Raw genomic sequence first — 72089 nt, 5'->3', positions numbered from 1 at the left:
AAATGTTGAGTATACATATATATATATAAGACCATGCATAAAGATCTCAAAATAAAAATAAAAAACATTAATCAAATTAATTGAACAGAGAAAAGTCTTGACTTAACAGAAGACATGGAGAGCAAGTAGCAGTTAAATCAAATACTTCTAGTGAGAAAGTTTGTTTTCCTTTATCTTATCTTTTTCTCGTGGTGAACAAGTAGCAAGAAAGAAGGCCTTTCCTTTCTCTTATCTTTTAAGACCACATAAGTTTCAATTATCTTGTTGATGTTGATAGCGGGCCTCTTGATTTCATCAGTCTGACATGACCCTCCTAACTTAGTGTGATATGAAGTTAAGAGACCTAGATTATTTGTTTGCTCCAGTTATTTTGCATTTAACATTAACTTCAATTCATTATGGTGGAAATAATTCTGTTTTTCGGTTTGCTTGGTGCGCTTTGGTAAAACCCTTCTAAGAGAGAATCATTCTAGCTAGCAAATTGTGGAAAGTAGAAATTTGGCGCACACTCTTGAAGTCATAAATGTTAACTTTAGACAGGTCCAATAATTGAGGGTTTGTAAAATCCCAAAAAGTTGAGTCGTGATTTATTAATTTTTTTAGAACTTTTCAGTAATCATAGAAATTTAGACCCTTTGATACAAAAATGTTCTATTTGCAATAAGAAAAAGTAGATAATGTTTCATATAATAGTTTAATTGGAAATTTTTTAAAATTAGTAATTACAACATAGAGCGTACAGTCTTGATTTGTTCCGGTCAATGATGTGAACAAATCACTACTACAAAAAACATATTTATCATCGCCCCTTTACTATTGAATGTGTTTCCGCATAGATGATGTACGTCACGAGTGTTAGCGCTATAATTACTTTGAACTTTTCATCATCTGTTCGGTATAAACAACCGATGGTGTTGATGCCTCCCCTACTTTTTCATCGGTTAAATTTCACAAACAGTTAGTACTAAATAATTTATCAACATCGGTTTGGCTAAACGGCCGATGGCACTGAAGTTCTTAACATGAAGAATACAGAGGTGAGAGGATTATTGATTTCGTTGTTTTGTGTCAGTAATCTTTTCTTGTTTAAAAAACAATATATTTATTGCTATTTTTTTTTTTTTTGACATTTTACTTCTTTAGGAAAAGTCAAGTATAAATATACCTACCTCAATTGCAATTAACAAAAGCATGGCGATTAGGGTTCAAACTCGGCTCGATTCAATGAGAGAAGCAAAATAATTTGGCTCTAACTTAACCTGATTTTGAAAAAAAGCTCAACTCGGCTCATATTTTTTACTTATTTTCCTAGAATTATTTTGTCGAGTTATTTAGTAACCGAACTTGCAATTTATTTTATAAAATAAGAAAAAGCAGCGAAATCTCATTGCTTCTCTAACCAAGTGTGGATTCACTCAATAAAGGAACAATACCGAAATTTTCTCAAAAAAAAAAATTGCGAGTCCAATTACTAACCGGACAAAGGGCTCATTTCCGGTTATTTAGTGACCGGATCATTTTTCTGAATCCAGGGACTAAATAATAAAAAAAAAGATCTTTGTCTAGTTATTTAATAACCGGAAGGGGAAATTTTTGAAATCTCATTAGAAAATGGTAGATTGCGTAATTTTGTAATTTTTTGGGTAATAATAAAAATTTATGCATTTTTTTCACCGATTTCAAATTTCAAATTTCATTTTTTTTTTTCAAATTTCAATTATTTTTCAAATTTCAAAAATTTTCCAAAATTCAAATTAATATTTTTTTTCTGGCAGCCCCCACGCTTGGCTCCCGCTCAGCCGACTTGCTCTCGCTTTTGCGTGGTAGCCCAAGCGTGGGGGCTATCACGAAAAAAAAAATTAATTTGAAATTTGGAAAACTTTTAAAATAAAGAAGAGCTAAGGACTAATGTTGAGTGATTGCAATTTTACATAAAATATGTGGACTGAATTAATGTGGAGAGACTTTGACTAATCCGTGCGATGAATAATTCAACTGATGTTGAAATGTGAACGTAGATAGGGGTGAAATAAGTCGTTATTTTTCCTATCACTTAGCCTAAATTATTGCTATTTATCGAGCTTACTTTCTAGAGAATCAGATTATTTTTTGTTGTTCCACTTGATTTTAGATAATTGCATATTTTTCCTATCACCTCTGGCCATGATGGGCTATCACGATTAGCCCTCTTTTTTTTCCGCCTCTGGCCGTGATAGATAATAACGGCCAGATTTTTTTTCCGGTTTTTTCCTTGCGCAGTTCAGTTAGAATGGATGGTGATTAATTAAGTGTTAATGCTGGCAGTGATAATCCATAACGTCAAGAGGCCGTGATTTTTCATCATGTTTTTCCTATATCTCGAAAAAAACTCAAAAGCGTTCTCCAATTTCGATATTTATTTAATATATTTCCTATTAATAAAAATTTCGGCGCATTGCTAGGGTGCAGAGGAAGCCATTATTTTCATATTAAAGTATTTTTTGGACCAAATTTTAGAAATTTAGAAATTTATTTTTATTTTTTAAAATAGATACAACATTGTTGTTTATGGACCGTATAAAATTATTATTTTTAAACGATTCAAAAAGAATGCTTTTATATCTATCTTAAAAAATAGTAATAAATTTCTAAAAATTATAGAGATGTAATTTGAGCAAAGCTAGGGTGTGATGTGCTCACTGAGAGAGTTTGGTGAGCACAACTCCAAAGTATATCGAATCAACTTCAAATGCTGAATCCAAACCGTTGAAATCTATGTACTTCATGGATTTACATGCATAATTTTGAAGGTTTCGAATTTATTTGCTACAAGGTCAAGCGGTCGAAGAAATAATTTTTCTATAAATTAATTTATAAGTTGTTTTATATATTCAATTTTTATCATTTCTTTGATTGCTTGACCTCGTAGCAAATAAATTCGAAACTTTCAAAATTTTGCATGTATATGTATCACTTATGAAATATATGGATTTCAATGGTTTAGATTTAGTATTTGAAGTCGATCTGATAAATTTTTTGAGTTGTGCTCATCATGCTCTCTTGATAAGCACATCACACCCTAGCTTTACTCATATAATTTTGTTATCTGAAATTCAAATCCGAAATAACGTTTTTTTTTTTTGTTAATTAAGAGAGTAACATGACAGATTATCTTAATGTTATAGTTAATATATAATGTCTGTCGGATGTCATAAGTCATAACAGTTTTTTTTTTATATTTCGAAATCTGGCAAATTCATTTACTATTGTCGATTTTTATTTTGTTGTTCCTATTAATAAAAAAATCGGAATTGAATGGAACATTCGGTGCGCCTATAAGTAGCAACGAGTTTGTATTCTTTATGTACTTGAGGTGTAATTTATATAAACGAATAGTCCAAATTAATCTCAGGAAAAATAAACTCAATTCAGTATTTATGAAAATTCTAAGGGATGTAATTTAAAATTCATGCCAAGTTAAAAGAACAGTCTGATAGACATCAAACCTACACTTCTCTGGTGTTTTAGAACTGATCTTCTGAAGAAGAAGAAAAAAAGAGATACGAATAGAGCGGCGTAGAGAAGTTATTTTTTCTATATATCGATTTAGGAGAAGGGCAAGGTTATATACATGGCGTTCGAAATAAAATTTTGTCTTTTGACACTGCGGGCTCTCCTTAAAAACAGGCATTTGCTGTTCAGACGTCCACTACCTTAAAAGACAGTGTGTGATTCTTTTTGTTTTTTTTTAAATTAATGCTTACATGTACTGTTTATGTGAATTCACAGTCTCTGAGATATCTCAAAAGTAGAGTGTTTTCTTTATAAATCTCAACTATTCAAATAAATTATATACGAATTTCGAAGCACAAATAATACTGGCCCCATGCGCTATCCCCGAATAGGCAACGGACACGTCAGTGGAGGATCCGTACTCCTGTTATGTTTGCATAATTTACTTTTAGTCATTATAGACTTTCCTATTTTTACAAATTCTAATTGATCCGATATTCATGAATTATAATACAAACTTCGAAGGTCAATATAAGGTAAATTAAATGTGACTTTGATTTTTATCTGCTGCATGTTGTAAGAAAGACATATATTAATTCCAAAGACTGAAACTCAGCCTACTATATATTGTTATTCTTTTGTTAAGATGGTCACAAATCAAGATGGTTCTGTTCTGATATCAGAAATTAAGAAAGAGAACTAATTTTTAATTCCTACTTTTTTTAGTGGTTTTATTCATCCCAATCCAAATCCCAAGATTGTTTCAAGAAATTAAGCTTATGTCGGTACTATTAGACCAAATTCACCACATTGATACCTTTGTTAACAAACAATCACACAAATAGTTCCTAACATACATTTTGTGACCTTTGTGTGTAAAAAATGATATTTAATAGACAAACACGTAGACTCTCATGAAAATACATAGTGATTTATACCCATTTATTATTACAAAGACCTTACATATAATATCCATCAGTGAATATGCTGAATGTAAAACCTATCTATAATGAAATTAAACCACTTTCTTCCATTCTCCCATAATATCGTTGCCCAAATTACAAAGACAAACCCCACACCTATCCCCAATCCAATAGGAACAGAGATCCAATTTACATCAGTTGAAGACTTTGAAGGCAAACCTTTATCAAACACATAATTTGTAGGAGTTGTTGGGCAATGCATCGATAAAGGACTACCACACAATCCAGGGTTACCCAAGTAAGAATCATTTGAAAAGGTTGAGAACTGACGTTCTTTTGGTATTTCTCCAACTAAATTGTTGTATGACAGATCTAGTCCAGAAAGAAAAGTGAGAGAGGTGAGTACTTGAGGGATGTGTCCGGAAAACTGATTGAAGGACAGATCCAGTGATTGAAGTTGCTTTAAATTTCCAAATTGTTGTGGAATTGGACCAATCAGGGCATTATGTGATAGGTTAAGTACATCAAGTGACTTGAGTTTCCCGATCTCTTCAGGTATTCTCCCCCAAAATGTATTATGTGACAGATCAATGTAGCTTAATATGCCACGTGAGTGTATCAGATCAAAACTCCGCCCTTTGTATGTGACTGAAGCTGCATACGAAATGTCACCTAGATCCATCTCCCAAAAAAATGGGGAATTTGTAATACATGCACTCATCATAACCTTTAGATTCATGAAAATATTTTTAGGCAATGTACCACTGAAATGATTTGAGGAAAGGTCAAGAACTTTTAGCATTGGGAAAAAGGAATCATTTCCTTTTGTTTTGATTTCCACGTCTGAAATTTCTCCATAAAACATATTCGATCTTAAGATAAGAACTCTCAAATTTACAAGATTTCCCAGCCAATAGGGAAATATGTTCACTATCTGGTTGTTTTCCATGTCTAAGACCGCGAGATTTATTGTTTTAAGTGCACGGGCTTGACTGATATTTTGTAGCAATGGCCCGCTTAATTTGTTACTTTTCAGGTTAAGCAGTTCCAATTCTGTTTCTTTTAGAAGGCAAGATGGAATTATTCCTGTTAAATTGTTATATGAAAGATCAAGCACTGCTAGTGATGTCATATTACAAATGGAAAGGGGAATCTCTCCCGTGATACTATTATTTGAGAGGGCTAAGAAGTAAATATTTGTTTGGTAATTCAAGAAAGTAGGGAAATCTATTAAATTGCACGATGTCAGCTGGATAAATTCTATTTGTGGAAATGAAGCATAGAATGACTCGTTATGATTTTCTCCTTCTATAATTGAAAACTTGTTGTTGGAGAGATCTAGATAATATAGGTACTTATTGTGCTTGATGAATCTTGAAATTGACAATTGTCCTTGAAGATTGTTGTCTGCAAGGTCAATAATTACGAAATTTGATGATCCATTTGAGAACTCTGGTAGATATCCTAACAACTGGTTATATGACAGAGACAAAGATTCCAAAGAAGGGTGAGAAAACAAAGACCTGGGTATAGTACCTATCAATGTGTTTGACTCCAAGTCCAAGTCTTCAAGCCTTGTAAGGTTTGTTATTGAAGGTGGAATTCCTCCATAGATGTTACAGTTGTAAAGACTCAATACCGATAAGTATTGGAGATTTCCAATCGAATCTGGTAATGAACCAGTGAAATTTATACCTGAAAGTCCCAGATATTGCCAATTGCTTTGTTTGGTGAATTCTGCCAGTTCACCCGACAACATATAGTTGCCATATAAATCAAGTATTGTTAGATTTGTAAGATGGAATATTTCATGTGGTAAATTTCCTCTTAATCCACATTCTTGCATGGATAGCTCCTGAAGAGTTGGGCCTACTTGAAAAACTGCCTTGCCCCACTCAGATCCACTGAGTGAAAGGTCAACCCTAGTCAAGCGAAGAACTTGAAGCTTAGTGAGGTTGCTGAGTAAGTTTTTTAGGCCTGTATCATGAAGGTACGAGAGATCATTTGATAAGTCAAGGTACACAAGGTTGGTGAGGGCAGAAATTCTGATCGGAACTTGACCGGTAAAGCCCGAATTGGACAAGTCGAGATGGGTTAAATTAGCAAGTCGCTCAAACCCAGTTTGTGGAAGGGTAATATTATCAAAGTAGTTCAAAGAAAGGTCGAGGTACTGAAGAGAGCTGAGATTGAACAAAGCTGGGTTGATTTCACCCGAGATGGATCTGTTAAAAAGGTTGACTGTAGTCACCATACCAGTTTGCTCATCGCATGTGATACCATCCCATATGCAACAGTCGGTACTTGCATTCCATGAATAGAGTTCAGTGGTGTTGAAACCTTGCTTGAGTTGAATCAAGGCATCACTTTGGTGAGGAAGGCAGTGGGCTTGTGTTAGAATGGTGGTTTTGATGGATAAGGAGATGAGAACAAGTGATAGGAAAAGAAGTTCAGAAAGGGCCATTGCGGGAGAGAAAGAGGAAGCAAGACAATTTGAAGCGGTGCTTGGTTGTAAAATGTTGAGTATACATATATATATAAGACCATGCATAAAGATCTCAAAAAAAAAAAAAACATTAATCAAAATTAATTGAACAGAGAAAAGTCTTGACTTAACAGAAGACATGGAGAGCGGAGAAAATATGGTCTTTGGTCTTGGAATATTAACTTGCAAAATTAAATTAATGAAAACAACCAATTTTTGGTCTTGGAGAAGGCGCAAAATTAATGAAACATCGATCGTTAATCAATTAGGCTGATTGTGTAATTAAAAATTAAATTAAAACAAGCAATTTCTAATCAGTCGGTACTTGCAAAATGAATGATCTAGGATTGATTAATTAGGATCTAAATTCACAGAACTGTCATAACCTCTGATGGCATACATTCTCTTTCTATTGTTGTCTCAAAATATATATACGGTTCCCATGGTCTTTTTACATTTATTTCTTGCTTACCTATAAAATGTAATGTGGGGGTCAGGAATTGGGGTTTGCGCTGTTCCACAAATTAAAACAAAAAGTTATTAAAACGTTTTTTTATTCCCATTATGATTTTTGTCTTATAACTTTTTTATTTTTAGTTCTATACTGATGAGAAAGAAATTGACATTTTTTTTATATGAGGAGCTTGCAAGCCTTCTCCATTTTAAAAAAAATGAAAAAAATTATCTCCGTGCAAAATTTGTACGTGTTTTTTTAAATCTATACCAAGTTTTTCAAATATTATTTTTTGCCGATATCACCAGCAAAGAGCTGATGTTTTCATTGTTTTCACATTATTTTCACTGATTTCAGTATCGCCTTCATCAGGATCGGTTGTATTCTGATACTAATACGCGTATATAACCGATCCTGATTCCATATTATCCACTAGTGTGTACGTACTGTGCTGTGCTGATGCACAAAGAGAGACACATCTGCCCGCGACACTACATATATACCAGCAATTTACTAGTTATAGTATTTTCATTTATGAGTTTATTATTAAGTAACCATGATACATATAAAATTTGCAATAACTACTAAGGATCAAATTATTTGTAGTGATAGCATAAAAGGGTCATGAATTTTGTATTTTTTTTTTTGTCAGGTCCTGCATAAATTATTGTAACAAAACAACGTGATTATCTATTTTTAATTAAGAGAGTAACACGATGGATTATCTTGATGTTATAGTTTATAATGTCTGTCGGACGTTATAAGTCATAACAGTTTTTTTTTTTTTTTATATATATTTCGAAATCTGACAAATCCATTTACTATTGTCAATTTTTGTTTTATTAATTTGTTGTTCCTATTAATAAAAAAAAGTCGGAATTGAATGGAACATTCGGTGCACCACCGAGTTAATGTTAAGCTATGTATGATTATGGCGCACAACGAACTGCTAATTTGTATTTAATTCATTAGTTAACCTTATTTAATTAATTTGTTTAATTAATTCAGTTGATTTGAACGAGTTCAAATCTCATATATGTATCCAGTTGTTCATTCCTAGGGAGATGCAAAATAAGGTTTTATTAATTATTATGACTAAATTAATTAATTACTCTATGCAGCGAAGGAAGAGGTCCGATCGAGCAGTTCATAATTAACTTCTCTTAATTGTTCTTGCAATAGTTTTCATAATGCCAAATTAAGCACGAGATATATATATTGGGCACTTGATTTTTGCTTGACGACTAATTTATTTGCAATATTTAATTTTCCTTTTCAATTGTGCTAGTAAATGCTTTCTAACTCGCCATTTCTTATGGTTTTTTTTCTTTATTTATCTAATAACTAAGAGGTTTAGAGCTTCTAAAAGCATCATTGCTATCAAAGAATGTGTTGACATGTTTTTCTGACAAAAAAGAAAAGGAGAGCTTAAACAAAACAAGCTGTTCATTTTGAAGACAAATCAAATGTAGACTCATAAAGAAACAAAAGTAAGAAAACATGACTAAAAAGCAAAAGTAAACTCATAGAGAAACAAAAGTAAACTAAAGCTATTTATAAGATTAAAGCAAATAAAGAAAACAAAAGTAAACTAAAGCTATTGATAAAAAAGTAAATTAAAAAAAGCAAACACAGCACCACTAAATAAGATTAAAGCAAACACGGCACCACTAAATAAGATTAAAGCAAACACGGCATCACTAAATAAGATTAAAGCAAACACGGCACCACTAAATAAAGCATGGTTTGAAAAATCGGCCGATTCCGAGTCAACTCGGAATTGGACGGGACCGGGCTGAGTTTCACCCGAGTTTTGCTCCTATGCGAGTTTCCCAGCAAAAATTAGATGAACATACAGTGCTTGACTCGGCCGAGTTATCTGATTTTTAGACCGAGTTAGGTGATTTTTGACCGATTCCGAACCGAATCTCACGAGTGCGAGCCGATTCTCTCCCAATTATGTATTTTTTTTACGTCAATTTGAGTTTGTCGGAAAGAAACCTCGTCGATTTGGGAAGAAAATATGAAGGCCCAGGGGAGAAGAAAGGTCCAATAAATATATTTTAAATAGACTCGGTGCACCATATATAACATGGCCATCTGCTCTCCAGTCAAGCCGTATCGAAAGGCAATGAAGTGAGCCACCTTGGTCAAAGTGTCAACTATGACCCATATCGCGTCAAGTTTGCCTGCTTGCTGACTTTTAAACCTGAAATCAGTGTAAACCTGTTGATCCCTAAAACAAAGAAGGGAAAAGGTTCTGCTTGCCAGTTCTGGTCACCCTTCTCCATGCAATTATTTTCATCTTAATTTCATTTGACTACTCGATTTCAGTTAAATTAATCAAGGTTGATACACTAAATTTTTATCTAAATTAATGCTTGAGAGTTGAGATACATTAAGTTAACCCCGCATCTTTCCAGATCAGATAAATAGTTGCCTAGAGGTTACCACCTTACAGAACTTGTCTAGCACTTAAATATAGCAAAATTGAGAGGGAATCAACTATGACAGTATTTGAACTTTTAGGTTAATCTCACATCTTTCTAGCTATGCCCCTTCTATTATCACAGTATTTGAATTTTTAGTAGAGGGAGTCCACGTGCCCAAGTGCCATTGGTGGGTGGGTCTAGGTGATGTATTACCGGAAGATGGTTAGCACCCTAAAAATGGTACAAAGTTATGGAAGTTTGGCCATGTACCTCTCCTCGTTGTCTTTAAAACCAAAGATCATTCCTGGCTTAACCCATCCATATTCCTGTGACAGATTGAATTGTCAAGTAATAACACAATATAAAACTTCCGTATAGCAACCAATTAAGTTCTGGAATTAACTAGACATAGTTTGGCTGCTTAAAGGATGAAGGAAATTAACAAAACTAGTACAGATGATAGAACTAAAGTCAATGCATCACGGCCCGCCTGTAATGTTTCAAAATGGGCCCCACCTACCAGTGACTTTCTACTTACCCTTATTCACACACCTGTAATGTTTCATAGTTATGGTAGTTATGTTTTTTCTTGGAAATAGACCTACATGGCTGCAAGCAAATGGGCAGGTGCTTGTGGTTGTTGATCACTACCAGACAGTTTGGTAATAAATGAAAATTATAGTTAAACAGATTCACTTACCCTTATTCGTCCCGACTTGAAACCAAAATACATAACACAAATAGTACCCATTACACAAGCCTTCAAAACCACTTCAAGTGCTTGCTGTTGGGGGTCGATGATAACAGCAGGCCAAGCTGGGGCTCGCTTGTCAGCCTTTACCCATACCAACTCATCGACCTTGAAATTCTTCATTGCCAGTAGATCTTTCATCTTCTTACAAACTTCCATGCACTTCACCTGAGGTTTTTTCAATCTCTTCTGACAGGGTTCCACAAGGTCAATAGGGACATCACTGTAAGAGAGCTCTCCTCTGTTGCTGCGCTTGAGATTTGTATTCTGTGTTCACAAAATATCATCTTTAGCACTATAGTTTAAATAAAAGAGGATAACAAAGTGCAAAAGTAGACAAAAAAAGGTAGAAACAGATCAGAACATTCTGGTACTGAAGTGTTCTGGCCCTTCTAGCTTAAGAATAGCAGTTTGTTGTAAATCTAAAACACAGTTCTTAATTTGTTCCCTGTCATTTTTTAAGTTTTAGTCGCCACAACTGACTTGTTAATTTTTCTTCTGTTGAATAAGTGTATAACTACCAAATGGCTTTCTACTAAAAAAATTTCATAACCCCTAGCAGATGGGATTTCTATGCAAAGAAAAACAATTGTGCAAACATGATTTACTAGCCTGAAATGGGCTAGGACAACAATCGCACATCAGATATGAGTGACACATTCCATTTTCATCAAATTATGTATAATTTATAAAAACTAGAAACTTGATTTTCATTTTACCAGAACAAGAAAAAAGGGACAATCAGGAGTGGTAGCCAGAATCAAGGAATCAACGTATGGGTGTTGTCCTCATTTCAGTTGTCTGATTGCTCGAATGCACATGACCTTGAATGCAATTAGCAATTCCAAACATAATTAAAACCAATTGCCTAAATTTCAGTACAACATGTAGGTTCTCCAATAAGAACTTGTTTATATTTTGAGCTTTTGAGAAAAACTCCAAGAGAATTGCTTCCTAGAACCACTACTTTATATAATTCTGAAAGAATTCTCCAGATCTAGAGGAAAACAGCAAACATGACCTCAGAATTTTGGCTCTGGAAATCGGAACCGGAATCGTAAGTTGACCCTGGAATTGAAATCGGGTGAATCGGTAAGAATCGGCCAAATCGGATCAGAAACTCAGATTTTTTTTTTTTTTTTTTTTTGGCAGAAGCTTGTTTTGTACTATAGGAAAAAAATTGGTAAAAATTAATTTGTCAAAAAATTATATGAAGACAAAAGATTACACTCAAATAATCCACTAATATAATATAATACAAGCATTACAACTGATACACACTTTTTCACTGCCAAAAACTGTGTTGAGCTGGATCGGGAGGCGTGCAACATCTACACATGATCGTGGATCAGGAGGCGTGCTCAGTGTCACTTTTTTTTTTTTTTTAATTTAGTCAAATAAAAAAACAGTAAACCAATAGTCTACTGGAATTCTAGTCTTAATGTTGATCCCTAAAAAAAAAAGAAAAGAAAAAAAAATTAAGAAAAACAAACCGGAAACAAAAAAGAAGGGTATAATGGAGGTCTCCAATGAACATAGAAATGGAGAAGAGAAGAAACAAGAGGAAAAGAATTAAAGGAAAAAAGGAAACTGGATACCAAGGTGCTGGAAAATGGAGAGCGAGAAAAGGAAGGGAGAGTATTGCAACTATGCCACTCAACCTTTCATTAAATCTGACAGTCCGGACCCACAGCCAGTCTCTTTGGCTCTTGTAAACCATGATCATATAGATCGAAGAGACCTTCTCCTTCAACCCGTCAGGAAAATCAACAGGAAATCAGGAAAATTAGAAGAGAAAGGAAATTAAGAAAAGCGCAGACAGGAACTGGGAATCAGCCCATAAACAAAGAATCGGTAAAACTCAGTTGAATCTGCCGAGTCAACCAGGTACATCCGATTTTTCACTAAAAAAATACTCGCCACGTAACCCACGCCAAAATCGGACTCGGCCGAGTCAACTTGGAATCGGTTGATTCTCTGAGGAAGAAAACAAATTTTGAGGAATGCAGAACAAAAGGTAGATTATGTAATTAAATATACATATACTAAAAAAGTAAATTAGGCAATTAAATATACAAATATAAAAAGTATCAAAATTTTGCAATTACAAGTAAACATGCATGATCTACCGGTCTGATACTAAAAAATTAAATAAACAGAGAAATAGAAATTAAAAGGAAAAAAAAGAATCAGATCTACAGATCATTAAAAAAAAATGGATTCTAAATAAATTGAACATAACAGGGAAAAGAAATATATCTTACATGTTGTTCGTCTTGTTGACCACGGAGGTTGATCGTAGAATCCATATAACGCCGCTTGTTTGGTGGAACGAGTGCAAAAGAAGTATGAAATCTCACGGGTCACTTGAAGCAAATATATGACATTTCAAATTGAATTCAAGTTCAATGCAAGCTCATAAATTGAAAACTTTTATAAAGAGGAAAGGAGGCACGGATATACTATGAACATTAGGAAAGGAAGTGCCGAAGTACAGTAAGGCATGGCGTGCCAACTGTACAATGCTAGATGGCGGAAAGCCACGGAAAAAGTCATGATGCCGTCCTTCCGCTGATGGAACAAGTCCACAAAAAAAAGTATGAAAGTTCACCGTTACTGAAAGCAAGTTTATAACGTTTCACTTTAAATTCAAGATCAATGCAAGCATGGTTTTCCTGAAAGAATTTGCCATAACATCAATCTTAATCCTAAATGAAATTATATTAAGTTTTTATTGTAATCAATTGATTAAAACAGACAGCATAAATCCAAGTTCAATGACACAACACTGAGGAAAATTGAATTTCTGATAAAAGAAAATTACGGGTGGTGAGGTGTCGGCTCGATGCCTTTTTATAGTACCGTATAGAAGGAAATAATTTTAACTAGTTTCAATTCAAATTTATCATTTCCTTTGGGAAAGAAAAAAAAACATATGCTGTCCTTCCAACATATTAAGATATGTTTGATCCTACTTGATTAGCTTGATTAGCTTGAAGTCACGTTAGATCAATCTGTATATGTAAGAATTTCGAAATCACAAACTATCACTGGTTATGGAAACATAGACTGTGTTACTGTTCTTCTATCTGCTCCGAATGATCCAATCTGAATTTTAGTCCCTTTATCTCTGCAAAAATGGAATATATATATATATATATATATAAAAAAAAAAAAAAAGCAAGGTCAGGTTGAATCAGACCTGCTACAGGTTAGGCCTCATTCATCAGGTCACTTTTCTATGGAAAGCGCCATGAGTCGCCACTCATTAAAGGAACATCTTTTTGTTTGGTAAGTACTACGGTTACTAAATAAGCGTACCTTATTCAAGCGAAACGGCTTCCTCTGTGGCATCAACTTTGTGGCTGCACTGTATAAACAACAAGGGATGGTAGAACCGGTATACACAATTAAAATAAACAATGCAAATGACACATTATTGTTTCAATATAAATAAAAGAGTACAAGACGTCAATGTTCCTGGCAAGCTTGCACACAAACAAATAATAATCTGATCAATGTAATGCAAACCATTAAATATCAATATCTTGTAAAACAATATACAAAGAAGGAATAGATACCGTTTGCAATGTGTTTTTTTTTTCCCCTCCCCCCCTTTCCCATGATTTTTTCATATTAAATTATGCAATGACCATAGACATCCAATTTTATACTGAAAAGCACTCTTTTTTTCTAGAATTTCAAATCCATAGGTAGTCCTTAATTGTCACTTCAGCAACGTTCCATCTTGAGCTAATTGTGTTAATACCATCATTAGCTAGAGATTTACCAACATATACATTAATACAAACAAGCCTTTTGTCGACAACTCTAAACCCTAAACTCCAAACCTTGAACCCCAAACCCTAATCCAATTGTTGTTGATGCTGATAAACTAGTATATCACATTAAAATTTCAAGTTCAATGCTAAACTAGTCTTCCTGAAGTACTACAACTTCAGTTTTTAATCCAAACTTAAACACATAATAATTAAAGCCATTAGTTCAGAGGTGAAGAAATGAAAAACATAAATGCAATATGGTAAACATTACCTCCAAATACTAGAAATTAAATCACATTATGACAAATGCAAAATTCCCTTGTACATGGTACCGTGTAAAAAAGTAGCTAACAACTTGATTTCAAGTACCAACCTTCATAGATTACCAAAATTGTTAGCATTTGGGGACCTAGCACTAATAGATTTGATTAACAAATCATGCATGGATCAAAGTTGACAAAAAGATGAAGAATCAAAACATAATACCATATAAGAAATATTACAATAAAACTCACAAAAAAAAAAAATGCTCAAACAAAGGTGTTGTTCATACTTGAGGGCATAATATGAGATTGGGTGTAAAGGCTGGTACAAAAGACTTGACACAAGGTCCAGTGCATCATGCCTTTGCTCAGCAACAGATGATGAGTTTGGAATCACTGAATGCAATACATGTATGGCCAGTAGGAGGAGTCTGTGCGGAGACCAATATACCAGTTTGGCCTTCCATTGTCGATACTGAACTATTTGTATTTCGGTGATATTTCCTAGCCAATCAGTAGCTCAACCTGGTACAAGAGTACAATACTATATTCCTAATAGTAGTATTTTTCTTTTCATAATCACCAGGACTAACAATGTCAAACTGCATCGCAAATAACGAACACAATAATCAAAATGACAGAATATAAACCTACTGATATATCTTGTAAAATATGCTAGAAAAAGAAGTATTTTTCTACACTCTTTGTGCATTATTTTATTTTTAGGGAGATTTCAATGTCCTAAATTGATACTGAACCGATCTGTTTTCCTTAATTTCAACTCAAGAAAAAGGTATTGGACATATTTTAGTTTTCAAGTTAATTTGATCATGCACCATCATAATTCGACAAACATAAAGGAAAGGGCACTTATTGACAACCATTGGCAAACTTTGGCCAAATACAAAACTAAAATTTATGTTGTGCTCTTTTTAATTTAGATAGACCGTACATTAAACTTGATGCAATTTAAGAATCATTTGGTCATTAGTCGAACACCGCAAAAAACAAACCGCTGATTTATCAAATAGCTCAATGAATGACAAATCGTCTTTTCAAATTGAATAATTCAGATGCACTCTATTTAAATCATAAATAATATATCTGTAAATCTTCTAACATTTTTACTTTGATAAGCAATTTGTCAGTTGCCATGGTTTCTCTTGAATTTGGAAAATTGGCTAACATATTGGAATTCATATATTAACAACGCGAATTGATAAAAGAGAAATACATAAATTACTAAAATCAAAATTATATCTCAGTATCTTTTTCACCAATACAAAATAACACACCATCATTTTAGAAAAAAAAAAAAATTAAAACATCACAACTACAAGCCATCTATTTTAATCCAAACAACTACAATAAGAGAGAGCATCCAACAATTCTCTAAGAGAAATATATAAGAGATTGGAGAGTACCCCTTGTCTCATAAGGCCAGGCCCTCAGGTTTATACCAGTAAATTTTTCTCCTTTCCACCATGATTTCTGAGCACTTTAGACACCTAAACCCCACTTCAACCCGACATCAACTAACATCCCTTCATGCTGCGCTCCAGAATCACAGTATCCGATCGATTTACCACGCTTCCAGAAGGCAAATAATCGAGTCCATCTCTTCTTAGAATGCCCCATTGAAAGCATTGTTGCATCAACTCCGTCTCCGAATCCATCGTCTCCATGAACTCGGACACTAAAAAAGGATCAGAAGAGAGGAATCTGTCAGCACTGGTACCTCTCCTGACGCAATGGGGGAACAGGCTGGTGCGAGCGAGTATCGTTCGTCTTCGAAGCAAGTTTTGCTGCTTTATCGAGTTGAGGAGATGGTGGAGGAGTGAGCGAGAAAGAGGGGAGGGTTTAGGGTTTAGGACGAGGTAAAGTGAATTCATCTCCGATAAAGTAACCCAATCTTTGAGTTTGGATCTGAATCGTCAAATCTGTGTTTGACAGTTGACACGAATATTAAAGGCTCCCGTACATTCCACATCGGACAGGATTTACTCGGATTCTAATATCAGACGGTAAGGATTGAAACTCAAAGATTGGGTTACTTTAGGGGATCCTGACCCAGGTAAGTGAGACTGAGGTAGAGCCGTAGAGACGATAATCACATTGCTACCGAAATTTTTATTAATAGAAAATATATTAAATAAATATCAAGATTAGAGAAAGCTTTTGATTTTTAACGATAAATAGAGAAAATGTGACAGAAAATCACAGTCTTTGGCTGTTATGGATTATCACGGTCAGAGTTAGCACTTAATTAACAAGATTAACCATTTTAATTGAACCATAAAAAAAACTAGAAAAAAACCATGTCTGTGATAGATTGGAATGGCCAGAGGAAAAAAAAATCATGTCCGTGATAGATTGGAACGACCAGGCGCAAAAAAAAAAAAATTGTCCGTGATAAACAGTAACAGCCAGACGCAAAAATAAATAAAAAATCTTTTTTTTTTCCTTTTTTTCCGCCTCTAACCGTAATAGATAGTAACAGCCAGGTTTTTTTTCCTATTTTTTCCTTGCGCGATTCAGTTAGAATAGATGGTGATTAATTAAGTGTTAATGATGACCGTGATAATCCATAACGTCCAGAGACTGTGATTTTTCATCACGTTTTCCCTATATCTCGAAAAAACCCAAAAACGTTCTCCAATTTCGATATTTATTTAATATATTTCTTATTAATAAAAATTTCAGCACATTGCTAGGGTGTAGAGAAAGCCATTATTTTCATATTAAAGTATTTTTTGGGACCAAATTTTAGAAATTTAGAAATTTATTTTTATTTTTTAAAATAGATACAACATTATTAACATTATTATTTATGGACTGTATAAAATTATTATTTTTAAATGATTCAAAAAGAACGCTTTTATATCTATCTTATAAAACAGTAATAAATTTCTAAAAATTATAGAGATGTAATTTGAGCAAAGATGAGTTTGATGTGCTTACTAAAAGAGTTTGGTGAGCACAACTCTAAAAATATATTGGATCAACTTCAAATCTGAAATAACGTTCTTTTTTTTTTGTTAATTAAGAGAGTAACATGATAGATTATCTTGATGTTATAGTTGATATATAATGTCTGTCGGATGTTATAAGTCATAATAGTTTTTTTATATATTTCGAAATCTGACAAATTCATTTAATATTGTCGAATTTTATTTTGTTGTTCCCATTAATAAAAAATTGGAATTGAATGGAACATTCGGTGCGCCTATAAGTAGCAACGAGTTTGTATTCTTTATGCACTTGAGGTGCAATTTATATAAACGAATGGTCCAAATTAATCTCAGTTAAACTAAACTCAATTCAATATTTATGAAAATTATAAGGGATCTAATTTGAAATTCATGCCAAGTTAAAAAGAACGATCTGATAGACATCAAACCTACTCTTCTCTGGTGTTTTAGAACTGATCTTCTGAAGAAGAAAAAAAAGAGACACGAATAGAATGGCGTAGAGAAGTTATTTTTTCTATATAACGATTTAGGAGAAGGGCAAGGTTATATACATGGCGTACATTCGAAATAAAATTTTGGTTTTTGACACTGCGGGCTCTCCTCAAAAAGACAGTGTGTCATTCTTTTTTTTCTTTTTCTTTTTTTAAATTAATGCTTACATGTACTGTTTATGTGAATTCACAGTCTCTGAGATTATCTCAAAAGTAGAGGGTTTTCTTTATAAATCTCAACTATTCAAATAAGTTATATACGAATTTCGAAGCACAAATAATACTGGCCCCATGCGCTATCCCCGAATAGGCAACGGACACGTCAGTGGAGGATACGTACTCCTGTTATGTTTGCATAATTTACTTTTAGTCATTATAGGCTTTCCTATTTTTACAAATTCTAATTGATCCGATATTCATGAATTATAATACAAACTTCGAAGGTCAATATAAGGTAAATTAAATGCATGTGACTTTGATTTTTATCTGCTGCATGTTGTAAGAAAGACTGATATTAATTCCAAAGACTGAAACTCAGCCTACTATATATTGTTATTCTTTTGTTAAGATGGTCACAAATCAAGATGGTTCTGTTCTGATGATATCAGAAATTAAGAAAGAGAACTAATTTTTCATTCCGAATTTTTTTAGTGGTTTTATTCATACCAATCCAAATCCCAAGATTGTTTCAAGAAATTAAGCTTATGTCGGTACTATTAGACCAAATTCACCACATTGATACCTTTGTTAACAAACAATCACACAAATAGTTCCTAACATACATTTTGTGACCTTTGTGTGTAAAAAATGATATTTAATAGACAAACACGTACACTCTCATGAAAATACATAGTGATTTATACCCATTTATTATTACAAAGACCTTACATATACTATCCATCAGTGAATATGTTGAATGTAAAATCTATCTATAATGAAATTAAACCACTTTCTTCCATTCTCCCATAATATTGTTGCCCAAATTACAAAAACAAACCCCACACCTATCCCCAGTCCAATAGGAACAGAGATCCAATTTACATCAGTTGAAGACTTTGAAGACAAACCTTTATTAAACACATAATTTGTAGGAGTTGTTGGGCAATGCATCGATAAAGGACTACCACACAATCCAGGGTTACCCAAGTAAGAATCATTTGAAAAGGTTGAGAACTGACGTTCTTTTGGTATTTCTCCAACTAAATTGTTGTATGACAGATTTAGTCCAGAAAGAAAAGTGAGAGAGGTGAGTTCTTGAGGGATGTGTCCGGAAAACTGATTGAAGGAGAGATCTAGTAATTGAAGTTGCTTTAAATTTCCAAATTGTTGTGGAATTGGACCAATCAGGGCATTGTGTGATAGGTTAAGTACATCAAGTGACTTGAGTTTCCCGATCTCTTCAGGTATTCTCCCCCAAAATGTATTATGTGACAGATCAATGTAGCTTAATATGCCACGTGAGTGTATCAGATCAAAACTCCGCCCTTTGTATGTGACTGAAGCTGCATACGAAATGTCACCTAGATCCATCTCCCAAAAAAATGGGGAATTTGTAATAGATGCACTCATCATAACCTTTAGATTCATGAAAATATTTTTAGGCAATGTACCACTGAAATGATTTGAGGAAAGGTCAAGAACTTTTAGCATGGGGAAAAAGGAATCATTTCCTTTTGTTTTGATTTCCACGTCTGAAATTTCTCCATAAAACATATTCGATCTTAAGATAAGAACTCTCAAATTTACAAGATTTCCGAGCCAATAGGGAAATATGTTCACTATCTGGTTGTTTCCCATGTCTAAGACCTCGAGATTTATTGTTTTAAGTGCACGGGCTTGACTGATATTTTGTAGCAATGGCCCGCTTAATTTGTTACTTTTCAGGTTAAGCAGTTCCAATCCAGTTTCTTTTAGAAGGCAAGATGGAATTATTCCTGTTAAATTGTTATGTGAAAGATCAAGCACTGCTAGTGATGTCATATTACAAATGGAAAGGGGAATCTCTCCCGTGATACTATTATTTGAGAGGGCTAAGAAGTAAATATTTGTTTGCTAATTCAGAAAAGTAGGGAAATCTATTAAATTGCACGATGGCAGCTGGATAAATTCTATTTGTGGAAATGAAGCATAGAATGACTCGTTATGATTTTCTCCTTCTATAATTGAAAACTTGTTGTTGGAGAGATCTAGATAATATAGGTACTTATTATACTTGATGAATCTTGAAATTGATAATTGTCCTTGAAGATTGTTGTCTTCAAGGTCAATATATTCAAAATTTGATGATCCATTTGAGAACTCTGGTAGATATCCTGAGAATTGGTTATGTGATAGAGACAAAGATTCCAAAGAAGGGTGAGAAAACAAAGACATGGGTATAGTACCTATCAATGTGTTTGACCCTAATTGCAATGCTTCAAGCCTTGTAAGGTTTGTTATTGAAGGTGGAATTTCTCCATAGATGCTACAGTTGTAAAGATTCAATACCGATAAGTATTGGAGATTTCCAATGGAATCTGGTAATGAACCAGTGAAATTTATATCTGTAAGATCCAGATATTGCCAAATGCTTTGTTTGGTGAATTCTGCCAGTTCACCCGACAACATATAGTTGCCAGATAAATCAAGTATTGTTAGATTTGAAAGGTGGAATATTTCATGTGGTAAATTTCCTCTTAATCCACAATCAGCCATGGATAGGTCCTGAAGAGTTGGGCCTACTTGAAAAACTGCCTTGCCCCACTCAGATCCACAGAGTGAAAGGTCAACCCCATCCAAGTGAAGAACTTGAAGCTTAGTGAGGTTGCTGAGTAAGTTTTTTAGGCCTGTATCATGAAGGTACGAGGGATAAATTACATTCGATAAGTCAAGGTACATAAGGTTGGTGAGGGCAGAAATTCTGATCGGAACTTGACCGGTAAAGCCAGAATTGGCCAAGTCGAGATGGGTTAAATTAGCAAGTCGCTCAAACCCAGTTTGTGGAAGGGTAATATTATCAAAGTTGTTCCAAGAAAGGTCGAGGTACTGAAGAGAGCTGAGATTAAAAATGCCTCTCGGAAATTGGCCGACTAAGCCAGAAAAGTGCAAATCAAGATGGGTTAAATTATCAAGTTGCTCAAACCCAGTTTGTGGAACACCATGGAAATCGTTCCATGAAAGGTCGAGGTACCGAAGAGAGCTGAGATTGAACAAAGCCGGGTTGATATTACCCGAGATCTGCATGTAAGAAAGATTGAGTGCAGTCACCATACCGGTTTGCTCATCGCACGTGATGCCATCCCATATACAACAGTCGGTACTTGCATTCCATGAATGGAGTTCAGTGGTGTTGAAACCTTGCTTGAGTTGAATCAAGGCATCACTTTGGTGAGGAAGGCAGTGGGCTTGTGTTAGAATGGTGGTTTTGATGGATAAGGAGACGAGAACAAGTGATAGGAAAAGAAGTTCAAAAAGGGCCATTGCAGGAGAGAGAGTAAGCAAGACAATTTTAAGCGGTGCTTGGTTGTAAAATGTTGAGTGTGTGTGTGTATATATATATAAGATCATGCATAAAGCTCTCAAAATAAAAAAACGTTAATCAAAATTAAATTAATGAAAATATGGTCTTTGGTCTTTGAAGAGCGGAGAAAATATGGTCTTTGGTCTTGGAATATTGACTTGTAAAATTAAATTAATGAAAACAACCAATTTTTGGTCTTGGAGAACGCGCAAAATTAATGAAACATCGATCGTTAATCAATTAGGTTGATTGTGTAATTAAAAATTAAATTAAAACAACCAATTTCTAATCAGTCGGTATATACTTGCAAATTAAATTCACAGAACTTTCTTAGCTTAATAAACAGATTAGGATCAAAATTAAATGCACAGAACTGTCATAACCTCTGACGGCATATATTCTCTTTCTATTGTTGTCTCAAAATATATATACGGTTCCCATGGTCTTTTTACATTTATTTCTTGCTTACCTATAAAATGTAATGTAGGGGTCAGGAATTGGGGTTTGCGCTGTTCCACAAATTAAAACAAAAAGTTATTAAAACGTTTTTTATTCCCATTATGATTTTTGTCTTATAACTTATTTATTTTTAGTTCTATACTGATGAGAAAGAAATTGACATTTTTTTATATGAGGAGGAGCTTGCGAGCCTTCTCCATTTTAAAAAAAAAAAATGAAAAAATTTATCTCCATACAAAATTTGTACGTGTTTTTTAAATCTAGACTTAGTTTTTCAAATATTGTTTTTTGCCGATGTCACCGACAAAGGCTGATTTTTTTCATCGCTTTCACATTGTTTTCACCTATTTCAAATTTAAATTTCTTTTCAAATTTCAATTTTTTTTCAAATTTCAAATTAATTTTTTTTCGTGGCAGCCCCCATGCTTGGGCTCCTGCTCAGCTGTCTTACCCCCGCTTTTGCGTGGTAGCCCCCATGCTCAACCTGTACGGCAAAAGATGGGGCAAGTCGGTTGAGTGGGAGCCCAAGCGTGGAGGCTGTCATGAAAAAAAAAAAAATTTGAAATTTGAAATTTGAAAAAAAGAAAATTTGAAAAAACTTTGAAATTTGAAAAAAAAACTTTGAAATTAGAAATAAACTTTGAAATTTGAAAAAAATTTATTGATAAAGTTTGAAATTTGAAAAAAAATTGATTGAAAAAGTTTGAAATTTGAAATCGGTGAAAACAATGTGAAAGCGGTGGAAAAATCAGCGGTGAACACAATGGGACTATCTTAATTACCAACTTTGTATGTTAATATGGAAATTTATCATCATGAACAGGTTAATTAGCACCTAAATAGGATCTCACCTAATACAATTTTCTCTAAATCCTTATATCAGTAGGAATAGATTGGCAACTTGCCAACCTGACAAACCAATTCAATTAGATACTAAATTAAACCACAGGTGAAAGATACATCAGCAAAGGATAAACAGCTCGAGGAGCAAGCGAAAGCAATAATGCATGCGGCCCGTGCTGAGATTGCAACGGCACTAAACAAGATGAAGAAAGTGGTGACTGAGGAGATGGACGCGAAACTGGCTGGGGAGCAGCATGTTGGGATAAACTAAGCAATACTACACTGCTTTGTGCTAGTATGCAAAGGATTGAAGAGAGAAGAATATTTTTCTGAATAAAAATAACGCTTTATTTCCTTTCTCTCTTACTCAATTACATAAAGTTATGCAGTATTTAAAGCAATACAATGTTTCTAAAATAAGCACCCACAACTTCCTAAATTAAGCACCCACTACACAACATGCTAAAAATAACTAACCACTATGCCTACTAGTCCTAAAATAACTATGCTGAAAATAACCAATGCCTAAAATAACTCATGCAGTTTTTATGCGTCTAAAAAACTGCTTCTAACTAAACTAAACATATGCAGAGATTATCTAAATATAATTTTGAATTAATTTTCAACACTCCCCCTTAATTCAAAATTGATTATGCCAAAAACTGCTTTGAATTCTTCAAACATTCCTCTTGCCAATGCCTTAATCAGAATTTCAGCCTTATGTTCTTCTGAACTTGCACTCTTGATCTCCATTGTTCTTGCTTCTAATATTTCTTCTTGCAATGCTTGATGCTAGTTTTTCATTTTCTGCCATTTCTTCAAAGATTGTGGATCTTTGCCTTCCACCTGCTGTATACACCATGAAAAGCATGGGTTGCTCTTTATTTTTCTTCTTCACAGCATGCTTGCTGTTCTGCCCTCTGTTTTCTAAAACAATCGGCTTGCACACAGCCATATCTGTTCTGCTGGAAGCACTAGACATCTTTTTGTCGTGCTAAAACTCAAAACCGCCAAATCTACAATGGCCACGTCCACCTCTGCCTTGAGAGGACTCCCCCTTTCCGTAGAATGCCTTTTCATCGCCTTTCTTGTTTGATCTGAACTTTGCTTCATGGGTCTGCAATGATCCCATCAGTTCATCAAAGGAATAGGTTGAAAGATCGTTTGATTCTTCAATTGCTGCAACTACATGATCAAACTTGGGTGTTATGCTCCTTAACACCTTCGCCACCACCGTCTTCTCTTCCATGGTGTCTCCAAATGCTCGAATTTGGTTGACCACCTCTTGTACTCTTGAGAGGAAAATTTGCACGGATTCCTCCTTGTTCATCTGCAATGTTTCAAAGTCCCTGCGTAGGCCTTGAAGTTTGATTGCCATGACTCGAGTACTCCCTAGAAATGCTGTTTTCAGGGATGTCCATGCCTCCTTTGCATTGGTGGCTACTGCAATTTTCGAGAAGATGGTGTCATGCACTGTTTGTTGGATGAAGAATAGCGCCCTTGCATCTCTTTTCTGATTTTCTTGCGGATTAGGATCTGGATTAGGAACTCCATTTGCTATCAAGTCCCATAGACCATGTGACTTGAACAAGGTCGACATCTTGATACTCCAAAACTCATAATTCTCGCCTTTGAAGAGAGGAATTGCTGGTTGCGTCACATTCACCAAGCTGTTGCTGTTTTCTGCCATTGAAAACGCCCCAATTCTTCAAGGTTGCACAACAATCAACTCTACCATCAATTGTAACTTGACTCTGCCTTCAATTGCTTGCCCACCGAACCTTCGGCTCTGATACCATTTTGTTGGGATAAACTAAGCAATACTGCACTGCTTTGTGCTAGTATGCAAAGGATTGAAGAGAGAAGAATATTTTTCTGAATAAAAATAACGCTTTATTTCCTTTCTCTCTTACTCAATTACATAAAGTTATGCAGTATTTAAAGCAATACAATGTTTCTAAAATAAGCACCCACAACTTCCTAAATTAAGCACCCACTACACAACATGCTAAAAATAACTAACCACTATGCCTACTAGTCCTAAAATAACTATGCTGAAAATAACCAATGCCTAAAATAACTCATGCAGTTTTTATGCGTCTAAAAAACTGCTTCTAACTAAACTAAACATATGCAGAGATTATCTAAATATAATTTTGAATTAATTTTCAACACAGCAGTGCATCGGGGCCAAGCTTCTATTTTTGTCACAAGTGTCCAGTTTCACTGCGCCTATCACATGTGTATACGTACTATGCCGTGCTGATGCGCAAAGAGAGACACATCTGGCCGCGACACTACATACCAGCAATTCACTAGTTACAGTATTTTCATTTATGAGTTTATTATTAAGTAACCATGATACATATAAAATTTACAATAACTACTAAGGGATCAAATTATTTGTAATGATAGCATAAAAGGGTCATGAATTTCTTTCTCCATATAGCTTCGTTTTTATGACAATGTCGTTGTATTTTTTTATTTTTTTTTTGTCAGGTCCTGCATAAATTATTGTAACAAAACAACGTGATTATCTATTTTTAATTAAGAGAGTAACACGACGGATTATCTTGATGTTATAGTTTATAATGTCTGTCAGACGTTATAAGTCATAACAGTTTTTCTTTTTTTATATATATATATTTCGAAATCTGACAAATTCATTTACTATTGTCAATTTTTGTTTCATTTATTGTGACTCAATTAATTACTCTATGCAGCGAAGGAAGAGGTCCGATCGAGCAGCTAGCATTCACATGGAGGGGTCCACTTCTGACGACAATTAATTATTTAATTAATTAAGCTACTTCATAATTAACTTCTCTTAATTGTTCTTGCAATAGTTTTCATAATGCCAAATTAAGCACGAGATATATATATTGGGCACTTGATTTTTGCTTGACGACTAATTTATTTGCAATATTTAATTTTCCTTTTCAATTGTGCTAGTAAATGCTTTCTAACTCGCCATTTCTTATGGTTTTTTTTCTTTATTTATCTAATAACTAATAGGTTTAGAGCTTCTAAAAGCATCATTGCTATCAAAGAATCTGTTGACATGTTTTTCTGACAAAAAAGAAAAGGAGGGCTTAAACAAAACAAGCTGTTCATTTTGAAGACAAATCAAATGTTTTGTTTTGTTTTGTTTTGTTTTGTTTTTCTTTAAGTATAGAATAATACCGGATCTAAAAAAAAATTGAATTCAAAGATAAGCAAGTGCCTACCCCTGATACTTTTTGAGTCCGCCAATGACCACACCGCGATACCACAGTGAGAAAACGGTTACAATAAACGACCAAAACATGACTAAAAAGCAAAAGTAAACTAAAGCTATTTATAAGATTAAAGCAAATAAAGAAAACAAAAGTAAACTAAAGAAAGCAAACACGGCACCACTAAATAAGATTAAAGCAAACACGGCACCACTAAATAAGATTAAAGCAAACACGGCACCACTAAATTAATAAGATTAAAGCAAACACGGCACCACTAAATAAAGCATGGTTTGAAAAATCGGTCGATTCCGAGTCAACTCGGAATTGGACGGGACCGGGTTGAGTTTCACCCGAGTTTTGCTCCTATGCGAGTTTCCCAGCAAAAATCAGATGAACGTACAGTGCTTGACTCGGCCGAGTTATCCGATTTTTAGATCGAGTTAGGTGATTTTTGACCGATTCCAAACCGAATCTCACGAGTGCAGGCCGATTCTCTCCCAATTATGTATTTTTTTTACGTCAATTTGAGTTTGTCGGAAAGAAACCTCATCGATTTGGGAAGAAAATATGAAGGCCCAGGGGAGAAGAAAGGTCCAATAAATATATTTTAAATAGACTCGGTGCACCATATATAACATGGCCATCTGCTCTCCAGTCAAGCTGTATCGAAAGGCAATGAAGTGAGCCACCTTGGTCAAAGTGTCAACTATGACCCATATCGCGTCATCCTTCGACTAGGTCTTCGGTAGACCCGTCACGAAGTCCATGGTGATGATGTCGAACTTTCGCTCCGATTTTCTGAGGGGCTGGATGAGTCCTGAAGATCTCTGACGGTCGGCTTTAACCTTCTAACAGGTTAAGCACTTCTCCACGAAGAGTGCAATCTCTCAGCGCATGTTCCTCCACCAGTAGTATCTCTTTCAGAATCGGATGAATCGGCTGGAATCAGAAGAATCAGATCGGAAACTCGGATTTATTCGGCAAAAGCTTCTTTGTAGCAAAAAAAAGAGAGGAAACAAATGGTAAAAAAATAATTTTGATTCCTAACAAAAATAAATATATAGAAGAAAAATAAAGAAAGAAAAGGAAACAAAAATGAGTTAAAAAAATCTAAAAAAAACAATTCAAAAGCAAATGTTAAATGTCCAGTGACCCGGATGTTTTTGAAATTCCATATAATTTGTTATATTTTTTTATTGAAATGGTATTAATAAAAATTTCCGTCTAAAAAATCACCAGTTGGTTGGAATACTAGAAGTAATTACTTACAAGCAAATAATTTATATTACATTATAAGTTAAAATACTGACCTCATATAAATGTGGCTCCAATTTATTAAAAAAATATGAACCGTGACTATTCAAAACTAGCTAAAATTAATGCATATAAATTACCAATTAATATTATACACTTAGAATTAGCCAAAATAGATCTACAGCGTTGTATGACTATTTAATATTCGAATAAATTGCATCTACATTTTAACTCTTCAAGTCACATAATCACAAAATTCAGCAAACATCTAATAAATATTAACTCTGATAAATATTAATGTGTACATCTGCATGAATTGTTTGCTTTAAAAGCAAAATACATACAATATTATGCAAATAAACCTGAATTAAGAATGTACGCATTTAGAGAATTTTGCACACATGATCTATTTTTTTTTTTTAATCTCCAAAGCAGCAATTGGAATCTTATAATTACCATCTCAATATTTCAAAATTAAGACATTATCATCGATTTCTAAAAAATTTAAAATTGAGCACATTCGCACCGTGATTATGCACATAACAGTGTTAATTGTTTATGAGTTTCCCTGTGTTTTAGTTCAATCTAAGTAAATTTGAGCTGAAAACTCGTGCGCAACGTTGTTCTCTGCATGACTTTCAAGTCGGAATTCGTGACCTCTGCATTAACTCAAAAAGGAATCTTTTGAGTTAATTCATCGGGACCATCCGATCAGCTTTAACATTCGTGCAAATTAAATCCACATTAATATTGAAGACCTCTATATTTTAGACGTTGATCGGATGGACTCCGTTTACAATCGGATGGCCGATATCTATTAACTCAAAAGATGCTCTTTTGAGTTAATGCAGACGATAAGAACTCTTCAAGTCGTGCATAGAATCACGATACTTACACGAAATGCGTATCCTATGCATTAACTCAAAAAAGAATTTTTTAAATTAATGAATCTCAACCGTCTGATTTTAAACGGAGTCAATCCAGCTCCTGCTTATGATATAAGGGACCTTTAATATTAGTGTGAATCTAATATACACAAATTTTAAAACATATCGAATGGTCATAATTCATTAACTCAAAAGATTCCCTTTTGAGTTAATGCAGAGGATACGAATTCGCTTACACGGTAACTTTTTAGTTTTGCATAAAGAAATAATAAGGTCCGAATTTTGAGGTATTGAGATGGTGACTAAAAATTATCGATTATTTGACATGAGTTAAGATCCGCGACGCACCAGATTCCAGGAGAACGATATGGTGCATGGCATCTCAAGATTCGGGCGTTCTCTTTTATGATATGCAAATTCTCTGATAAACACAGTGTCGAGTTCGTAACTCGACCATGCTGAAAATTGTATGTCAGAATAAAATACAAATATGATTGTGAATAATTCATTTTGATGTATAAGTAATACATTAATATATAGAGATAAGCTACGGTGAGTTGTGAAGTAATACGCGTTTTTACTTCACGTCGTATTTTCATTTTGAAAGTCCAAATGACCGATCCGAATCGTTAGATGTGATTTCCATATTGAAATGTGCTTGGAGACCAAATTTTACATTTTTTTTGAATTTGTTTACTATTTATTAAGCAATTTTGAAAACTGCTGTTTTGTTGTGAACAGTAAAAAACAGTAAAAATTTCTGAACCATCGGATCAGCGATTTTCAAAATTACTTAATAAATAATTCAAAAATTCAAAAAAATGTAAAATTTGGTCTCCAAGCACATTTCAATATGGAGATCATGTTGAGTGGTTCGGATCGGTCGTTTGAATTTTCAAATCACAAAATATGAGGGTGAAATAAAATAGTCGCTTTACTTCACAACTCACCGTAGCCTAACTCTTAATATATATATTGATATTTTAAAGCAAATGACAAATTATAAATTGATTAAATTATAAAAATATTAATCATTACATTGTAATAATAATACATTGGAGTGTTCATTGGGTCCGGTTTATTCGGTATTGAACTGAACCGAATTAGTTTGGACCAAATGGTTCGGTTTTTTCAGTTTAATGGTTCAGTTCGGTTTATTTTTCAAAACTGAATTATAACTTCTGTTCAGTTCGGTTCGGTTTGGAAATTTTGAAAACTGAAATGACTGAACCGATTGAACTTTTATATATTATGAATTTGGTCCGAACCGTCCCGGTTTATTTCTTAATAAATTTCTTTAAATACTTCGATTTATTTCTTCATATCCTAATTTATTTCTTAATACCCCGGTTTATTTCTTAATATACTTCGGTTTATTATAAGTCAATTGCTTTAAATAAAAAAATAATACATTTCGGTTTGAACCAAACAATCCGAACATACCGAAATAAAACTTTGATTCGGTTCGGTTCGGTTCTATTTTTGAAACCGAATTATAAACTTGGTTTGCCTAGGTTTCAACCGAACCAAACCGATGAACACCCCTAATAATACATACATTAGAAGAATGCTTTAAAAATATAAATCTATTTAAATCTCTCGTTCATTTAGAAGAATGCTTTAAAAATACTACAAAATATAATATAAATATTATTTAGAAAGAGGAGGGATCCACTTACACCTTTTTTTGGTGACACCGAATTACATTATATATTTTCAAAGTTTTCAAAGTCCAAACAGTCGATCCAAACCGTTCAACATGATGGATATATTAATACGTACTTGCAGATCAATTTTTTTTCCCCGCACGCAGCCGGGACGGGTTTAACCATACCGTTCGGCTTTTTCCTTCTTTTTTTTTACCTCGGATGGGTTGGATTATACCGTCTGGCTTTTTTTTTTCCTTTCCTCTCCATTGAGTTTGGTTAAAGGGGTTGTTAATTAGGGATTAAGCTGGACGGGATAAACAAACCCGTTCTACTTATTTCTCGACAAAACTCAAAAACTATCTCCTATTTCGATATTTTATTAATTTATTTTCTATTAATAAAAAATTCGGCACGATAATCACATTGCTAGGGTGTAGATGAAGCCATTGTTTTCATATTAAAGTATTTTTTGGGACCAAATTTTATAAATTTTTTAAAATAGATACAACATTATTGTTTATGAACCGTTTAAAATTATTGTTCTTGAATGATTTTATATCTATTTTAAAAAATAGTAATAAATTTCTAAAAATTATAAAGATATAATTTTGTTATCTGAAATTCAAACAGATAATTCATATTATCTGAAATAACGTTCTTTTTTTTTTTGTTAATTAAGAGAGTAAAATGACATATTATCTTAATGTTATAGTTTATAATGTCTGTTGGACATTATAAGTCATAACAGTTTTTTTATATTTCGAAATCTGACAAATTCATTTACTATTGTCAATTTTTGTTTCATTTACTATTAATAAAAAAAAATCGGAATTGAATGGAACATTATTCGGTGCGATTCATATAATAAATGGATGGTCTAAATTAATCTCAGTTAAACTAAACTCAATTCAGTATTTATGAAAATTATAAGGGATCTAATCATCTAATTTAAAATTCATGCCAAGTTAAAAGAACGGTCTGATAGACATCAAACCTACTCTTCTCTGGTGTTTTAATTAGAACAAATCTTATGAAGAAGAAGAAGAAAAGAAGAAGAAGAAAAGAATAGAACGGCGTAGAGAAGTTATTTTTTCTATATATCGATTTAGGAGAAGGGCAAGGTTATATACATGGTGTTCGAAATAAAATTTTGGTTTTTGACACTGCGGGCTCTCCTCAAAAACAGGCATTTGCTGTTCAGACGTCCACTTATTAAAAGACAGTGTGTGATTCTTTTTTTTCTTTTTTCTTTTTTAAATTGATGCTTACATGCACTGTTTATGTGAATTCACAGTCTCTGAGATATCTCAAAAGTAGAGTGTTTTCTTTATAAATCTCAACTATTCAAATAAATTATATACAAGTTTTGAAGACTAAGCAAAAGGCGCTACTATAATTTAAGCAATTGGTTAACTACTTTGAAGTACTTTGAAATAATTTGGATTTATGTTACAAAATTTGGATATACTATTAAAATCTAACCAAAAATAATTTGCCCCAAAATCTGGCTATGTCTCCTAAAAATCTGACCTGATTTCACCTAAAAATTTGACCTAATTTCACCTAAAAATCTGATATATGACCTGATTTCACCTAAAATCTGGCTGCCCCAAAATTAATCTTCATCGAATAAATACTTTGAAATAATTTCAAAATTCAAAAACTAGACATCTAAAATCAAAATTATTCCTTAAATGACATCTAAAATATGATAAAAGTCTGCTATATATGATAAAAATCTGCTATATACTTGACTATATGATAAAAATCTGCTCCTAATTGAATATAAATTCTATCCCAATTTAAATCTAAATAGCAAGTATATAAATAGCTGCTGCAAGTCTAAATCGACCCATAAATAATTGTCTTGTCTTTACTTGGAATAAGAATTTCAGAAATTGAGAAATTATTTAATTTGGAATTTCAAAAATTCAGAAATTCAGAAAGGGAAGGGGTTCAGAAATTTAGAAATTATTTAATTCAGAAATTACTTCACAAACAGTATATCTACCAGTACCGATTATTTCACAAATTCACAAATTCACAAATTTAGAAATATGGACAATATCAACATAATCAATTCATGCCCGCATTCAAGCTTTAAGTCAGCCATTAATGACTATTTTACCCAAATCAAACATAACTTAGAAAAAGAAAAACTTGTACCAGTATGAAGAAAATCGAGCAAAGAAGGTCCTGCGGCTGATGACTGGCACAGAGAGGAAGGGTTTCGGTTGGGCACAGGTGGCGGTTGAGCGTTTTCGCGTTTCTGGCGAGAGCGAGAGACAGGGAGAAGAGGGAACAGGGCGGGTCAGAGAAGAGGGAAGAGGGAAGAGGGAAGAGGGAAGAGGGAAGAGGGAAGAGGGCGGCTCCTTCTGGCGAGCTGGTGGCGCGACGGCGCCTTTTCTTTTTTTTTTAAGCGAGAGAGAGCGCGAGAGATTGAAAGGGCTGGGCGGGTTAGGGTTTGGCACGAGAGAGCACGGGTCTGGCGCCTGTTCTTTTTTTCGGAAAAATTACTTTCTGCGACCGGCGCAATGACCGGTCGCTAATTCTGGTCACAGAAAATCCTGGTCGCCTATCCAAGTTGTTTTTTTTTTTTTTTTTTCACGGAAAAATCACTTTCAGCTACTGGCGAAATCCCCGGTCGCAATTGCCGGTCGCTGAAAAAACGTTTTGTTGTAGTGTTCGAAGCACAAATAATACAAACTTCGAAGGTCAATATAAGGTAAATTAAATGCATGTGACTTTGATTTTTATCTGCTGCATGTTGTAAGAAAGACATATTAATTCCAAAGACTGAAACTCAGCCTACTATATATTGTTATTCTTTTGTTAAGATGGTCACAAATCAAGATGGTTCTGTTCTGATATCAGAAAGTAAGAAAGAGAACTAATTTTTAATTCTGACTTTTTTTAGTGGTTTTATTCATACCAATCCAAATCCCAAGATTGTTTCAAGAAATTAAGCTTATGTCGGTACTATTAGACCAAATTCACCACATTGATACCTTTGTTAACAAACAATCACACAAATAGTTCCTAACTTACATTTTGTGACCTTTGTGTGTAAAAAATGATATTTAATAGACAAACACGTACACTCTCATGAAAATACATAGTGATTTATTCCCATTTATTATTACAAAGACCTGACATATAATATCCATCAGTGAATATGTTGAATGTAAAACCTATCTATAATGAAATTAAACGACTTTCTTCCATTCTCCCATAATATTGTTGCCCAAATTACAAAGACAAACCCCACACCTATCCCCAGTCCAATAGGAACAGAGATCCAATTTCCATCAGTTGAAGACTTTGAAGGCAAACCTTTATCAAACACATAATTTGTAGGAGTTGTTGGGCAATGCATCGATAAAGGACTACCACACAATCCAGGATTACCCAAGTAAGAATCATTTGAAAAGGTTGAGAACTGATGTTCTTTTGGTATTTCTCCAACTAAATTGTTGTATGACAGATTTAGTCCAGAAAGAAAAGTGAGAGAGGTGAGTTCTTGTGGGATGTGTCCAGAAAACTGATTGCAGGAGAGATCCAGTAATTGAAGTTGCTTTAAATTTCCAAATTGTTGTGGAATTGGACCAATTAGGGCATTGTGTGATAGGTTAAGTACATCAAGTGACTTGAGTTTTCCGATCTCTTCAGGTATTCTCCCCGAAAATGTATTATTTGACAGATCAATGTAGCTTAATATGCCACGTGAGTGTATCAGATCAAAACTCTGCCCTTTGTATATGACTGAAGCTGCATACGAAATGACAGCTAGATTCATCCCCAAAAAAAATTGGGAATTTGTAATAGATGCAATAGATGCACTCATCATAACCATTAGATTCATGAAAATGTTTTTAGGCAATGTACCACTGAAATGATATGAGGAAAGGTCAAGAACTTTTAGCATGGGGAAAAAGGAATCATTTCCTTTTGTTTTGATTTCCACGTCTGAAATTTCTCCATAAAACATATTCGATCTTAAGATAAGAACTCTCAAATTTACAAGATTTCCCAGCCAATAGGGAAATATGTTCACTATCTGGTTGTTTTCCATGTCTAAGACAGCGAGATTTATTGTTTTAAGTGCACGGGCTTGACTGATATTTTGTAGCAATGGCCCGCTTAATTTGTTACTTTTCAGGTAAAGCAATTCCAATTCAGTTTCTTTTAGAAGGCAAGATGGAATTATTCCTGTTAAATTGTTATATGAAAGATCAAGCACTCCTAGTGATGTGATATTACAAATGGAAAGGGGAATCTCTCCCGTGATACTATTATTTGAGAGGTCTAAGAAGTATATATTTGTTTGGTAATTCAGAAAAGTAGGAAAATCTATTAAATTGCACGATGCCAGCTGGATCAATTCTATTTGTGGAAATGAAGCATAGAATGACTCGTTATGATTTTCTCCTTCTATAATTGAAAACTTGTTGTTGGAGAGATATAGATAAAATAGGTACTTATTGTACTTGATGAATCTTGAAATTGACAATTGTCCTTGAAGATTGTTGTCTTCAAGGCCAATATCTTCCAAATTTGATGATCCATTTGAGAACTCTGGTAGATATCCTGACAACTGGTTACGTGATAGAGACAAAATTTCCAAAGAAGGGTGAGAAAACAAAGACATGGGTATAGTACCTATCAATGTGTTTGACCCTAAGTTCAATACTTCAAGCCTTGTAAGGTTTGTTATTGAAGGTGGAATTTCTCCATAGATGTTACAGTTGGAAAGACTCAATACCGATAAGTATTAGAGATTTCCAATCGAATCTAGTAATGAACCAGTGAAATTTATACCTGAAAGTTCCAGATATTGCCAATTGCTTTGTTTGGTGAATTCTGCCAGTTCACCCGACAACATATAGTTGCCATATAAATAAAGCATTGTTAGATTTGTAAGGTGGAATATTTCATGTGGTAAATTTCCTCTTAATCCACATTTAGCCATGGATAGCTCCTGAAGAGTTGGGCCTACTTGAAAAACTGCCTTGCCCCACTCAGATCCACTGAGTGAAAGGTCAACCCCATTCAAGCGAAGAACTTGAAGCTTAGTGAGGTTGCTGAGTAAGATTTTTAGGCCTGTATCATGAAGGTACAAGCTGGGATAGATTACATTTGATAAGTCAAGGTACATAAGGTTGGTGAGGGCAGAAATTCTAATCGGAACTTGACTGGTAAAGCCAGAATGGGACAAGTCGAGATGGGTTAAATTAGCAAGTCGCTCAAACCCAGTTTGTGGAAGGGTAATATTATGGAAGTTGTTCCAAGAAAGGTCAAGGTACTGAAGAGAGCTGAGATTAAAAATGCCCCTCGGAAATTGGCCGACTAAGCCAGAATCGAACAAATCAAGATGGGTTAAATTATCAAGTTGCTCAAACCCAGTTTGTGGAACACCATGGAAATCGTTCCATGAAAGGTTGAGGTACCGAAGAGAGCTGAGGTTGAACAAAGCTGGGTAGATTTCACCCGAGATGGATCTGTTAAAAAGGTTGACTGTAGTCACCATACCAGTTTGCTCATCGCATGTGATACCATCCCATATGCAACAGTCGGTACTTGCATTCCATGAATAGAGTTCAGTGGTGTTGAAACCTTGCTTGAGTTGAATCAAGGCATCACTTTGGTGAGGAAGGCAGTGGGCTTGTGTTAGAATGGTGGTTTTGATGGATAAGGAGACGAGAACAAGTGATTGGAAAAGAAGTTCAAAAAGGGCCATTGCAGGAGAGAAAGAGTAAGCAAGACAATTTTAAGCAGTGCTTGGTTGTAAAATGTTGAGTATACATATATATATATATATAAGACCATGCATAAAGATCTCAAAATAAAAATACAAAACATTAATCAAAATTAATTGAACAGAGGAAAGACTTGACTTAACAGAAGACATGGAGAGCAAGTAGCAGTTAAATCAAATACTTCTAGTGAGAAAGTTTGTTTTCCTTTATCTTATCTTTTTCTCGTGGTGAACAAGTAGCAAGAAAGAAGGCCTTTCCTTTATCTTATCTTTTAAAGACTACATAAGTTTCAATTATCTTCTTGATGTTGATAGCGGGCCTCTTGATTTCATCAGTCTGACATGACCCTCTTAACTTATTGTCATATGAAGTTAAGAGACCTAGATTATTTGTTTGCTCCGGTTATTTTGCAATTAACATTAACTTCAATTCATTCTGGTGGAAATAATTCTGTTTTTCGGTTTGCTTGGTGCGCTTTGGTAAAACCCTTGGTAATTTGATTTTCTAGCTAAGAGAGAATCATTCTAGCAAATTGTGGAAAGTAGAAATTTGGCGCACTCTTGAAGTCATAAATGTTAACTTTAGACAGGTCCAATTGAGGGTTTGTAAAATCCCAAAAACTTGAGTCATGATTTATTAATTTTTTTTAGAACTTTTCAGTAATCATAGAAATTTAGACCCTTTGATACAAATATGTTCTATTTGCAATAAGAAAAAGTAGATAATGTTCCATATAATAGTTTAATTGGAAAAATTTTAAAATTAGTAATTACTCCATAGAGCGTACAGTCTTGATTTGTTCCGGTCAATGATATGAACAAATCACTACTACAAAAAATATATTTATCATCGCCCCTTTACTATTGGATGTGTTTCCTCATAGATGATGTACGTCACGAGTGTTAGCGCTATAATTACTTTGAGCTTTTCACCATCTATTCGGTATAAACAACCGGTGGCATTAATGCCTCCCCTACTTTTTCATCGGTTAAATTTTACGAACAGTTAGTACTAAACAATTTATAAACATCGGTTTGGCTAAACGGCCAATGGCACTGAAGTTCTTAACATGAAAAATACAGAGGTGAGAGGATAATTGATTTCGTTGTTTTGTGTCAGTAATCTTTTCTTGTTTAAAAAACAAAATATTTATTGCTATTTTTTTTTTTTGACATTTTTCTTCTTTAGGAAAAGTCAAGTATAAATACACCTACCTGAATTGCAATTAACAAAAGCATGGCGATTAGGGCTCAAACTCGACTCGATTCAATGAGAGAAACAAAATCATTTAGCTCTAATTTGGCCTGATTTTGAAAGAAAAAAATCAGCTCGGCTCATATTTTTTACTTATTTTTCTAGATTTATTTTGTCGGGTTATTTAGTAACCGGACTTGCAATTTATTTTATAAAATAAGAAAAAAAAGCAGCGAAATCTCATACCTTCTCTAACCAAGTGTGGATTCTCTCCAATGCAAAGGAATTCATTGGATCACTACTTAAGATCTGCACCGTTGGATCTGAAATTAATGGTTGAGATCCTTTTAGATCCATCCAATTAAATCTGGGATATAGGAGAGGAACTTAAAAGTGTTAAGTCCTCTGAACTCCCTCTTGTCTCCTTTTTTATTTTTTATTTGAGTTGTTTGACTGAACTCTTTGACCGAAGAACTCTCAGGAGCTGTAAAAATAGCTTGATAGTCCAAACTGATCTAAACCTTTCAAAGCAAATCAGATGGTCAAATCTTCCAACTGCTAATTCACATGATGACGTGACTAGTCTAAAATTTTCTCCAATCTACAATTTACGGTTCAGATCTCTTAGATCACTTTGCAGGATTTCACTCAATAAAGAAACAATACCGAAATTTTCTCAAAAAAAAAATTGCAAGTCCGGTTACTAAATAACCAGACAAAGGGCTCCCTTCCAGTTATTTAGTGACGGGACCATTTTTCTGAATCCGGGGACTAAATAATCGAAAAAGAGATCTTTGTCCAGTTATTTAATAACCGGAAGGGGCAATTTTCGAAATCTCATTAGAAAATGGTAGATTGCGTAATTTTGTAATTTTTTGGGTAATAATAAAAATTATGCATTTTTTTCCCCGATTTCAAATTTCAATTTTTTTTCAAATTTCATTTTTTTTTATTTCAATTTTTTTTTATTTCAAATTTTTTTCTAATTTCAAATTTTTTCTAATTTCAATTTTTTCTAATTTCAATTTTTTTTCAAATTTCAAAAATTTTCCAAAATTCAAATTAATTTTTTTTTTCTGGCAGCCCGCACGCTTGGCAACCGCTCAGCCGACTTGCTCCCGCTTTTGCGTGGTAGCCCAAGCGTGGGGGCTATCACAAAAAAAAAAAAAATATTTGAAATTTGGAAAAATTTTAAAATTTTCAAAACATTTGAAATTTGAAAAAAAAAATTGATTGAAAAAGTTTGAAATTTGAAATCTGTGAAAACAATGTGAAAGCGGTGAAAAAATCAGTTCTTTGTCGGTGACACCTGCAAAGAATAATCTTTGAAAAACTTAGTTTAGATTTTATACTACTGGAGATACTAAAATTTTGGAGAAAATAGCTCTTATAAGTTAACTGATAATTAACATGTGACAGGGTAAAATCGATGCAGTTTTTGTGAATGTCATTCTTTCTAGAAATCAGTTAGAAATTTGGAGGCAACTGTGTTTTGATTGATATAGAAAAATAACAAAAGACAATAGCTGGAAAATAAACATAGAAAAATAAGTAAAAATTTGAGCCGGTTCACGATCCGAGTCAAGTCGAGTCAAGCCAAGCATTTACATTAGCCGAGCTTAGCTTTTTATTTCAAAATCGAGTTCGAGCTTTTTTCAATTTCAAGTCCGATTCATTATAAAATACTAAGCCGCTCAACTCATTAATTTGCGAGCTGACTCGACTCATTAGCAGCTAATGGCGATTCAGTTATAAAATTATATATATTTGCATTTATTCTTTTTAAGTAGAATAGTAAAAAGTTAAAGTAAATATGCTCATATGTACAAATAATAATATTCCACAAAAAATTGTGCATTGAAGAATATTTTAATATATAGAATAGAAGAGTCCACAATTTATTGTGAAAGAGAAATGAAAAGGAATGTAGTAATGACTATATAAGAAAGAAGAGCTAAGGACTAATGTTGAGTAATTGTAATTTTACATAAAATATGTGGACTGAATTAATGTGGAGAGACTTGACTAATCAGTGCGATGAATAATTCAACTGATGTTGAGTGATTGCAATTTTACATAAAATATGTGGACTAAATTAATCTGGAGAGACTTGACTAATCAGTGCGATGAATAATTCAACTGATGTTGAAATGTGAACGTTGATAGGGGTGAAATAAGTTGTTATTTTTTCTATCACTTAGCCTAAATTATTGCCATTTATCGAGCTTACTTTTTAGAGAATCAGATTATTTTTTGTTATTCCACTTGATTTTAGATAATTGCATATTTTTCCTATCACCTATGGCCATGATGGGCTATCACGGCTAGTCCTTTTTTTTCGCCTCTGGCTGTGATAGATAATAACGGCCAGGTTTTTTTTCCGATTTTTTCCTTGCGCAGTCCAGTTAGAATGGATGGTGATTAATTAAGTGTTAATGCTGGCCGTGATAATCCATAACGTCCAGAGGCCGTGATTTTTCATCACGTTTTTCCTATATCTCGAAAAAACTCAAAAGCGTTCTCCAATTTCGATATTTATTTAATATATTTCCTATTAATAAAAATTTCGACGCATTGCTAGGGTGCAGAAGAAGCCATTATTTTCATATTAAAGTATTTTTTGGGACCAAATTTTAGAAATTTAGAAATTTATTTTTATTTTTTAAAATAGTTACAACATTATTGTTTATGGACCGTATAAAATTATTATTTTTAAACGATTCAAAAAGAATGCTTTTATATCTATCTTAAAAATAGTAATAAATTTCTAAAAATTATAGAAATGTAATTTGAGCAAAGCTAGGGTGTGATGTGCACACTGAGAGAGTTTGGTGAGCGCAACTCCAAAGTATATCGAATCAACTTCAAATGCTGAATCCAAACCGTTGAAATCCATGTACTTCACGGATGATACATTTACATGCATAATTTTGAAAGTTTCGAATTTATTTGCTACAAGGTCAAGCGGTCAAAGAAATGATTTTTTTATAAATTAATTTATAAGTTGTTTTATATATTCAATTTTTATCATTTCTTTGACTGCTTGACCTCGTAGCAAATAAACTCGAAACTTTTAAAATTTTGCATGTACATGTATCACTCATGAAGTACATGGATTTCCATGGTTTGGATTTAGTATTTGAAGTCGATTTGATAACATGACATATTATCTTAATGTTATAGTTGATATATAATGTCTGTCGGATGTTATAAGTCATAACAGTTTTTTTTTTTATATTTCGAAATCTAGCAAATTCATTTACTATTGTCGATTTTTATTTTGTTGTTCCTATTAATAAAAAAATCGAAATTGAATGGAACATTCGGTGCGCCTATAAGTAGCAACGAGTTTGTATTCTTTATGTACTTTTTTTTTTTTTTTTGAGAACTTGGTAGATGCTACCAAGATTGTGTTAATAAATGTGTTTACAACATCCGTCCCTAATGTATTACAAGATTTTTTATGCTATTACATCAACATGACCCGCTTGTGAACCCCTTCCTAAGGCCCGATTTCTCATGCTTCCAACTCTATTACCACAATACGTACTCCACAGTACCGCATCCTCTCTTGCTCGGTTCACAACTACCACTGTTGGTAACTTGACTCCTCGAAATATGAATTCATTTCTTTGTCTCCACAACGACCATAAAACTGCCATGAATGCAGTGGCCCATTGCTGCCTATTTTGCCCCTGTGTCTGACCACCGATTCGAATTGATGCCTCCCAAGTATCTGTGACAGTTGGTGCGTGTTGGTAGAGATTACGACACCTTCCCCATACCTCCATCGCATTAGGACATTCGAAAAACAGATGTTGAGAAGACTCAATAGGACAGTCATCACACATAACACACCAGCTGAAATGATTGTATTATAAAGAGAAGATGCCGAATAAATTCCATTTGTTGACCAGCGCCAATGCGCATGATTCTTTAAGGTGTAATTTATATACTTGAGGTGTAATTTATATAAACGAATGGTCCAAATTAATCTCAGTTAAACTAAACTCAATTCAATATTTATGAAAATGATAAGGGATCTAATTTAAAATTCATGCCAAGTTAAAAAGAACGATCTGATAGACATCAAACCTACTCTTCTCTGGTGTTTTAGAATTGATCTTCTGAAGAAGAAGAAAAAAAGAGACAAATATATAGAACGGCGTAGAGAAGTTATTTTTTCTATATATCGATTTAGGCAGGGGCGAGTCCAGTACTTCACAGGAGCAGGCACTTACCCCTGAAAAAAAAAAATCTTTATGGACCGGGCTTTTATTATAGGCTTGCCTACCCAGGCCCAGAACCCTCTCCTGTGCGAAGGAAAAGAACAAAGAAACGCTCCGCTGATCAGCCGCTCTGTCCTGCGCGAAGGAAAAGAAAAAAAAAAGAAAGAAACCCATCCCCTGCGCGAAGGAGAAGAAACCCTCTGCGGCTCCGCCTGTGCCAGCCGCGCCTGCACTGCACAAAGGAGAAGAAATTCGCTCCGCCTCTATTGCAGTACTGTTATTCGGTAAATCCCCTTTTTCTTCTGTTCTCTGCCTCTTGATGTGATCATGTGATTGGTCAATTTCATAATCCAATTGGGCTGATTCAGACGAACTGGTACAACGAAGGGAAGAACCAGGGGCCTCCTTCTGTCCTTCATAAAATTTACAGTTCTTAATTTTCTTTGTTTAATTTTTTTAATTTTCGTACTTTACTACCATTTTCCAATTTTCTTTTTGTAATCTGCTATCTTTGGTACCATATGAGCAACTGGGGCTATCATCTGGATTGATATTTCATCGAAATCAGGTGGCATCAACTTTTGCAATGAGATCCTTGAACTTTTGATCAATTGCATCTGCCCAGAAAGGAATAACATAACAAATGAGTTTCACTAAATACCTTGTCAATTTAAGAGTACTTTTGTCATAAATTAAGAGATGAGCATACAAATCATATATATGATTAATTGGTTTTTCGGTAAAAAGGAGCATTTAGCTTTTGTCCTTTTTCAATGTTTTTTATACCATATTATCATAGTTAGTTACATTGTCTATTGATAATATACCAAAAATTTAGAATTGCTTAGACTATTGGTTTTGGCTTTCGACAATTAAATGATTAGAATTGAATCGGATAATTAGAAATTTAGAAATGCTTAGACTCTTGCTTAACTCTAATTTTTTCTTTGAATTTGTTAATAGAGAATGGACAGATACTACACGACGGCACCTAAATTTTCAATTGATTCATCTTCACAAGGATCACAACAAATAGGACCTAGCTTAAGCCCTAGTAGTTCTTCATCTTCACTTAGTTGAAACCTTTGATGTTCATTTATGTTAAAAAAAAATTTTACAACTATTTATATGGTTATTCTTGCCTACCCTTGATTGAATTCCTAGCCTCGCCACTGGATTTAGGAGAAGGGCAAGGTTGTATACATGGTGTTCGAAATAAAATTTTGGTTTTTGACACTACGGGCTCTCCTCAAAAACAGGCATTTGTTGTTCAGACGTCCACTTATTAAAAGACAGTGTGTGATTCTTTTTCTCTTTTTTTTTTTTTAAATTAATACTTACATGTACTGTCTATGTGAATTCACAGTCTCTGAGATATCTCAAAAGTAGTGTGTTTTCTTTATAAATCTCAACTATTCAAATAAATTATATACGAATTTCGAAGCACAAATAATACTAGCCCCATGCGTTATCCCCGAATAGGCAACGGACACGTCAGTGGAGGATCCGTACTACTGTTATGTTTGCATAATTTACTTTTAGTCATTATAGGCTTTCCTATTTTTACAAATTCTAATTGATCCGATATTCATGAATTATAATACAAAGTTCGAAGGTCAATATAAGGTAAATTAAATGCATGTGACTTTGATTTTTATCTGCTGCATGTTGTAAAAAGACATATATTAATTCCAAAGACTGAAACTCAGCCTACTATATATTGTTATTCTTTTGTTAAGACGGTCACAAATCAAGATGGTTCTGTTCTGATATCAGAAAGAAAGAGAACTAATTTTTAATTCCGACTTTTTTTAGTGGTTTTATTCATACCAATCCAAATCCCAAGATTGTTTCAAGAAATTAAGCTTATGTCGGTACTATTAGACCAAATTCACCACATTGATACCTTTGTTAACAAACAATCACACAAATAGTTCCTAACATACATTATTTTGTGACCTTTGTGTGTAAAAAATGATATTCAATAGACAAACACGTACACTCTCATGAAAATACATAGTAATTTATACCCATTTATTATTACAAAGACCTTACATATAATATCCATCAGTGAATATGTTGAATGTAAAACCTATCTATAATGAAATTAAACGACTTTCTTCCATTCTCCCATAATATTGTTGCCCAAATTACAAAGACAAACCCCACACCTATCCCCAGTCCAATAGGAACAGAGATCCAATTTACATCAGTTGAAGACTTTGAAGGCAAACCTTTATCAAACACATAATTTGTAGGAGTTGTTGGGCAATGCATCGATAAAGGACTACCACACAATCCAGGATTACCCAAGTAAGAATCATTTGAAAAGGTTGAGAACTGATGTTCTTTTGGTATTTCTCCAACTAAATTATTGTATGACAGATTTAGTCTAGAAAGAAAAGTGAGAGAGGTGAGTTCTTGAGGGATATGTCCGGAAAACTGATTGAAGGAGAGATCCAGTAATTCAAGTTGCTTTAAATTTCCAAATTGTTGTGGAATTGGACCAATCAGGACATTGTGTGATAGGTTAAGTACATCAAGTGACTTGAGTTTTCCGATCTCTTCAGGTATTCTCCCCGAAAATGTATTATTTGACAGATCAATGTAGCTTAATATACCAAGTGAGTGTATCAGATCAAAACTCTGCCCTTTGTATGTGACGGAAGCTGCATACGAAATGTGTTTTAGATTTATCACAAAAAACAATGGGGAATTTGTAATAGATGCACTCATCATAACCTTTAGATTCATGAAAATATTTTTAGGCAATGCACCACTGAAATAATTTGAGGAAAGGTCAAGAACTTTTAGCATGGGGAAAAAGGAATCATTTCCTTTTGTTTTGATTTCCACATCTGAAATTTCTCCATAAAACATATTCGATCTTAAGATGAGAACTCTCAAATTTAAAAGATTTCCCAGCCAATAGGGAAATATGTTCACTATCTGGTTGTTTTCCAAGTCTAAGACCGCGAGATTTATTGTTTTAAGTGCACGGGCTTGACTGATATTTTGTAGCAATGGCCCGCTTAATTTGTTACTTTTCAGGTAAAGCAGTTCCAATTCAGTTTCTTTTAGAAGGCAAGATGGAATTATTCCTGTTAAATTGTTATATGAAAGATCAAGCACTCTTAGTGATGTCATATTACAAATGGAAAGGGGAATCTCTCCCGTGATACTATTATTTGAGAGGTCTAAGAAGTAAATATTTGTTTGGTAATTCAGAAAAGTAGGAAAATCTATTAAATTGCACGATGCCAGCTGGATAAATTCTATTTGTGGAAATGAAGCATAGAATGAATCGTTATGATTTTCTCCTTCTATAATTGAAAACTTGTTGTTGGAGAGATATAGAGAACCTAGGTACTTATTGTACTTGATGAATCTTGAAATTGACAATTGTCCTTGAAGATTGTTGTCTGCAAGGCCAATATTTACCAAATTTGATGATCCATTTGAGAACTCTGGTAGATATCCTGACAGCTGGTTATATCCTAGATACAAAGATTCCAAAGAAGGGTGAGAAAACAAAGACATGGGTATAGTACCTATCAATGTGTTTGACGCTAAGTCCAATTCTTCAAGCCTTGTAAGGTTTGTTATTGAAGGTGGAATTTCTCCATGGATGTTACAGTTGTAAAGACTCAATACCGATAAGTATTGGAGATTTCCAATCGAATCTGGTAATGAACCAGTGAAATTTATACCTGAAAGTTCCAGATATTGCCAATTGCTTTGTTTGGTGAATTCTGCCAGTTCAACCGACAACATATAGTTGCCATATAAATCAAGTTTTGTTAGATTTGTAAGGTGGAATATTTCATGTGGTAAATTTCCTCTTAATCCACAATCTGCCATGTATAGCTCCTGAAGAGTTGGGCCTACTTGAAAAACTGCCTTGCCCCACTCAGATCCATTGAGTGAAAGGTCAACCCCATTCAAGCGAAGAACTTGAAGCTTAGTGAGGTTGCTCAGTAAGTTTTTTAGGCCTGTATCATGAAGGTACGAGGGATCACTTGATAAGTCAAGGTACATAAGGTTGGTGAGGGCAGAAATTTTGATCGGAACTTGACCGGTAAAGCCAGAATAGGACAAGTCGAGAAGGGTTAAATTAGCAAGTCGCTCAAACCCAGTTTGTGGAAGGGTAATATTATGAAAGTAGTTGGAAGAAAGGTTGAGGTACTGAAGAGAGCTGAGATTAAAAATGCCCGTCGGAAATTGGCCGACTAAGCCAGAATAGGACAAATCAAGATGGGTTAAATTATCAAGTTGCTCAAACCCAGTTTGTGGAACACCATGGAAATCGTTCCCTGAAAGGTCAAGGTACTGAAGAGAGCTGAGATTGAACAAAGCCGGGTTGATATTACCTGAGATCTGCATGTCAAAAAGATTGAGTGCAGTCACCATACCGATTTGCTTATCGCATGTGATGCCATCCCATATGCAACAGTCGGTACTTGCATTCCATGAATGGAGTTTAGTGGTGTGGAAACCTTGCTTGAGTTGAATCAAGGCATCACTTTGGTGAGGAAGGCAGTGGGCTTGTGTTAGAATGGTGGTTTTGATGGATAAGGAGACGAGAACAAGTGATAGGAAAAGAAGTTCAAAAAGGGCCATTGCAGGAGAGAAAGAGTAAGCAAAACAATTTTAAGCGTTGCTTGGTTGTAAAATGTTGAGTATACATACACACACACATACACACACACACACACACACACACATATATATATATATATAAGACCATGCATAAAGATCTCAAAAAAAAAAAAACATTAATCAAAATTAATTGAACAGAGAAAAGTCTTGACTTAACAGAAGACATGGAGAGCAAGTAGCAGTTAAATCAAATACTTCTAGTGAGAAAGTTTGTTTTCCTTTATCTTATCTTTTTAAGACTACATAAGTTTCAATTATCTTATTGATGTTGATAGCGGGCCTCTTGATTTCATCAGTCTGACATGACCCTCCTAACTTAGTGTGATATGAAGTTAAGAGACCTAGATTATTTGTTTGCTGCAGTTATTGTGCATTTAACATTAACTTCAATTCATTCTGGTGGAAATAATTCTGTTTTTCGGTTTGCTTGGTGCACTTTGGTAAAACCCTTCTAAGAGAGAATCATTCTAGCTAGCAAATTGTGGAAAGTAGAAATTTGGCGCACACTCTTGAAGTCATAAATGTTAACTTTAGACAGGTCCAATTGAGGATTTGTAACATCCCAAAAACTTGAGTCATGATTTATTAATTTTTTAGAACTTTTCAGTAATCATAGAAATTTAGACCCTTTGATACAAAAATGTTCTATTTGCAATAAGAAAAAGTAGATAATGTTCCATATAATAGTTTAATTGGAAAAATTTTTAAATTAATAATTACTCCATAGAGCGTACAGTCTTGATTTGTTCTAGTCAATGATGTGAACAAATCACTACTACAAAAAAACATATTTATCATCGCTCCTTTACTATTAGATGTGTTTCCGCATAGATGATGTATAGCGTTATAATTACTTTGAACTTTTTATCATCTGTTCGGTATAAATAACCGATGGCGTTGATGCCTCCTCTACTTTTTTATCGGTTAAATTTTACGAACAGTTAGTACTAAGTAATTTATCAACATCGGTTTGGCTAATCGGCCGATGGCACTGAAGTTCTTAACATGAAGAATACAGAGGTGAGAGGATAATTGATTTCGTTGTTGTGTCAGTAATCTTTTCTTGTTTAAAAAACAGTATATTTATTGCTATTTTTTTTTTTGACATTTTTCTTCTTTAGGAAAAGTCAAGTATAAATACACCTACCTGAATTGCAATTAACAAAAGCATAGAGATTAGGGCTCAAACTCGGCTCGATTCAATGAGAGAAGCAAAATAATTTGGCTCTAGCTTAACCTGATTTTGAAAGAAATAATTCAATGAGAGAAGCAAAATAATTTGGCTCTAGCTTAACCTGATTCAATGAGAGAAGCAAAATAATTCGGCTCATATTTTTTACTTATTTTTCTAGATTTATTCTGTCGAGTTATTTAGTAACCGGACTTGCAGTTTATTTTATAAAATAAGAAAAAGCAGCGAAATCTCATTCCTTCTCTAACCAAGTGTGGATTCTCTCCAATGCAAAAGAATTCATTGGATCACTACTTAAGATCTGCACCGTTGGATCTGAAATTAATGGTTAAGATCCTTTTAGATCCATCCAATTAAATCTGGGATATAGGAGAGGAACTTAAAAGTGTTAAGTCCTCTGAACTCCCTCTTGTCTCCTTTTTTATTTTTTATTTGAGTTGTTTGACTGGACTCTTTGACCGAAGAACTCTCAGGAGATGTCAAAATAGCTCGATAGTCCGAACTGATCTAAACCTTTCAAAGCAAATCAGATGGTCAAATCTTCCAACTGCTAATTCACATGATGACGTGACTAGTCTAAAATTTTCTCCAATCTACAATTTACGGTTCAGATCTCTTAGATCACTCTGCAGGATTTCACTCAATAAAGGAACAAAATTGAAATTTTCTCAAAAAAAAAAAAATTGCCAGTCCGGTTACTAAATAACCGGACAAAGGGCTCCCTTCCGGTTATTTAGTTACCGGACCATTTTTCTGAATCCGGGGACTAAATAATCGAAAAAGAGATCTTTGTCCAGTTATTTAATAATCGGAAGGGGCAATTTTCGAAATCTCATTAGAAAATGGTAGAGTGCGTAATTTTGTAATTTTTTGGGTAATAATAAAAATTTCGGCATTTTTTTCACCGATTTCAAATTTCAATTTTTTTCAAATTTCAACTTTTTTCAAATTTCAACTATTTCAAATTTCAATTTTTTTTCAAATTTCAAAAAATTTCCAAAAATCAAATTAATTTTTTTTTCTGGTAGCCCCCACGCTTGGCTCCTACTCAGCCGACTTGCTCCTGCTTTTGCATGGTAGCCCCCATGCTCAGCCTGTGCGGCAGAAGGTGGGGCAAGTCAGCTGAGTGGGAGCCCAAGCGTGGGGGCTATCACGAAAAAAAAAAAAAATTTGAAATTTGGAAAAATTTTAAAATATTTAAAACATTTGAAATTTGAAAAAACTTTGAAATTTGAAAAAAGATTGAAAAAGTTTTAAATTTGAAAAAAATTGAAATTTGAAATTTGAAATCGGTGAAAACAATGTGAAAGCGGTGAAAAAATCAGCTCTTTGTCCGTGACATCTGCAAATAATAATATTTGAAAAACTTAGTTTAGATTTTATACTACTGGAGATGCTAAAATTTTCGAGAAAACAACTCTTATAAGTTAACTGATAATTAACATGTGACAGGGTAAAATCGATGCAATTTTTGTGAATGTCATTCTTTCTAGAAATCAATTAAAAATTTGGAGGCAAGTCTTTTTTGATTGATATGGAAAAATAACAAAAGACAATAGCTTGAAAATAAACATAGAAAAATAAGTAAAAATATGAGCCGGCTCACGAGCCGAGTCGAGTCGAGCCAAGCATTTACATTAGCCGAGCTTAGCTTTTTCTTTCAAAATCGAGTTCGAGCTTTTTTCAGTTTCAAGTCCGATTCATTATAAAATACTAAGCCACTCAACTCATTAATTCGCGAGCCGGCTCGACTCATTAGCAGCTAATGGCGATTCAGTTATAAAATTATATATATTTCCATTTATTCTTTTTAAGTAGAATAGTAAAAAGTTAAAGTAAATATGCTCATATGTACAAATAATAATATTCCACAAAAAATTGTGCGTTGAAGAATATTTTAATATATAGAATTGAAGAGTCCACAATTTATTGTGAAAGTGAAATGAAAGGGAATGTAGTAATGACTATATAAGAAAGAAGAGCTAAGGATTAATGTTGAGTGATTGCAATTTTACATAAAATGTGGACTGAATTAATGTGGAGAGACTTGACTAATCAGTGCGATGAATAATTCAACTGATGTTGAGTGATTGTAATTTTACATAAAATATGTGGACTGAATTAATCTGGAGAGACTTGACTAATCAGTGCGATGAAAATTCAACAAATGTTGAAATGTGAACGTTGATAGGGGTGAAATAAATCGTTATTTTTTCTATCACTTAGCCTAAATTATTGCCATTTATCGAGCTTACTTTTTAGAGAATCAGATTATTTTTTGTTATTCCACTTGATTTTAGATAATTGCATATTTTTCCTATCACCTCTGGCCATGATGGGCTATCACGGCTAGCCCTTTTTTTTCGCCTCTGGCCGTGATAGATAGTAACGGCCAGGTTTTTTTCCGGTGTTTTTTTTTTGCGCAGTTCAGTTAGAATGGATGGTGATTTATTAAGCGTTAATGCTGGTCGTGATAATCCATAACGTCCAGAGGCCGTGATTTTTCATCATGTTTTTCCTATATCTCGAAAAAACTCAAAAGCGTTCTCTAATTTCGATATTTATTTAATATATTTCCTATTAATAAAAATTTCAGCGCATTGCTAGGGTGCAGAGGAAGCCATTATTTTCATATTAAAGTATTTTTTGGGACCAAATTTTAGAAATTTAGAAATTTATTTTTAATTTTTAAAATAGATACAACATTATTGTTTATGGACCGTATAAAATTATTATTTTTAAACGATTCAAAAAGAATGCTTTTATATCTATCTTAAAAAATAGTAATAAATTTCTAAAAATTATAGAGATGTAATTTGAGCAAAGCTAGGGTGTGATGTGCTCACTGAGAGAGTTTGGTGAGCACAATTCCAAAGTATATCGGATCAACTTCAAATGCTGAATCCAAACCGTTGAAATCCATGTACTTCATGGATGATACATTTACATGCATAACTTTTGTAAAAATATCATAAAAAACACCAGACTCCCCAAACCTCCCTCCCTTTCTTTATTGATTGTCTTAATTTTTCTGATACAATGTTCTCTTCAAGAACAACCATATAATACACGGGAATTGTTTGAAAAAACAGAAACAAAGCTAATTGAGATTATTTCCTAATTTGTCTTATCTGCCAAATAGAAACAAATAACAGAAAAAATATAATGAAATAAAATCTTCAACAAAATAATATATTTCCTAATCTTGTGATTCATGGCCAGCTGTTGTTTCCCAATTCTGCACACGACAACACTCCCCCTCAAGCAGGCACGTACACATCTGTCATGCCTAGCTTGTCAAGTGTGCTCTCAAAAAACTTGCTCGACACTCCTTTTGTAAGTATATCTGCTAGTTGACTTTCAGATTTAACAAACAACAACTTCAGTATCTTCGAGTCGACTTTCTCCTTTATGAAATGTCGATCTACTTCCACATGCTTCGTTCTATCATGTTGAACTGGGTTATGAGACATATCCAGGGCTGCTTTGTTGTCTGAGTATAACTCCATCTCCTCTTGTGGTTCAAAACCAAGTTCACTCACCAATTTTCTTAACCACAATAATTCACATATTCCTTTCGCAATTCCCCGAAATTCAGCTTCTGCACTTGAAAGAGCTACTACATTTTGTTTCTTGCTCCTCCATGTAACCAAGTTCCCTCCTATAAAGGTAAAGTACCCTGAGGTGGATCTTCGGTCACTAATGCTACCTGCCCAATCGGCATTTGTATATCCTGCAATCTTCAGGTGTCCATTTTTCACGAATTGTATCCCCTTTCCAGGTGTTCCTTTCAAGTATCTAATTATACGCATCACAGCCTCTAGATGCTCTTCTTTTGGAGAATGCATGAATTGACTCACAACACTCACAGCATATGCAATATCAGGTCTGGTGTGAGATAAGTAGATCAATTTCCCTACCAATCGTTGGTACCTTTCTTTATTCGTGGGAATCCCATCGGGCAGCTCCCCAAGTTTTTGGTTTTGACATACCGGTGTATCAACTGGTTTGCATTCTAACATTCCAATCTCAGATAACAGATCAAGTACATATTTTCTTTGAGACAAAACTATACCTCGCTTGGATCGGACCACTTCAATTCCAAGGAAATACTTTAAGCCCCCAAGATTCTTCATCTCAAACTCTTTGAAGGATCTTCGAGCTTCTGTATTTCCTCTCGATCATCTCCTGTAATGATCATATCATCTACATAAATAATCAAGACAGTTAGTTTCCCTTGGTTCCTTTTAAAGAATAAAGTGTGATCTGAGTCACTCTGCCTAAAGCCGTATTTCATCATGACACTTCTAAATCTCCCAAACCAGGCTCTTGGAGATTGTTTCAATCCATAAAGTGCCATCTTCAGTTTACACACCGATCCTTCGTTTCCCAAGCCTTCATATCCAGGAGGAGGATCCATGTAAATTTCTTCGAGAGATCTCCATGTAGAAACGCATTTTTTACGACAAATTGGTGGAGAGGCCAATCTAGGTTAGCTGCAAAAGATAGTAAAACTCAAATAGTATTTAGTTTTTCTACTGGAGAGAAGGTTTCTTGGAAATCTATACCATATGTCTGAGTGTATCCTTTCGCAACTAGTCTCGCTTTATACCTCTCTACCTTACCATCAGCACCATATTTCACCGAGAATACCCACTTACATCCAACAGTTTTTTTTCCTTTTTCTAATTCAACCATCTCCCAAGTATTATTCCTTTTTAAGGCTTCCATTTCTAGTTCCATGGCTTTCACCCATCTTTGGTCTCTACGGGCCTCATTTACATTTGTTGGGATTTCAATGGATAACATTTCGTCTGTGAAATTCTTGATTTTTTCTGGTAACTGTTTGGTTGTCACATATTTGGCAATTGGGTATTGTACTTCTTTACTTGTTCCATCCTCTGGAACATACCGTTTTGGTGGTTTCCCACGGTTATTTCTTTGGGGCAAAATAAATCCAGAGTCTAGAGAACTTACCTCAGGATATTCCTCAGGAGTAATTGGATCTTGTGGTACATCTTCTGGCTGTATCACTCTGTCCCGGAGTTCTTCATTTAGATCTATCCATACCCTCAATTCGGGTTGAGATGAAGGTTCATGATTATTGACCCGATTAGGGTCCTCACTTTCCCTGTCTTCTACAGCCCTAACTGGACTAGATTCACTCCTATTTTCAGCTCGAATTGGGCTGTTTTCGCCCCTGTTTTCAGCCCGAACTGGACTGTTTTCACCCCTGTTTTCTGCCCTGTTTTCAGCCCGAACTGGACTGTTTTTGCCCCTGTTTTCTGCCCTGTTTTCAGCCCGAACTGGGCTGTTTTGGCCCCTGTTTTCTGCCCTGTTTTCAGCCCGAACTGGGCTGTTTCCACCCCTGTTTTCTGCCCTGTTTTCAGCAGCTTCGTTTTCTGTAATTTCAGGAGATTGTGCAACTTGTAACCACGACCATGGTTCCTTCTCTACCATATTCTCCCCCTGAGAAGGATACCGAGGTTCTTGAAAATATCTTTCGGTTTCCACAAATGTTACATCCATGGTTACAAACATTCTTTTAGTAGTCGGATTGTAGCATCTGTATCCCTTTTGATGCGCCCCGTACCCTACAAAAACGCACCTCATGGCACACGGTTCAATTTTGGTTCGTTGGTTCTTTGGTATGTGAACATATGCAACGCATCCAAAGATTTTTGGAGGAAGGTTAAGGATTGAAGGGATAGTCACGAAGGTGGACAGCTTTTTAAGAGGGGTTTCAAAGTTTATTATTTTGGAGGGCATTCTATTAATTAGGTAGATGGCAGTTGTTATAGCACAATCCCAATAAACTTTCGGCATATTATACTCAAATAATAAGGATCTAGCAACCTCAAGTATGTGTCTATTTTTCCTTTCCGCAACCCCATTTTGTTGCGGAGTTCCCACACATGAAGTCTCATGAATAATCCCTTTACACATGAAGAAATCCTTTAAGTTATATTAATAAATTCTCCACCATTATCGCTTCTTAAATACTTAATTCCCTTACCAAATTGTTTTTCTACCATATTATAAAATCCCTTAAAGATATTTGCCACCTCATCTTTCCCTTTCATCAAATAAATCCAAGTCATGCGAGTACAGTCATCAATGAACAAAACAAACCATTTATAACCAAGGATTGAGTTTATCGGGGATGGCCCCCACACATCAAAATGAACTAAGTCAAATAAAAAATTATTCCGACTAATACTAATAGGATATGACACACGATGACTTTTAGCCTTAATACATGTTTCACATTCAAACACAGATATATCTAAATCCGAAAAGAAATTTGGCATAAGTTTTCGCATATACCCAAATGATGGGTGTCCCAACCTTCTATGCCATCTCCAAATTTTTTCTTCACGGTTTGTAGATATGCTCTTTGTTAGATCACGCTCCCATCCTTCCAATCATCCAAGTGATACAGCCTTCCTCTTTTAGTACCATGCCCAATTATCTCCTTCGTCAGAATATCCTGAAAAATGCAAAAATGTGGATACATAAGTACTACACAATTTAGATCTTCTGCCAGTTCTCCCACGGAGATCAGTTTAGTAGACAGAGCGGGAACCACGAGAGTATTGGACAATGTTAGAGACGGAGAGACATTCACATCTCCTGCACCTGTAACAATGCATTTACCTCCACTTGCATTAAAAATTGTATCCCTTCTAGGTTTTCCCTTTCCTACTACATCTTGGTCAGAAAAGGTCATATGGTCTGTGGCCCCCGAATCTATTACCCAAGTACTAGATTTATGCTTATGAAAATCATACAAGAAAATTGCCATACCTGCTGGTTCAGTTTTCACATCTGACTCACCCGATGGAAATACGCAGTAATTTTCAGAAACAGCCACAGCAGCCCTTGCTTTTCCCGATTCTTGCCTCTTTTTCTTTAACTCTTTCCACCATTCTGGATAGCCGTGAAGCTTGAAGCAAGTGTCTTTTGAATGTTTGGGATTTCCACAATGAGTACACCCAATACCCATGGCAGGTTGAGTCTGGTTTCGGTTCCCATTTGAACTAAACTTAGTGCTGGAATTCAGATTGTAAGAGCTGGAATTTTTTACCTCATGTGGTGCAGAAATTTTTGAGATCATTGCCATAGAATCCAGCACAATTTGACCCTTACCCAACATCACAGATTGCCTCACATCTTCTCGCCGTACTCGAGCATAGGCTTGCTCTACCGTCGGCAAGGGAGTCATTTGAAGCACATCCGCCCGTACCCCATCAAGTCTGTCATCAAGTCCATCGAGAAAGGTGTAGACATGATCCTCCTGCACCACCTGATTGTATTTCTCGATGTCCTCCTTGCACTTCATTGGATTTGGCCGTCGAAAATCTATCTCCCGCCATAGAGCTTGCAATGAATTGTAGTATTCTTCAACTTGCCCACCCGATTGTTTCAGCCGGGATACTCTTTTCTTCAAGTCGTAAACTTGTGATGCATCACTGCCATCAAAAAATGTGGTAGCAATGGCGTCCCACACTTCTTTTGCTGTTGCAAAACGAATAAAATTTCCGATTAGATTTGGTGCTAGAGAATTGATAATCCAACCTTTTACAATCGAATCATCAATCTTCCACTTGTGGTGTGCCGGATTGCCTTCAGGTGGTTGTGACCGATCGCCCTTCAAGTGCCCCAACTTGTCTTTGCTGAGTACAAACATCTCTACTACTTGTGACCACAACCCGAAATTCGTTCCATCGAGTTTGATCGTGATCGGTGCAGCAGCCCCTTCAAATTGTGGAGTTGGTACTGCCTGATTCTTTGCTGTGAGGAGTTGCGCCAGTTTCTCAAGGAGTGCATCGGTCCCACTTTGATCTCCTGATCCTGTCACGCTTTCGTCAGCTTCAGACATGACAGTACTCTATTTGATCTATTGGTATAATCACTGCTCTGATACCATGTAAAAATATCATAAAAAACACCAGACTCCCCAAACCTCCCTCCCTTTCTTTATTGATTGTCTTAATTTTTCTGATACAATGTTCTCTTCAAGAACAACCATATAATACACGGGAATTGTTTGTAAAAACAGAAACAAAGCTAATTGAGATTATTTCCTAATTTGTCTTATCTGCCAAATAGAAACAAATAACAGAAAAAATATAATGAAATAAAATCTTCAACAAAATAATATATTTCCTAATCTTGTGATTCATGGCAATTCTGCACACGACAACAACTTTGAAAGTTTCGAATTTATTTGATACAAGATTAAGCGGTCAAAGAAATGAATTTTTTATAAATTAATTTATAAGTTGTTTTATATATTCAATTTTTATCATTTCTTTGATTGCTTGACCTCGTAGCAAATAAACTCGAAACTTTCAAAATTTTGCATTTACATGTATCACTCATGAAGTACATGGATTTCAATGGTTTAAATTTAGTATTTGAAGTCGATCTGATAAATTTTTTGAGTTGTGCTTATCAAACTCTCTTGATAAGCATATCACACCCTAGCTTTACTCATATAGATTTGTTATCTGGAATTCAAATCTGAAATAACGTTCTTTTTTATAGTTGATATATAATGTCTGACGGATGTTATAAGTCATAACAGTTTTTTTATATATTTCGAAATCTGACAACTTCATTTGCTATTGTCGATTTTTATTTTGTTGTTCCTATTAATAAAAAAAATTGGAATTGAATGGAACATTCGGTGCGCCTATAGGTACCAACGAGTTTTAATTGTACTCTGCATGTACTTCAGGTGCAATTCATATAAACGGATGGTCTAAACTAATCTCAGCTAAACTAAACTCAATTCAGTATTTATGACAATTAGAAGGGATCTAATTTAAAATTCATGCCAAGTTAAAAAGAACGATCTGATAGACATCAAACGTACTCTTCTCTGGTGTTTTAGAACTGATCTTCTGAAGAAGAAGAAAAAAAGAGACGAATAGAACGGCGTAGAGAAGTTTTTTTTTCTATATATCGATTTAGGAGAAGGGCACGGTTATATACATGGCGTACGTTCGAAATAAAATTTTGGTTTTTGACACTGCGGGCTCTCCTCAAAAAGACAGTGTGTGATTCTTTTCTTCTTCTTTTTTAAATTAATGTTTACATGTACTGTTTATGTGAATTCACAGTCTCTGAGATATCTCAAAAGTAGAGTGTTTTCTTTATAAATCTCAACTATTCAAATAAATTATATACGAATTTCGAAGCACAAATAATACTGGCCCCATGCGCTATCCCCGAATAGGCAACGGACACGTCAGTGGAGGATACGTAATCCTGTTATGTTTGCATAATTTACTTTTAGTCATTATAGGCTTTCCTATTTTTACAAATTCTAATTGATCCGATATTCATGAATTATAATACAAACTTCGAAGGTCAATATAAGGTAAATTAAATGCATGTGACTTTGATTTTTATCTCCTGCATGTTGTAAGAAAGACATATATTAATTCCAAAGACTGAAACTCAGCCTACTATATATTGTTATTTTTTGTTAAGATGGTCACAAATCAAGATGGTTCTGTTCTGATATCAGAAATTAAGAAAGAGAACTAATTTTTAATTCCTACTTCTTTTAGTGGTTTTATTCATACCAATCCAAATCCCAAGATTGTTTCAAGAAATTAAGCTTATGTCGGTACTATTAGACCAAATTCACCACATTGATACCTTTGTTAACAAACAATCACACAAATAGTTCCTAACATACATTTTGTGACCTTTGTGTGTAAAAAATGATATTTAATAGACAAACACGTACACTCTCATGAAAATACATAGTAATTTATACCCATTTATTATTACAAAGACCTTATAATATCCATCAGTGAATATGTTGAATGTAAAACCTATCTATAATGAAATTAAACCACTTTCTTCCATTCTCCCATAATATCGTTGCCCAAATTACAAAAACAAACCCCACACCTATCCCCAATCCAATAGGAATAGAGATCCAATTTACATCAGTTGAAGACTTTGAAGGCAAACCTTTATCAAACACATAATTTGTAGGAGTTGTTGGGCAATGCATCGATAAAGGACTACCACACAATCCAGGGTTACCCAAGTAAGAATCATTTGAAAAGGTTGAGAACTGACGTTCTTTTGGTATTTCTCCAACTAAATTGTTGTATGACAGATCTAGTCCAGAAAGAAAAGTGAGAGAGGTGAGTTCTTGAGGGATGTGTCCGGAAAACTGATTGAAGGAGAGATCCAGTGATTGAAGTTGCTTTAAATTTCCAAATTGTTGTGGAATTGGACCAATTAGGGCATTGTGTGATAGGTTAAGTACATCAAGTGACTTGAGTTTTCCGATCTCTTCAGGTATTCTCCCCGAAAATGTATTATTTGACAGATCAATGTAGCTAAAAATGTCAAGTGAGTGTATCTGCAGATCAAAACTCTGCCCTTTGTATATGACTGAAGCTGCATACGCATTGTCATCTAGACCCATCCTAGAAAGCAATTGGGAATTTGTAATAGATGCACTCATCATAACCTTTAGATTCATGAAAATATTTTTAGGCAATGTACCACTGAAATGATTTGAGGAAAGGTCAAGAACTTTTAGCATGGGGAAAAAGGAATCATTTCCTTTTGTTATGATTTCCACGTCTGAAATTTCTCCATAAAACATATTCGATCTTAAGATAAGAACTCTCAAATTTACAAGATTTCCCAGCCAATAGGGAAATATGTTCACTATCTGGTTGTTTTCCATGTCTAAGACCGTGAGATTTATTGTTTTAAGTGCACGGGCTTGACTGATATTTTGTAGCAATGGCCCGCTTAATTTGTTACTTTTCAGGAAAAGCTGTTTCAATCCAGTTTCTTTTAGAAGGCAAGATGGAATTATTCCTGTTAAATTGTAATATGAAAGATCAAGCACTCTTAGTGATGTCATATTACAAATGGAAAGGGGAATCTCTCCCGTGATATTATTATTTGAGAGGTCTAATAAGAAAATATTTGTTTGGTAATTCAGAAAAGTAGGGAAATCTATTAAATTGCACGATGCCAGCTGCATTGTAACTATTTGTGGAAATGAAGCATAGAATGACTCGTTATGATTTTCTCCTTCTATAATTGAAAACTTGTTGTTGGAGAGATCTAGATAATCTAGGTACTTATTGTACTCGATGAATCTTGAAATTGATAATTGTCCTTGAAGTTTGTTGTCTTGAAGGCCAATAACTATCAAATTTGATGATCCATTTGAGAACTCTGGTAGATATCCTGACAACTGGTTATATCCTAGATTCAAATATTTCAAAGAAGGGTGAGGAAACAAAGACATGGGTATAGTACCTATCAATGTGTTTGACACTAACTCCAATGCTTCAAGCCTTGTAAGGTTTGCTATTGAAGGTGGAATTTCTCCATAGATGCTACAGTTGTAAAGAAACAATAGCGATAAGTATTGGAGATTTCCAATCGAATCTGGTAATGAACCAATGAAATTTATATATGAAAGATCCAGATATTGCCAATTGCTTTGTTTGGTGAATTTTGCCAGTTCACCCGACAACATATAGTTGCTAGATAAATCAAGTTTTTTTAGATTTGTAAGGTGGAATATTTCATGTGGTAAATTTCCTCTTAATCCACATTCTTGCATGGATAGCTCCTGAAGAGTTGGGCCTACTTGAAAAGCTGCCTTGCCCCACTCAGATCCACTGAGTGAAAGGTCAACCCCATTCAAGCGAAGAACTTGAAGCTTAGTGAGGTTACTGAGTAAGTTTTTTAGGCCTGTATCATGAAGGTATGCGACGAGAAATTGGGGAATTGGGAGTTACCGTTACAGACAGTGTTTCAATTGAAGGAGGAGGAGAAGAATGGGGCAAGAAGGGCAGGAGCGACGGTCAGAGTTTCATAAAAAGAGGATTCACTGACAAGGGGGTCCAAGAGAGAGGAATAAGTAACGGGTTACAGCTCACTGACAAGGAGGGACCTCGTGAGCAGAAAAAGAGGGGAATGGTCGTTGCGACTGGAGAAGATGAATGAAGAAGGGACGCTGACAACAGCAGAGTTCGTTAAAGGGTTTGTTAGGCCACGTCAGCGCTTCACGCTGATTTGGCGCCCTGAGAATAATTAGAATGATTTCCTTTACCAATTTCTTTACTTCTTTTCACCAATTACATCGCCTATATAAGGCTTAAGCTCTTATGGAGTTGTATCAGAATTTTTTTGAATGAAATAGAGGAATTGCTTCTCGCATTCGCTCTTTGGTTATTTGTCAGAACTATCTTCTTTTCCAAAATTACTTCTAATTAGTTATATCAATCGATTTATTACGATTGATTCTGCTATTGAGAGTTAGGCTCGTAGCAGTTGTGGTATCAGAGCCTTTCGATTGCAGCTGGGTATAGGAGTTTGAGCGATGCCGCCTAAACGAGCACCCGATCCACCGGAGGAGGTATTGATACAGCTAGATCTGAGCACGATCAATGACAAGCTCAATCAGCTCGCCAAGGAGGTACACGATGGGTTTCAAGTTCGTGATGAGCAATTTCAAGTGGCTACTCACATCCAGGACGATCGATTTCAACAACTGATGGCGATGATGGAAAAGATGAATAAATCTATTAAAGGCAAGGGTCCTGACATCCCTCAAAGTAGCCACAGTGGGCACCACTCCACTGGCCTTGACAGAGATGATAGACGGGATCCTCCATCGGGATTTGAGTACGATGAACCGCACGGTAATTACCGTACTGAGCGGTATTCCGATCAGGCCACCGCACAACGGGTCTTCATGCCCCAAATCGAGTTACCAGTTTTTGATGGCAGTCGAGCAGGTGATTGGCTTGAACATTGTAAGTTTTACTTTGATTACTACCAGACTCCTGAAATGTACAAGGTTCAAATGGCTACTATGAATTTTGTGGGAGATGCAGCCGAATGGTTCAGCTGTTATCGGGTTGAGCACCCGGATCCACCTTGGCCAAGGGTTGTTGATGCAATATTTGAGCGTTTTAAACTGAGAACTCACTTGAATCCAGTGGTTCAATTTAAAAAAAAGCAAAAAAGGGGTACTGTTGATGATTATGTGAGGGAGTTTCAAAGGGCAAAATCCAGACTCATGATTCAAACTGGAATTAAAAATGAGTATTTTTTGTGTGGAGCTTTATTTGTGGATTGCAGGATGAAATTCAGCATTCCATTAACCTTTTTAAACCTAACACTTTGGATGAGGCTTTCAATTTGGCCTTAGAGATTGAAGTAGCAGTAAGCCCCATAGAAAAGAAGGCCAGTTTCCTTAGACCTCAGCAACAATACCAACCGAACTTCAAACCCATCAACTCCCCAAACCTCCGAACCAACAGATATCCAGAAGTAGGGGTTAAGAGAGTGACTGACCCATCTCCTCCATACAAACCAAATTTCAATTCCAAAACCATCCCTCCTAAACAACCTTCAACTCTTTCCATTGAACAGAAGAGGGCCCTTGGGTTGTGTTATAGATGTGGTGAAAAATGGGGTCAGGGTCACAAATGTGCAAGGGGTCTACACACTTTAGAGGAAGAAGGAGAAGGTGAATTAAAAGGTGAAGAAGAACAGTTAGAAGGAGAAGGAGATGACAGGGAGATAGAAGAAGAGGTAATAGGAGAGGAACAACTGGTGACTTTGAGTAGCACCAGTCATGGAAGTAGTAGCAAGTCTTTGAGCTACAAGGGTCAAATTGGCAATATTCCTATCTGTGTGTTGATCGACACTGGGGCTTCCCATTCTTTTATCAGTCCAGTATTGGTGGCTGAACTGACAGTACCAACTGAGTCAACACCACAGAAGACATTTAGAAGTGCTGGGGGTAAGAGGTTGGTAACAGATCAGATCTGCCCTAAGGTGCAATTTCAAATACAAGGACACACTTTAGAGGCTGACTTGAGAGTTTTGAGTGTACCTGGGTATGATATTGTGTTGGGTTGTGACTGGGTGGCTGAAAGAGATGATGTAGTTATTAATCTGAAGAAAGGCGTGATGGAGTTGGAGGGTAAGTGGTCAAACTGCATATTGAAAAGGTGAATGCTGAGATCAAATTAATAGATGCAAATGTAGATGTGGTGAAAGAAGGGAAGAAAGGGAGTCAAGTTTTTGTAGCTCAGTTATTCAAAATTACAGCAGAACCAGATGTGCAGCCAGCAGAGATTGACCAAGGCATTCAGGAGATCATTGACCAGTATGGAGAAGTCTTTGCGGAACCACAAAATTTACCACCTAAAAGAGCTGTTGATCATAAAATTACTCTCAAATCCAATTCCAAACCTATAAACCTCAGGCCATACAGATTCTCCCATTTTCAAAAGTTAGAAATTGAAAAGATTACCCAAGAACTCTTACAAAAAGCTTTAATTCAGCCCAGTACTAGCTCATACTCATCTCCTGTTTTATTGGTCAAAAAGAAGGATGGCACATGGAGGATGTGTATTGATTATAGAAGGTTGAATGATGAAACAGTAAAGAATAAATACCCCATACCCCTTATCGATGATCTTTTGGATGAGTTGGATGGAGTTCAGTATTTCTCAAAATTGGACCTGAGATCTGGATATCATCAGATCCGAATGGAGGAAGGAGATGTACACAAGACTGCTTTCCAAACACATGAAGGATTATTTGAGTTCCAAGTGATGCCCTTTGGCCTCACCAATGCACCTGCCACCTTTCAATCACTCATGAATAGTGTTTTCAAGCCTTATATCAGAAAATTTGTTTTGGTTTTTTTTGATGATATTTTGGTTTATAGCAGGGACTTGGAGTCACACAAACAGCATCTTCAAACTGTGCTCCAAGTCTTGCAAGAGAATCAATTGTTTGTTAAGAAGTCTAAATGTGATTTTGGGGTGCAAAGGGTAGAATATTTAGGGCACATTATTTCCAAACAACGGGTAGCCACAGATCCAAGAAAGATTGAGGCCATGATTAATTGGTCTATTCCAAAAAATGTAAAAGAATTGAGAGGATTTTTGGGCTTGACAGGATACTATAGGAAGTTTGTTAAAGGGTATGGGCTAATCTCTAGACCATTGACTGATTTGTTAAAGAAAAATGCATTCAAGTGGAGTGATGTAGCCCAGCAAGCATTTGAGCAGCTGAAACAAGCAATGGTGACTGCACCTGTTCTCAAATTGCCAGATTTTCAACAGCCTTTTGTAGTAGAAACGGATGCAAGCCATGAAGGAATTGGCGCTGTTTTGATGCAAGGCAAGAGACCCATAGCATACATGAGCAAGAAGTTGGGCATAAAGAATCAAGCACTGTCAACTTATGAAAATGAGTTATTGGCACTGTACACCGCTGTTACTAAGTGGAGACATTATCTCCTTGGTGGTGAGTTCATCATCAAGACTGATCAGATAAGTCTCAAGTATCTGTTGGAGCAGAAAGTAAACACACCAATGCAACATAGAGGTTTAAGCAAGCTTTTGGGGTTAAGCTACAAGATTGAATATAAAAAGGGTGTGGAAAACAAAGTAGCAGATGCATTGTCCAGAAGGGAGGGGCAAAATGGTCAGAGAGCAAATGAGGGAGCTGAAATGAATATGGTGAGTGAATTGATACCTCAGTGGGTGGAAGATATTAAAAAGAGCTATGAAGGAGATAGATGGATTGAAGGGTTGCAAGAGAAATTGAGTAGTAGTAAGGATGGGGATCACTCACACCATTTATCTGATCATTTAGGGGTGTTGAGATACAAAGGAAGAGTGTGTGTGGGCAGTAAACATAATTGGAGACAACAGATATTAGGGGAGTTACATGATTCAGCATTAGGAGGGCACTCAGGGGTAACAGCTACCTATCAAAGAGTCAAGAGGAATTTTTACTGGCCACAAATGAAGGAAAGTGTACACCAATTCGTACAGCACTGCACCAACTGTCAATTGAACAAAACTGAACATGTATCCTCACCGGGCCTTTTGCAGCCTTTACCCATACCAGACGAAGCTTGGACCAGCATTGGCATGGATTTTATCACAGGATTGCCTAAGTCTAAAGGGTTTGAGGTGATTCTGGTAGTTGTAGATCGTTTGACCAAATATTCACATTTTATTCCTCTTACTCATCCATTCAGTGCAGCCACTGTTGCTCAAGCTTTCATAGACTATGTTTACAAGTTACATGGATTACCCATTAACATAGTTTCTGACAGGGATCCCGTGTTTACTAGTCGATTTTGGAAGGAATTGATGGTGAAACTCGGGGTGAAATTGAATATGAGTACAGCCTATCATCCTCAATCTGACGGTCAAACAGAAAAAGTCAACCAATGCTTGGAACAATATCTGAGGAGTATGGTGTACAATAAACAAACCAAATGGAGTGGGTATCTTTCACTGGCAGAATGGTGGTATAATTCCAATTGGCACAGTGCTACCAAGCTATCACCTTTTGAAGCACTCTATGGGTATTCCCCTCCTGTACTGGCTTTAGGGAGTGCACCTAAGAGTCGGGTTGAATCTGTGAATGAATTTCTAAGGGATAGACAAGCTACTCTCACCCAACTGAAAGATAATTTGAAGAAGGCTCAGAATCGCATGAAGAAAAATGACGATAAGCATCGGAGTGAAAGAAAATTCTCGAAGGGTGATTGGGTTTACTTAAAATTACAACCATACCGGCAAATATCGGTGGGTGGCATGAGGAATCAGAAATTGAGTTCACGTTACTATGGTCCAGTAGAGGTGCTCCAATGTGTGGGACCTGTAGCATACAGGTTGAACTTACTAGAAGGCTCTCTTATCCATCCTGTATTCCACGTGTCACAACTCAAAGCCAAGCTGGGAAACAATCAGGTCGCCTCTCCCAACCTTCCTCTTCAAGGTCCCGAACTCAATTTGGAACAGGAGCCCCAATTGATCATAGGTAGGCGATTGGTCAAGAGACAGAATGCCGCACAAGCTCAAGTATTGGTCCAATGGCGAAATCAACCAATTGAAGATGCCACATGGGAGGATTATGATGCAATTGCTCAACGGTTTCCTGATTTTATTCGTGAGGACACGAATTTTCTGAAGGAGGGGGAAATGCGACGAGAAATTGGGGAATTGGGAGTTACCGTTACAGACAGTGTTTCAATTGAAGGAGGAGGAGAAGAATGGGGCAAGAAGGGCAGGAGCGACGGTCAGAGTTTCATAAAAAGAGGATTCACTGACAAGGGGGTCCAAGAGAGAGGAATAAGTAACGGGTTACAGCTCACTGACAAGGAGGGACCTCGTGAGCAGAAAAAGAGGGGAATGGTCGTTGCGACTGGAGAAGATGAATGAAGAAGGGACGCTGACAACAACAGAGTTCGTTAAAGGGTTTGTTAGGCCACGTCAGCGCTTCACGCTGATTTGGCGCCCTGAGAATAATTAGAATGATTTTCTTTACCAATTTCTTTACTTCTTTTCACCAATTACATCGCCTATATAAGGCTTAAGCTCTTATGGAGTTGTATCAGAATTTTTTTGAATGAAATAGAGGAATTGCTTCTCGCATTCGCTCTTTGGTTATTTGTCAGAACTATCTTCTTTTCCAAAATTACTTCTAATTAGTTATATCAATCGATTTATTACGATTGATTCTGCTATTGAGAGTTAGGCTCGTAGCAAGGTACTAGGGATCATTTGATAAGTCAAGGTACATAAGGTTGGTGAGGGCAGAAATTTTGATCGGAACTTAACCGGTAAAGCTAGAATTGGACAAGTCGAGATGGGTTCAATTAGCAAGTTGCTCAAACCCAGTTTGTGGAAGGGTAATATTATCCAAGTTGTTCGAAGAAAGGTCGAGGTACTGAAGAGAGCTGAGATTAAAAATGCCCCTCGGAAATTGGCCGACTAAGCCAGAATTGGACAAATCAAGATGGGTTAAATTATCAAGTTGCTCAAACCCAGTTTGTGGAACACCATGGAAATCGTTCCATGAAAGGTCGAGGTACCGAAGAGAGCTGAGATTGAACAAAGCCGGGTTGATATTACCCGAGATCAGCATGTAAGAAAGATTGAGTGCAGTCACCATACCGGTTTGCTCATCGCATGTGATGCCATCCCATATGCAACAGTCGGTACTTGCATTCCATGAATGGAGTTCAGTGGTGTTGAAACCTTGCTTGAGTTGAATCAAGGCATCGCCTTGGTGAGGAAGGCAGTGGGCTTGTGTTAGAATGGTGGTTTTGATGGATAAGGAGACGAGAACAAGTGATAGGGAAAGAAGTTCAAAAAGGGCCATTGCAGGAGAGAAAGAGTAAGCAAGACAATTTAAGCGGTGCTTGGTTGTAAAATGTTGAGTATACATATATATATATAAGACCATGCATAAAGATCTCAAAATAAAAATAAAAAACATTAATCAAATTAATTGAACAGAGAAAAGTCTTGACTTAACAGAAGACATGGAGAGCAAGTAGCAGTTAAATCAAATACTTCTAGTGAGAAAGTTTGTTTTCCTTTATCTTATCTTTTTCTCGTGGTGAACAAGTAGCAAGAAAGAAGGCCTTTCCTTTCTCTTATCTTTTAAGACTACATAAGTTTCAATTATCTTGTTGATGTTGATAGCGGGCCTCTTGATTTCATCAGTCTGACATGACCCTCCTAACTTAGTGTGATATGAAGTTAAGAGACCTAGATTATTTGTTTGCTCTAGTTATTTTGCATTTAACATTAACTTCAATTCATTATGGTGGAAATAATTCTGTTTTTCGGTTTGCTTGGTGCGCTTTGGTAAAACCCTTCTAAGAGAGAATCATTCTAGCTAGCAAATTGTGGAAAGTAGAAATTTGGCGCACACTCTTGAAGTCATAAATGTTAACTTTAGACAGGTCCAATAATTGAGGGTTTGTAAAATCCCAAAAAGTTGAGTCGTGATTTATTAATTTTTTTAGAACTTTTCAGTAATCATAGAAATTTAGACCCTTTGATACAAAAATGTTCTATTTGCAATAAGAAAAAGTAGATAATGTTTCATATAATAGTTTAATTGGAAATTTTTTAAAATTAGTAATTACAACATAGAGCGTACAGTCTTGATTTGTTCCGGTCAATGATGTGAACAAATCACTACTACAAAAAACATATTTATCATCGCCCCTTTACTATTGAATGTGTTTCCGCATAGATGATGTACGTCACGAGTGTTAGCGCTATAATTACTTTGAACTTTTCATCATCTGTTCGGTATAAACAACCGATGGTGTTGATGCCTCCCCTACTTTTTCATCGGTTAAATTTCACAAACAGTTAGTACTAAATAATTTATCAACATCGGTTTGGCTAAACGGCCGATGGCACTGAAGTTCTTAACATGAAGAATACAGAGGTGAGAGGATTATTGATTTCGTTGTTTTGTGTCAGTAATCTTTTCTTGTTTAAAAAACAATATATTTATTGCTATTTTTTTTTTTTTGACATTTTACTTCTTTAGGAAAAGTCAAGTATAAATATACCTACCTCAATTGCAATTAACAAAAGCATGGCGATTAGGGTTCAAACTCGGCTCGATTCAATGAGAGAAGCAAAATAATTTGGCTCTAACTTAACCTGATTTTGAAAAAAAGCTCAACTCGGCTCATATTTTTTACTTATTTTCCTAGAATTATTTTGTCGAGTTATTTAGTAACCGAACTTGCAATTTATTTTATAAAATAAGAAAAAGCAGCGAAATCTCATTGCTTCTCTAACCAAGTGTGGATTCACTCAATAAAGGAACAATACCGAAATTTTCTCAAAAAAAAAAATTGCGAGTCCAATTACTAACCGGACAAAGGGCTCATTTCCGGTTATTTAGTGACCGGATCATTTTTCTGAATCCAGGGACTAAATAATAAAAAAAAAGATCTTTGTCTAGTTATTTAATAACCGGAAGGGGAAATTTTTGAAATCTCATTAGAAAATGGTAGATTGCGTAATTTTGTAATTTTTTGGGTAATAATAAAAATTTATGCATTTTTTTCACCGATTTCAAATTTCAAATTTCATTTTTTTTTTTCAAATTTCAATTATTTTTCAAATTTCAAAAATTTTCCAAAATTCAAATTAATATTTTTTTTCTGGCAGCCCCCACGCTTGGCTCCCGCTCAGCCGACTTGCTCCCGCTTTTGCGTGGTAGCCCAAGCGTGGGGGCTATCACGAAAAAAAAAATTAATTTGAAATTTGGAAAACTTTTAAAATAAAGAAGAGCTAAGGACTAATGTTGAGTGATTGCAATTTTACATAAAATATGTGGACTGAATTAATGTGGAGAGACTTTGACTAATCCGTGCGATGAATAATTCAACTGATGTTGAAATGTGAACGTAGATAGGGGTGAAATAAGTCGTTATTTTTCCTATCACTTAGCCTAAATTATTGCTATTTATCGAGCTTACTTTCTAGAGAATCAGATTATTTTTTGTTGTTCCACTTGATTTTAGATAATTGCATATTTTTCCTATCACCTCTGGCCATGATGGGCTATCACGATTAGCCCTCTTTTTTTTCCGCCTCTGGCCGTGATAGATAATAAGGGCCAGATTTTTTTTCCGGTTTTTTCCTTGCGCAGTTCAGTTAGAATGGATGGTGATTAATTAAGTGTTAATGCTGGCAGTGATAATCCATAACGTCAAGAGGCCGTGATTTTTCATCATGTTTTTCCTATATCTCGAAAAAAACTCAAAAGCGTTCTCCAATTTCGATATTTATTTAATATATTTCCTATTAATAAAAATTTCGGCGCATTGCTAGGGTGCAGAGGAAGCCATTATTTTCATATTAAAGTATTTTTTGGACCAAATTTTAGAAATTTAGAAATTTATTTTTATTTTTTAAAATAGATACAACATTGTTGTTTATGGACCGTATAAAATTATTATTTTTAAACGATTCAAAAAGAATGCTTTTATATCTATCTTAAAAAATAGTAATAAATTTCTAAAAATTATAGAGATGTAATTTGAGCAAAGCTAGGGTGTGATGTGCTCACTGAGAGAGTTTGGTGAGCACAACTCCAAAGTATATCGAATCAACTTCAAATGCTGAATCCAAACCGTTGAAATCTATGTACTTCATGGATTTACATGCATAATTTTGAAGGTTTCGAATTTATTTGCTACAAGGTCAAGCGGTCGAAGAAATAATTTTTCTATAAATTAATTTATAAGTTGTTTTATATATTCAATTTTTATCATTTCTTTGATTGCTTGACCTCGTAGCAAATAAATTCGAAACTTTCAAAATTTTGCATGTATATGTATCACTTATGAAATATATGGATTTCAATGGTTTAGATTTAGTATTTGAAGTCGATCTGATAAATTTTTTGAGTTGTGCTCATCATGCTCTCTTGATAAGCACATCACACCCTAGCTTTACTCATATAATTTTGTTATCTGAAATTCAAATCCGAAATAACGTTTTTTTTTTTTGTTAATTAAGAGAGTAACATGACAGATTATCTTAATGTTATACTTAATATATAATGTCTGTCGGATGTCATAAGTCATAACAGTTTTTTTTTTATATTTCGAAATCTGGCAAATTCATTTACTATTGTCGATTTTTATTTTGTTGTTCCTATTAATAAAAAAATCGGAATTGAATGGAACATTCGGTGCGCCTATAAGTAGCAACGAGTTTGTATTCTTTATGTACTTGAGGTGTAATTTATATAAACGAATAGTCCAAATTAATCTCAGGAAAAATAAACTCAATTCAGTATTTATGAAAATTCTAAGGGATGTAATTTAAAATTCATGCCAAGTTAAAAGAACAGTCTGATAGACATCAAACCTACACTTCTCTGGTGTTTTAGAACTGATCTTCTGAAGAAGAAGAAAAAAAGAGATACGAATAGAGCGGCGTAGAGAAGTTATTTTTTCTATATATCGATTTAGGAGAAGGGCAAGGTTATATACATGGCGTTCGAAATAAAATTTTGTCTTTTGACACTGCGGGCTCTCCTTAAAAACAGGCATTTGCTGTTCAGACGTCCACTACCTTAAAAGACAGTGTGTGATTCTTTTTGTTTTTTTTTAAATTAATGCTTACATGTACTGTTTATGTGAATTCACAGTCTCTGAGATATCTCAAAAGTAGAGTGTTTTCTTTATAAATCTCAACTATTCAAATAAATTATATACGAATTTCGAAGCACAAATAATACTGGCCCCATGCGCTATCCCCGAATAGGCAACGGACACGTCAGTGGAGGATCCGTACTCCTGTTATGTTTGCATAATTTACTTTTAGTCATTATAGACTTTCCTATTTTTACAAATTCTAATTGATCCGATATTCATGAATTATAATACAAACTTCGAAGGTCAATATAAGGTAAATTAAATGTGACTTTGATTTTTATCTGCTGCATGTTGTAAGAAAGACATATATTAATTCCAAAGACTGAAACTCAGCCTACTATATATTGTTATTCTTTTGTTAAGATGGTCACAAATCAAGATGGTTCTGTTCTGATATCAGAAATTAAGAAAGAGAACTAATTTTTAATTCCTACTTTTTTTAGTGGTTTTATTCATCCCAATCCAAATCCCAAGATTGTTTCAAGAAATTAAGCTTATGTCGGTACTATTAGACCAAATTCACCACATTGATACCTTTGTTAACAAACAATCACACAAATAGTTCCTAACATACATTATTTTGTGACCTTTGTGTGTAAAAAATGATATTCAATAGACAAACACGTACACTCTCATGAAAATACATAGTAATTTATACCCATTTATTATTACAAAGACCTTACATATAATATCCATCAGTGAATATGTTGAATGTAAAACCTATCTATAATGAAATTAAACGACTTTCTTCCATTCTCCCATAATATTGTTGCCCAAATTACAAAGACAAACCCCACACCTATCCCCAATCCAATAGGAATAGAGATCCAATTTACATCAGTTGAAGACTTTGAAGGCAAACCTTTATCAAACACATAATTTGTAGGAGTTGTTGGGCAATGCATCGATAAAGGACTACCACACAATCCAGGGTTACCCAAGTAAGAATCATTTGAAAAGGTTGAGAACTGACGTTCTTTTGGTATTTCTCCAACTAAATTGTTGTATGACAGATCTAGTCCAGAAAGAAAAGTGAGAGAGGTGAGTACTTGAGGGATGTGTCCGGAAAACTGATTGAAGGAGAGATCCAGTGATTGAAGTTGCTTTAAATTTCCAAATTGTTGTGGAATTGGACCAATCAGGGCATTATGTGATAGGTTAAGTACATCAAGTGACTTGAGTTTCCCGATCTCTTCAGGTATTCTCCCCCAAAATGTATTATGTGACAGATCAATGTAGCTTAATATGCACGGGCTTGACTGATATTTTGTAGCAATGGCCCGCTTAATTTGTTACTTTTCAGGTTAAGCAGTTCCAATTCTGTTTCTTTTAGAAGGCAAGATGGAATTATTCCTGTTAAATTGTTATATGAAAGATCAAGCACTGCTAGTGATGTCATATTACAAATGGAAAGGGGAATCTCTCCCGTGATACTATTATTTGAGAGGGCTAAGAAGTAAATATTTGTTTGGTAATTCAGAAAAGTAGGGAAATCTATTAAATTGCACGATGTCAGCTGGATAAATTCTATTTGTGGAAATGAAGCATAGAATGACTCGTTATGATTTTCTCCTTCTATAATTGAAAACTTGTTGTTGGAGAGATCTAGATAATATAGGTACTTATTATACTTGATGAATCTTGAAATTGATAATTGTCCTTGAAGATTGTTGTCTTCAAGGTCAATATATTCAAAATTTGATGATCCATTTGAGAACTCTGGTAGATATCCTGAGAATTGGTTATGTGATAGAGACAAAGATTCCAAAGAAGGGTGAGAAAACAAAGACATGGGTATAGTACCTATCAATGTGTTTGACCCTAATTGCAATGCTTCAAGCCTTGTAAGGTTTGTTATTGAAGGTGGAATTTCTCCATAGATGCTACAGTTGTAAAGATTCAATACCGATAAGTATTGGAGATTTCCAATGGAATCTGGTAATGAACCAGTGAAATTTATATCTGTAAGATCCAGATATTGCCAAATGCTTTGTTTGGTGAATTCTGCCAGTTCACCCGACAACATATAGTTGCCATATAAATCAAGTATTGTTAGATTTGTAAGATGGAATATTTCATGTGGTAAATTTCCTCTTAATCCACATTCTTGCATGGATAGCTCCTGAAGAGTTGGGCCTACTTGAAAAACTGCCTTGCCCCACTCAGATCCACTGAGTGAAAGGTCAACCCAAGTCAAGCGAAGAACTTGAAGCTTAGTGAGGTTGCTGAGTAAGTTTTTTAGGCCTGTATCATGAAGGTACGAGAGATCATTTGATAAGTCAAGGTACACAAGGTTGGTGAGGGCAGAAATTCTGATCGGAACTTGACCGGTAAAGCCCGAATTGGACAAGTCGAGATGGGTTAAATTAGCAAGTCGCTCAAACCCAGTTTGTGGAAGGGTAATATTATCAAAGTAGTTCAAAGAAAGGTCGAGGTACTGAAGAGAGCTGAGATTGAACAAAGCTGGGTTGATTTCACCCGAGATGGATCTGTTAAAAAGGTTGACTGTAGTCACCATACCAGTTTGCTCATCGCATGTGATACCATCCCATATGCAACAGTCAGTACTTGCATTCCATGAATAGAGTTCAGTGGTGTTGAAACCTTGCTTGAGTTGAATCAAGGCATCACTTTGGTGAGGAAGGCAGTGGGCTTGTGTTAGAATGGTGGTTTTGATGGATAAGGAGATGAGAACAAGTGATAGGAAAAGAAGTTCAGAAAGGGCCATTGCGGGAGAGAAAGAGGAAGCAAGACAATTTTAAGCGGTGCTTGGTTGTAAAATGTTGAGTATACATATATATATAAGACCATGCATAAAGATCTCAAAAAAAAAAAAAAACATTAATCAAAATTAATTGAACAGAGAAAAGTCTTGACTTAACAGAAGACATGGAGAGCGGAGAAAATATGGTCTTTGGTCTTGGAATATTAACTTGCAAAATTAAATTAATGAAAACAACCAATTTTTGGTCTTGGAGAAGGCGCAAAATTAATGAAACATCGATCGTTAATCAATTAGGCTGATTGTGTAATTAAAAATTAAATTAAAACAAGCAATTTCTAATCAGTCGGTACTTGCAAAATGAATGATCTAGGATTGATTAATTAGGATCTAAATTCACAGAACTGTCATAACCTCTGATGGCATACATTCTCTTTTTTCTATTGTTGT

The 72089-nt window shown here is 34.9% G+C and overlaps 5 protein-coding genes across 5 annotated transcripts; 1 reads left to right on the top strand and 4 right to left on the bottom strand.

Moving 5' to 3' along the window:
- Positions 1-4467: 4467 nt before the first annotated feature.
- Positions 4468-6876, bottom strand: LOC144563620 (receptor-like protein 49). The gene has a single exon (XM_078313102.1). It carries the CDS (start codon positions 6874-6876, stop codon positions 4468-4470), a length of 2409 nt encoding a protein of 802 aa, XP_078169228.1.
- A 12066-nt stretch (positions 6877-18942) lies between these two features.
- LOC144563619 (receptor-like protein 9DC3) lies at positions 18943-20022 on the bottom strand. The gene has a single exon (XM_078313100.1). It carries the CDS (start codon positions 20020-20022, stop codon positions 18943-18945), a length of 1080 nt encoding a protein of 359 aa, XP_078169226.1.
- A 72-nt stretch (positions 20023-20094) lies between these two features.
- Positions 20095-21528, bottom strand: LOC144562620 (receptor-like protein 6). The gene has a single exon (XM_078311824.1). The coding sequence runs from the start codon at positions 21499-21501 to the stop codon at positions 20095-20097; it is 1407 nt and encodes a 468-aa protein (XP_078167950.1). The 5' UTR covers positions 21502-21528.
- A 37738-nt stretch (positions 21529-59266) lies between these two features.
- Positions 59267-60939, top strand: LOC144562946 (uncharacterized). The gene is made up of 2 exons (XM_078312315.1): positions 59267-59858; positions 59996-60939. The coding sequence occupies exons 1-2, from the start codon at positions 59267-59269 to the stop codon at positions 60910-60912; spliced, it is 1509 nt and encodes a 502-aa protein (XP_078168441.1). The 3' UTR covers positions 60913-60939.
- Positions 60940-69547: 8608 nt separating this feature from the next.
- Positions 69548-71671, bottom strand: LOC144562612 (receptor-like protein 6). The gene has a single exon (XM_078311814.1). It carries the CDS (start codon positions 71643-71645, stop codon positions 70158-70160), a length of 1488 nt encoding a protein of 495 aa, XP_078167940.1. The 5' UTR covers positions 71646-71671; the 3' UTR covers positions 69548-70157.
- Between the last annotated feature and the right edge of the window lie 418 nt (positions 71672-72089).

This window comes from Carex rostrata, chromosome 12 (genome assembly GCF_964058835.1).
Source record: "Carex rostrata chromosome 12, lpCarRost1.2, whole genome shotgun sequence".
Lineage (NCBI taxonomy): Eukaryota > Viridiplantae > Streptophyta > Magnoliopsida > Poales > Cyperaceae > Carex > Carex rostrata.
Note: the sequence above shows the minus strand (reverse complement) of the source record. Positions and strands in the feature narration are given on the sequence as shown.

What these genes read in the sequence shown, in the direction of transcription:
- LOC144563619 (XM_078313100.1), bottom strand. Translation starts at nt 20,022, where the DNA reads ATGACATCACTAGCAGTGCTTGATCTTTCACATAACAATTTAACAGGA.
- LOC144562620 (XM_078311824.1), bottom strand. Translation starts at nt 21,501, where the DNA reads ATGGCCCTTTTTGAACTTCTTTTCCTATCACTTGTTCTCGTCTCCTTA.
- LOC144562612 (XM_078311814.1), bottom strand. Translation starts at nt 71,645, where the DNA reads ATGGCCCTTTCTGAACTTCTTTTCCTATCACTTGTTCTCATCTCCTTA.
- LOC144562946 (XM_078312315.1), top strand. Translation starts at nt 59,267, where the DNA reads ATGCCGCCTAAACGAGCACCCGATCCACCGGAGGAGGTATTGATACAG. An exon ending in TGTTGATGCAATATTTGAGC is followed by an intron (nt 59,859 to 59,995) that starts GTTTTAAACTGA and finishes ATTAAAAATGAG; the next exon opens with TATTTTTTGTGTGGAGCTTT.
- LOC144563620 (XM_078313102.1), bottom strand. Translation starts at nt 6,876, where the DNA reads ATGGCCCTTTCTGAACTTCTTTTCCTATCACTTGTTCTCATCTCCTTA.